At 41.0% G+C, this 51332-nt stretch overlaps 4 protein-coding genes and 1 long non-coding RNA gene across 9 annotated transcripts; all 5 read left to right on the plus strand.

Moving 5' to 3' along the window:
- Positions 1 to 11742: 11742 nt before the first annotated feature.
- LOC124149182 (neuropeptide S receptor-like) lies at positions 11743 to 20432 on the plus strand. Of its 3 annotated transcripts, XM_048391823.1 has the most exons (3): positions 11743 to 11829; positions 17776 to 19022; positions 20177 to 20432. In XM_048391823.1, exon 2 carries the CDS (start codon positions 17782 to 17784, stop codon positions 19015 to 19017), a length of 1236 nt encoding a protein of 411 aa, XP_048247780.1. In that variant the 5' UTR covers positions 11743 to 11829; positions 17776 to 17781; the 3' UTR covers positions 19018 to 19022; positions 20177 to 20432. The 3 variants fall into 3 exon arrangements, with proteins under 3 accessions (XP_048247780.1, XP_046376552.2, XP_046376562.2); XM_046520596.2 differs by having other exon boundaries at positions 17776 to 20432; XM_046520606.2 differs by lacking the exon at positions 11743 to 11829 and adding an exon at positions 11875 to 12023 and having other exon boundaries at positions 17776 to 20432.
- Positions 20193 to 30694, plus strand: LOC124149209 (neuropeptide S receptor-like). 2 transcript variants are annotated; one of them, XM_048391818.1, is made up of 2 exons: positions 20193 to 20330; positions 27800 to 30694. In XM_048391818.1, exon 2 carries the CDS (start codon positions 27806 to 27808, stop codon positions 29042 to 29044), a length of 1239 nt encoding a protein of 412 aa, XP_048247775.1. In that variant the 5' UTR covers positions 20193 to 20330; positions 27800 to 27805; the 3' UTR covers positions 29045 to 30694. The 2 variants fall into 2 exon arrangements, with proteins under 2 accessions (XP_048247775.1, XP_048247774.1); XM_048391817.1 differs by lacking the exon at positions 20193 to 20330 and adding an exon at positions 21969 to 22079.
- Positions 30695 to 34225: 3531 nt separating this feature from the next.
- On the plus strand, positions 34226 to 36794 carry LOC124149193 (neuropeptide S receptor-like). Of its 2 annotated transcripts, none has more exons than XM_046520636.2 (2): positions 34226 to 34277; positions 35201 to 36794. In XM_046520636.2, exon 2 carries the CDS (start codon positions 35207 to 35209, stop codon positions 36437 to 36439), a length of 1233 nt encoding a protein of 410 aa, XP_046376592.2. In that variant the 5' UTR covers positions 34226 to 34277; positions 35201 to 35206; the 3' UTR covers positions 36440 to 36794. The 2 variants fall into 2 exon arrangements, with proteins under 2 accessions (XP_046376592.2, XP_046376585.2); XM_046520629.2 differs by having other exon boundaries at positions 34232 to 34277; positions 34679 to 36794.
- A 3027-nt stretch (positions 36795 to 39821) lies between these two features.
- Positions 39822 to 41827, plus strand: LOC124149174. Its single transcript, XM_046520583.2, has 2 exons — positions 39822 to 39885; positions 40238 to 41827. The coding sequence occupies exon 2, from the start codon at positions 40266 to 40268 to the stop codon at positions 41763 to 41765; it is 1500 nt and encodes a 499-aa protein (XP_046376539.2). The 5' UTR covers positions 39822 to 39885; positions 40238 to 40265; the 3' UTR covers positions 41766 to 41827.
- Positions 41828 to 47925: 6098 nt separating this feature from the next.
- On the plus strand, positions 47926 to 50907 carry LOC124150395. Its single transcript, XR_006863246.2, has 2 exons — positions 47926 to 48230; positions 50789 to 50907. It is a non-coding gene; the product is annotated as an uncharacterized LOC124150395 (long non-coding RNA).
- Positions 50908 to 51332: the final 425 nt, after the last annotated feature.

A 51332-nucleotide genomic window follows, 5' to 3' on the forward strand; every position in this document is an offset into this window, starting at 1 on the left:
GATCTAGCTCGATTATATGTCTGTAGGAGCTCTGTGCATAACTTATATAGAAAGCAAACCGAATTTGATGCGTGTGACTATCTTGTTTGGTTTAATAAAGTGTTTGTAAATATCTCTCGTTCTCATGAATTTCTTCAGTTATGCCTTGTAATCGCAAAATGAATGACGTCTCGCGATTTTTTATGAAAGAAAAAAGTAGTCCCGGTGTGACAGAGGTCACGGTTATCCAATCAAAACGAATAAAACAAGGTCAACCTTGTACGACACACGTGTGACGTACGGATTTAGTATCTTACCACCTGTATCTTCACCACGTGGGTAATAAGGACAAGGAATTACTGAGCCTCTGTGATGTATCCTTTCTCTGCGTGGATGGATCAATATACGTACGTCTGCCTCTGTGGTGTAAACTTTCTCTGCCTGGATACCACGTTTACGTCACACTCTGTGATTAGCCTTTGTCTAACTGGATACCACGTTTACGTCAGCCTCTGTGATGTACCCTTTGTCCGCCTTAGACACCACGTTTACGCCAGCCTCTGTGATGTACCCTTCCTCTGCCTGGATACCACGTTCACGTCAGCCTCTGTGATGTACCCTTCCTCTGCCTGGATACCACGTTTACGTCTGCCTCTGTGATGTACCCTTCGTCTAACTGGTTATCACGTTTACGTCACACACTGTGATGTACCATTCCTCTGCCTAGATACCACGTTTACGTCAGCCTCTCTCATGTACCCTTCCTCTGCCTGGATACCACGTTCACGTCAGTCTCTGTGATGTACCCTTCCTCTGCCTGGATACCACGTTTACGTCAGCCTCTGTGATGTACCCTTTGTCCGCCTTAGACACCACGTTTACGTCAGTCTCTGTGATGTACCCTTTCTCTGCCAGATACCACATTTACGTCAGCCTCTGTGATGTACCCTTTGTCTAACTGGATACCACGTTTACGTCAGCCTCTGTGATGTACCCTTCCTCTGCCTGGATACCACGTTTACGTCACACTCTGTGATGTACCCTTCCTCTGCCTGGATACCACGTTCACGTCAGCCTCTGTGATGTACCCTTCCTCTGCCTGGATACCACGTTTACGTCTGCCTCTGTGATGTACCCTTCGTCTAACTGGATATCACGTTTACGTCACACACTGTGATGTACCATTCCTCTGCCTAGATACCACGTTTACGTCCGCCTCTCTCATGTACCCTTCCTCTGCCTAGATACCACGTTTACGTCAGCCTCTGTGATGTACCCTTTGTCTGCCTTAGACACCACGTGTACGTCAGCCTCTGTGATGAACCCTTCCTCTGCCTAGATACCACGTTTACGTCAGCCTCTGTGATGTACCCTTCCCCTGCCTAAATACCACGTTTACGTCAGTCTCTGTGATGTACCCTTTGTCCGCCTTAGACACCACGTTTACGTCAGCCTCTGCGATGTACCCTTTCTCTGCCTAGATACCACGTTTACGTCACACTCTGTGATGTACCCTTCGTCTAATTGGATACCACATTTACGTCACACTCTGTGATGTACCCTTTCTCTGCCTAGATACCACGTTTACGTCACACTCTGTGATGTACCCTTCGTCTAATTGGATACCACGTTTACGTCAGCCCCTGTGATGTACCCTTTCTCTGCCTAGACACCACGTTTACGTCACACTCTGTGATGTACCCTTCGTCTAACTGGATACCACGTTTACGTCAGCTTCTGTGATGTACCCTTCGTCTAACTGGATATCACGTTTACGTCACACTCTGTGATGCACCCTTCCTCTACCTGGATACCACGTTTACATCATCCTCTGTGATGTACCCTTCCTCTGCCTGGATACCACGTTTACGTCACACTCTGTGATGTACCCTTCATCTGCCTAGATACCACGTTTACGTCAGCCTGTGATGCACCCTTCCTCTGCCTAGATACCACGTTTACGTCAGCCTCTGTGATGTACCCTTCCTCTGCCTGGATACCCCGTTTACGTCAGCCTCTGTGATGTACGCTTTGTCCGCCTTAGACACCACGTTTACGTCAGCCTCTGTGATGTACCCTTTGTCCGCCTAGATACCACGTTTACGTCAGCCTCTGTGATGTACCCTTTATCTAACTGGATACCACGTTTACGTCACACTCTGTGATGTACCCTTTCTCTGCCTAGATACCACGTTTACGTCAGCCTGTGTGATGTACCCTTTGTCCGCCTTTGACACCACGTTTACGTCAGCCTCTGTGATGTACCCTTCGTCTAACTGGATACCACGTTTACATCAGCCTCTGTGATGTACCCTTCCTCTGCCTAGATACCGTGTTTACGTCAGCCTCTTTGATGTACCCTTTGTCCGCCTTAGACACCACGTTTACGTCAGCCTCTGTGATGTACCCTTTGTCCGCCTTAGACACCACGTTTACGTCAGTCTCTGTGATGTATCCTTTCTCTGCGTGGAATGATCAATATACGTACGTGTGCCTCTGTGGTATAAACTTTCTCTGCCTGGATACCACGTTTACGTCACACTCTGTGATGTACCCTTTGTCTAACTGGATACCACGTTTACGTCAGCCTCTGTGGTGTTCCCTTCCTCTGCCTAGATACCACGTTTACGTCAGCCTCTGTGATGTACCCTTCCTCTGCCTAGATACCACGTTTACGTCACACTCTGTGATGTACCCTTTGTCTAACTGGATACCACGTTTACGTCACACTCTGTGATGTACCCTTCCTCTGCCTAGATACCACGTTTACGTCAGCCTCTGTGATGTACCCTTTGTCCGCCTTAGACACCACGTTTACGTCAGTCTCTGTGATGTATCCTTTGTCTAACTGGATACCACGTTTACGTCACACTCTGTGATGTACCCTTTGTCTAACTGGATACCACGTTTACGTCACACTCTGTGATGTACCCTTCCTCTGCCTAGATACCACGTTCACGACAGCCTCTGTGATGTACCCTTCCTCTGCCTAGATACCACGTTTACGTCAGCCTCTGTGATTTACCTTTTGTCCGCCTTAGACACCACGTTTACGTCAGTCTCTGTGATGTACCCTTTCTCTGCCTAGATACCACATCACGTCAGCCTCTCTGAATAGAATATGTTTTCAGCAACCCATGCGTGTTGTAAGAGGCAATTGTGCTTCTCGCGAGAGACGTCTTAATGGTGTAGTTGGATGCTCAAGAAACACTGGATTATCAGGTCCAGACTTATATAGCTGGAATACTGATGAGGGCGGTGTTAAACAACAAACAAACAAAACTATTTGATTCGTAAAGACGTACTCATGATATAGCTGGAATCATGCAATCAATTCTGCATTTTGAAAATATTTCTTCTGAATATGTTAAGGACTTTGTCGCTTTGATTTATTTATTATAATCGTTCGCGTCTTTCAACGTTATTTACATCTTGTATTGGGAGTAGTTGAATGATTCTATCTTCGGTCTTGGTTTAAAGTAATAAAACTGCCAACGTGTTTGATAAGATCATTTTGTGAACGCGCGGTAGGATCTAACGTAAGTAACAATTAATCGCTGTTCCTGTTGTTGGGCACACAGTGCATGTTCTTCCATTGGATGAGGGGGCACGGGTAGCCCAGTCGTCTAAGGCGCCGCGTCCCTTCGGCACGCCAGAAACCTATGATTGTGGGCTCGAATCCCGGTTCGCCCCAATTATGTTTCCAGGTTTGTCAGCACCATACCCGTGCTCGTGGGTTTCACCGAAGTAGTAAACGTCTGTGACCTGCATCACTTCGTGATTTCCTCCCACATTAAGCTGACACGCCGTGATATAACTGGAATAATGTTACAAGCGGAGTTAAACCCAACACACTCACTCACTCACTCACTCACTCCATTGGATGACAAAGCGGGCCATTGGTCTGATTGTGTTTTTGCTTGTAAGGTAAACATTTTACAAGTTTCCATAGGGGTGACATACCTTATTGACAAATAGGTATATACTTAAAAACTCATTGATCGAAGTTTAAATGTCTTCGTCATATTAAATTATCGAACAACATTTTGGGAAACAGGTTAGAAATTGAATAAACGATATATATAGGAAATCACGTATTCAGGGAATTTGCATTTGTTTTTCTCAAAAGATTTTGTTTTATCCATTATTAATTTTCAGGGGCGGTCGGGTAGCCTAGTGGTTAAAGCGTTCGCTTGTTACGCCGAAGACCCGGGTTTCGATTCCCGACATGGGTACAATGCGTGAAGCCCATTTCTGGTGTCCCCCGCCGTGATATTGCTGGAATATTTCTAAAAGTGGCGTAAAACCATACTCACTCACTATTAATTTTCACAACTGGGTGAAGGTTTAAGATATTGCTATTCTTATTCATATAAAGGTGAACACCCTAAACAGTGTACCTGGATACTGACAGTGCTTTCATTGTACGCTGCACTGCGCTCGTTTCACCAGGCTCTGTACACAGAGCACTGACGTGCTGCGTATTGTCGTAACTGCTTTTGGGCGCTCAGAGCGACCCTAATACAGTTACTAAATGTGTTGCCGTTCCTGGTCCTCGTGGTCAATTACACCATGGCTTTGCCACTCGCCTTGTCCGCCGAGGCTCGGCTCCGTCAGGGAGTGATTGGTCTAACGACACTTACTCCAAGTTGTCTCTATCAGCATTCACACACGCATAAAAAGAAAAGCAACACCAGGTTTATACTCACCTAGTTTTACTTACTCTCAGCCCATCTATCAATACAGGACAGGATCAGACCGGCCAGACTCGTCACTAAATGGGGAAAACCTAGAACGATCGAGATTCGACTTGATCGTTTGCTAACCGCAATCTTCTCTCCTAAACCTCTGCTAATGTTGAAGGTGTCATTTTATAGTGTTCGGGCCTGGCCTGTCTTTGTCACATGTCACAATACCTCATTTTGATTCATTAAAAGTTAGATCTGACCATGAACTCATGTGTGTCGTAATCGGAAAGAATACAGAAGCCTACGTGCAAGATTGCTCATCTCTCTATTGATTTTGTGACACGCATCCGGAAGCTCCAAATGAAATATACCTGGAAACTCTCTATGTGTTTCATTAACTAATGGACGATAGGCAGGAACCAGTCCAATGATAATTAGGAAATGTCCAGAATACACTTGTGATAAATGTGAAATGTCTTTTATCTATTGATCCCTTTCAAACTAAAAGTTCTGTCACAAACTATATCTAATACAACTCCTCATTGCAGCTATAACGGTTATATTTGTTACCATTTTCTAATGTTTTTTGGATGCATTTTTAACCTTATAACAGTAACTGGAACAAGCTGTAACAGCCGTATCCCCCCATCCGGACATCATTTGGCAGGGTTCCCCCTAGACTCCAATATCTGAGAGTCAAATTGACTCAGCCTATGAATTTTTGGGAGTCATAAATATTTTTTGAGAGTCAAATGTTTTATTGTATGATTAATGAAATTTAAAGTGTTCACTGTTAATGTTACACTAAAAGTTAAGTATCTTTTAAATATTATATGCCTTTAGTTTAAGTTAACAAGTGCTAATTAATGTTCTCAGCTGATTGTACTGCAGAGAAATAAAGGATATATGAATGAAAAACAAAGATTGTTGGTTTTATTTTTTCACAATCTTTAATTACTTCACAGCTCATGAAACAATTTACAGTGACACTAATACAGGATGAATAAATAAGACATTTTGACATAATTTTTAATTATGGATGGATATTTAAATACATTTCATGTCAGATTATAATTTAATACCACTAACTCATTTACATCTTTTATCTAGTTATCTTGTAATATCTATCAACAGTGAAGTTGAACTGAAGAATTGTGAACTCTCATAATATTTTCTGGTTGAATACAGTTTATTATCAACAACAAACACGCACAAAGCTTTACATTTCGTATATACCATATTTATTCGTGTATAATACGCACCCCTAATTATGGGCAATTAAATCCTGAAAAAAATATCTCTCGTGTATAATACTCACAGACTTTTCTTCAGTCTCATTTCAGGCTGTCATGATCCATCATCGGAAATAGCATAACAAATCCGAATTGAATTACGCAAGTTAATCCTTTTGTTACACTATCCGGTAATAAATATGTGTTCTCTGTATATCTGACTTTATGTTTGTCATCTATTTTATTAATTTTATTTAAAATTTCATTCAATAATGTTTACCTAAATTTCAGCAAAAACATGTGTCCCTCCGATACTTACAACTTCCGTTTACCCCGTTCCATAGGTTCCGCTTAACCACATACCATGACCGCGCCAAATAGAGAATCTCACCCGAGTGTCTTTTGATATCAAATATATCAACACGAGTTGATAAAAGTGGAAAAATCCGAGGCTTGCCGAGGATTTTTGCCACTTTTATCAACGAGTGTTGATATATTTGATATCAAAAGACACGAGGGTGAGATTTTAATTATCATCCAACATCATTCTTTCAACTTTTTCAATTTGTAGACAGTAATTAGCAGTGTCTTCAGTGTAAAAAGTACTGCAAACAGCTTCAGTAGCAGAGCCATTAGTGATGTCATTTGATTGTGACGTCATGGTAACCAGTGACGTCACAATGGTCTGCAAAGCATTGTGATGTAATTTCATTGCAGCGATATCTACAGTGTAGATATCGCAAAAGCGATATCTACAGTGTAGATATCGCTTGATCTCATCCAAGCGATATCTCCTGTGGGAGCCAGTTTTGGATGATAAATCACATTATTCACCGCAACAATAATGTTTCATTTTTTACAAATCTACACATTTAGATAAACATGTTATGGTTAACTTTTAGTGAGAAAATATGCCGAAACGTGAAAAACTTTGTCCAGTTGTGGAGTTTTCCTTTGTTTACATCACGTGCAGTCATCGAAGCCACACGGAGTGTGAGAGTTACGTTCACTTTGATGAATAAATATATTTTGTCGTGTACCTCACAGTCGCACAGTTTTGGTAGCATATCTATATAATTATGCAAAACAATATGTAAAGCCCCCGGCTGTTCTACTTTTAGCGTTTGTTTTAAAACGAGAGAAAGGTCTGGTCATGTGACAGGCTATGCAAATTAGCCCGTGGCAGTGGTGTTATGCGAAGTTATGTTACTTCTAAAAACGACGATTAATTAAAAACTAGACGTAAATTTTAAGACGTTTGCGTATATTGTCTTCGGAAAATGTTTATAAATTAAGTTCAGGTGAGTAGTTGTAATATTTTCATTCCAAAGCTGGTAAACAACAACATAGATATTTTGAAATTGCGTCAGTCATGACGCAGTCATTTTTTTCTGGACGTATTTTTCCTTAATTGAGAGTCATATACGCAAGAATCCTGCATCAGGGGAAACCCTGATTTGGTATCCGTTTTTCTATGTCCCAACTGGGGGTATGGGTCGACCCGTTAGAATCTGTCAATATGCAACTGGAGTTCCCGACAGTAACACTGCAGTGTTCTGTATGATTTGTTCACACATTATCAGAACCTTATAGTGTGAATTGATTGACAAAATCATTGGAACGGATCACACTCACCGTACATACTATTCAACTTTTGAAAGGTATAGCGGTATATTAATTACATTACTCAGAGGATGGGACGGTGTACATAGATTTATCCAGCTTGAAATAAACATGACATGCGTCATAACAACATCATTAATGTGCATACGAAAACACCCCCAAAATACGTATTTACATTCAGTTCCAAGCTTCAATCGACACACTTACATACAGAGTCTGTATGCACAAAAAAGCACGGCCTAGATGTATATGGGGATCACACAACATTGTGCAACTTGTTTGAGAATAGGTAAGTAATAGGTAAGTAAGGTAGCATGAGTGATCGAGATCTCTCGGTAATGAGGTATGATTTGACGCCGGTCAACTTTCCCCCCCATACCATCATGCCGTACTAGTAAGGCTGAGACATGGAAGACTTATATATCACAGCCAGAACTTACACACCGCGTGTAGGTGTACTGGTGTCTCACATGAATATTAATTAATATCGATGTCCTTTTGTCATGTTCGATTGTTGTGTAAAGTATGGCAATATATACCGTTTTGTGGAATGACATATATTGTTAGATATTGTCAGGTATACATAAATATGCCAATCATATTCTAGTAACATAGTTCCATGCCTGGAGTGACTCCTAATGACGTAATGACTAACCACGGCTGCTGAAGATAAAGTGAAACTTGAACAAAATACCTACTTTCGGTTTATGTTGTTTCAGTGAACCTGCATCAGCCGGACAGGAAACAGTAACAGCTCGATTAATCTTACAGTACATACGAAAAAAAACCAAATACATATTTACATTCAGTTTCAAGCCTCTATCGACACAAAGTCTCTATGCACAAAAAGCATGGCGTTGATGTATATGGGGATCACACAACATTGTTGCATTTTTTAATAATTTATTGAAGATTTTCGGATGTTACCAGTGACTTCACCTATATCGGTTATTAATGGTTACATTTCCTCTGATTATATAGGTATGTCACAGTCTCTTTCCAATATACTGACTATTATACTGTTATATCCAATTTACGTTATCTAACCATCGGCCTTTGTCAGTCATGTTATGACAATATCAAAATTGTATTAGACTCTCGGCTGAATCAGAAAGTTCAACAACAAGGGTAAAATATAAGTGGAAATATGATGATAGAGATGAAGTGCGAAACCGATTAGAAGCACCAACCTTCTGAGAAATGCTGAAAGAAATTAATATTATAGTATATGTAAGTATTGATACTACTGTTGCGGAATTTATAAAGAGTATGTGGTGCACCGTGGCAATGTTCATCTTCACAGGTATAAAACAAAAATAATAAACAGCAAACGTTGTTTGATTCGGGCGTTATATTTCTTTCTTTGGAGTTCTGGTCTCTTTAATTCCTTGTTATTTGAATAGCAAACAGATGATTTAAGCATATTAGTCATTTGAAGCAGCAATCATTCCGAAAAATAGTTTCTAGCTAGTTATGTAAGGCTGCAATGGAAGGAAGGGTATTATATTTTGGTGATTAACAAAGAGATTTTCATGTTTAAAACTACCCGATTATCTATTAAGTGACATTACTGAATGTGAAGTTTTAAAATCGATAGAAAAGCTTAAACCAGCTATCTTAGTTCTATATTAAACTATTTTGTTGTGTCAGATATCGATTACAGGCATATTTCCCACAGTCGGACCACAGATTTGATTGGCCACTATCCAATAATTAGAGGTATCACACTGTTATAAGTCCTTAGTTAGAGATTAGATCAATTTGTAGAAACAAGGAATATGGTTGAAGAATACCACGGCGGTTTTAGAAAGGGACATTCTACTGCAGATAATATTAATATCCTCCAATCACCTGTCCATAAATATGTAACTCGGGGAAAGGGTACATTGGAAAAAACATTTGATCTTTTGAAAAAAAGTTGTTACGTTTTATTGTAAATTGGAGTATAGGGGAAGTTTTGTTAGATTATTAAAAATATGTATGCTAATTTATTAAGAGTATGTATGATAGTGTGAAATTGTCATAGGAAGTGGTAAGAAAATATCAGAATATTTCATATGTTCTTCTGATGTCCATGTGTGAAGCCCATTTACAGCGCCCCCCTCCGTGATATTTCTGGAATATTGCTAAAAGCGGCGTAAAACCATACTCACTCACTCTTCTGATGTCCGCCAGGGATGTACTCTCAGTCCATTACTGTTTTCAATTTTCATTGAACCCTGCAAAAGAAACTCGAAACTTGCTATATACCTATTCGCTAACATGGGGAATGGATATTAATATGGATAAAAAAAATGTAATGATATTAATGGTTTTACTCACACTCACTTTGTGCCATAAATGATCCCGAAGTCATGTGTCCCGTATGTTTAGTACCTGATTCGGAATACCATGGATCTACTCAATTGCCCACTGTACGAAAGTGAACGTAAAAAGTTAACTTGTATAAGTAATAATAATAAAGTTGATATCGTGCGTTATTTATTCTTATAAAGAGGAAACCAAGTTTAAAAAATGAACAGTTGTGTATAATATATGCCATTTCAGAGGAGACATGTGAAAGATGTATATCCCTCTGTATTAATAATATTGTTTGAAAAATATCTATAACGCCTCACACATGGGAAAGCATGTAAACACATGAGAAATGTCAATTAATATCGGCCCATAGTTATACATTTAGCTCTTTGTTCACGTAGTTCCATATAAACTGTGTTAAGGTGAGGTGAGGTGAAATGGGGTTTAACGTCGCGTCCAAGATTATTGCACTTATATAGCGACGTGCATGTACGTGTGTGTTTTTGCGTGGCTGCTTGTGCTAGTCCGGACTGATGCCGATTTATAGTGCTAGCTCACTGAGATATCATGCCGCAGTTTAACATGAATACCCCACTCAGACACAGTATACTGACTCCGAGCCGACCATTCTTTGTTTTAGCCCCTTAATGCCGAGCGCCAGACAGGGCAACAACAAGTACCATCTTTTAACGTCTTTTGGTATGACGCGGCCGGGGATCGAACCCCGGACCTTCCGCTCTCCGGGCGGACGCTCTTCCACTAGACCACGGAGGCGGTCTCTGTGTTAAGGGACAATGACACTTGGCATACATGTAATAATGTCACATACACGCACTCTCTCTTTCTCTCACACACACTAGTCACCAGAAATGCAATGAGAAATGCAGTATACAATATATCCCATGGTAGTTTGTCATTAGACTCGTGAGATATGTATTCCACTCCAAGCACAAGGTCACTAGTAACATTGTAGCCACGTGAGACACATATTTATATGTAGAAAATAATAAATACAAGATATACCAGAACGAATGAAAATACCCATCGGGATACCTCATAGTGAAACAATACAACAATAAAACGAATTCCAAGACCTTTACCAGAGAAAGACCACGTGCAGCATGTACACATCTGAAGTCATGGCATGTAAGATTGAACACACTTTCATCACTTGTCCGCGGTGGTTCTGTGGGAGGACAGTGGGTTACAATATTAAACATGATATGTGACATTTTTGCAAGTTCGATTCATGTTAAGGAATGTTTATGTAAACAAATTGTGATTTTTAACCCGTCAAAAGTCAACAGTAGATGCATAATAAATGGATATTAATCTTGGTGTGGCGTTCTTCAAATTGTGGATAAACATCAAAAGCAGACGAGATCCGTGAAATCCGGCATTCAGATAGCATAATGGAGGATGCCCTGGATTCAACGATCTTGACTTCCTTCGAGGTTTATCAACAAACTTGAGGCCCCGTAAAACAGTCGGATGACGCCACTACAGGTTTATAAAATAACTTCGTCATCCCATGTCACAAAGAGATTTTTGCCGAACAGGTTTAGCCTGGTTTCCACGTACAACGCGAGCTGGCTGGTGTGTGGTTTATTTGTTTGGGGTATAAACATGTATACATTTGGATATCCTAAAAGTAAACATATAACAACACAATGACTGACCCTATTTAGTGATTACATTGACACATAATTACATAATAACTGAAAGTGAATTGCCGAACCCCTACTTTTCCAAACATCAGAATCCGCGCAAGTTTCTGTGTATACTTAAAACACAGAGGGCAGTTTGTTTGTCTATTCAGCTTGATCTATAGCTAGATACCAGTTGCACAACCCACGGGTGATATGCACCGAACAATAAACGATTTGCACTTGTTTCCTTTATTTGATGTAGGAATGGGCGTGTTGCAAGTGGAAAGCCCTGTTAAACTTCCTGGTCGAATGGCCCACATTCCTCGCCGCAGCCTCTGAGGTTGGTTGTCAACAACATAGGTAAGTACCTGCTGGTTTTTGATATCTCACGTCCTCTGTTCTCACCGTTTTAGTGCAGAAGATGGGTAAACGTGATAGTACCATATCATAGGATGACATTTATTCTCCATGAAACCGGGTCACTATGACAACATTCCTTGGGACACTCCGTACTGTTTGCCCTGAGTATCCCGGATGGATAGGTCAAATGTGGGGTAATGTATTTTTCCGCATGGTATTAATACTGCTATATTATGACGAATCTGTTAAGGCAAACCAGTGATTGATAGCGATTCATATCGTCGAGTCAAGTGGTCATGGTTTTACCCCGCTTTAAGCATTATCCGAGGAATATCACGACCGGGGACACTATAAAAGGGCTCTACATATTTTATCCATGAACGAATATAACATGGGTATTTTAGGTTGACTAGCATACACTTTTACCTCTAGGTACAATTCGTTTCGAGATAGGGGTCACCCGGACTCCCCTGAAAGCACCATAAATGTACTGTCACATGTGAGAGAGTTGAGGTTGAACGCCACAGCATTTCAAATTAGTAGTGGTATCATTGGGCCGTCGGTGATAGAAAATTGTTGTACGGGCACCATGGGTGGATGAGTGAGAGAAAGATTTTTAAGGTCAACTATTACTATCCAAACTATTTTATGGTGACCTGTAAATAATCGAGTCCAATCCCCATTAGCTTGCTCTTTTGACATGCGGGGATACAACGTGGTGACACGCGGTCCTGTGCACAGCTCACAGGTCGCATATCAGGTGAAGATAAACAACGTCGGTCCCAGAGAGTAGCTGGATGAGGGACTGCTGAGTGTTTCCAGGGCGTCTTTTGTCCTGCCCCCAATGAAGCACATGCAGCACATGAAGCACATGCAGCACATGAAGCACATGCAGCACATGCAGCACATGTAGCACATGTGGTGTCTCCGAAGGCATGTGAGTTTGATCGAATTCACCCAGAAGTGTATGGATACTCGGTAGAATGAGATGGTAAAGTGGCTGTCAACCTTCTAGGGCCTTACAGGCTGCTTCGGTTATATAGGCCCAGGCTGGTTAGGCTCATCATCAGATCAGGGCCCTTGCCCCTTCTCCCGGAAAGCACTGCCTAGTCAAACCCACCCAGAACCTTTCGGAGAATGTGAAGACTCCCAAACACACTACCTTCTGTATTACCCAGATTGTCAGAAGGGCTGTATTCCTGGTAGCAAACCCGGGTACCCTCCCAATTTCAGTCAACAATGGGAGGTACCAAACCTAAGGCACCGATAACAATTGGGATAACAATTTATCATTTTCGATGACGCCCTCTACATATTCTGGGTCGTACCATGGAGGGATCTGTGTGTCAAAACCGCAAGCATGGCGAAGACGGTAATATAATGATCGAGCTACACCATCATGTCGTGATACTGTGTTTGTGCCAAAGCTGGGCATCCACTGCTAATGTGTTGGACTGTATCATTATATTCACTGTGACACCACTTCTGATCCCATACACTGATTATAAACCTGTGATTAGATCTTACATCCATGGTCTAATGCAAAAGAAGTGGGACACTCAAGTAGGTATAAATAAATTACATGAACTTAAACCAACTATTGGCTACACCTACTTGGGTTGTCAGTCCAGATTTGAAGAGGTCATAATACGACGATGTCGTATTGGCCATAGCAGGTATGCTCATGAATATATATTAAAAGGTGAGGATCGTCCATTCTGCATCCCCTGTGATGAAAGAATCACGGTCAAGCATGTCCTGCTTGACTGTGTTGATTTTTCCATCACAAGGGAAAAATATTTCAAATCATCATCAATGACGGATCTTTTTAATAGAATCAATTCTCATTTAATTATGGGCTTTTTAAAAAAAATTGAACTTATTGATAAATTTTGAATTGTGTAAATAGCTATTTTTTATATTGGTAATGTATAATAAGTAACTTAGATTGTTAGTGGCTATATCCTCAAAGGGGGTTGAAGTAGCGTTAAATTATTGTCCCCCTGAGAGGATATGTAAGACCACATCATTCAAAGTACATTTATGCTTACATCCGTTTTAAACGTAGTATATATGTTATTTTAACTGTTGGCTAAATTGCATCCCATCACCGGGCAGCTGAAGTGTTGGTGTAAATCCTGCTGGGGAACCGTGCAGGTAGCATAAGTAATGTAAGTCCCCACGGTCCTTAGTGAGGTGGCCTCACTTTGGTTGCTGGTGATCTATAGCCCATTTTTATATTGTATTGTTGAATGAAAATGTATTCTTTGAACTGTTCTCAACTAGTTTTAAAATCGAAACTGTGATACTCCAGTTATCTTATTGTCCATCGTTGACAGCTTTTTAATTAAATCAAAATATAATAATTATAACTGTTTCGTCACGATATGGCTGAAATATTGCCGATGTGACGTTACATTTCACTCACTCACTCATTTAATTCATTACATAATATACATTTCATATTTACATTTTGATACAAAATCACACATTGACGGTTTCGAGTGGGAAGTGACTGGTCCTGAGCAGCAAACAGAAAACCTTCTGTTTCACTTTTCAGGCCAGCCGACTTCATCCAAGCGAAAGACTCTGCAGGGTTGCTGATCTTCTCAACACACTAGCCTCTCCTTGAAACTCTGAGTCTGTGCCGACTTGATATGGCACTTCGCTTGGTTGACACTCATTTCTGTACCGTCCAGCAGTACAGAGCCATCAACAAAATCAACACTGATTATGTCCCACATCCTTGGCTCGTTTACGAAAACTGTGGAATGCCTTGTTTTCATCATGATTGTGGACATGCTTCAAGAGGATCATCAGACAAATAGATGTGTGCAAAAGAGCACAAAACAATTCTATCATGAAGAGCCCCAACGTTAATCAAACCACGCCCTCCCATTATGATTGGTAAATATAAGCGATTGAGGGAAGAGCGAGGGTGGTGGGATCTATTGTCTGACATGATTCTTCGTGTGAGGGTGTTAATACCCTGAGTTTCTTGTTTCGTCCAAACAACAACACCAAAAGAATATGCAAGGACTGGTACAGCATAAGTATTTGTGGCTTTAAGTTTATTGCGAGCGCTCAGCTCTGAACTCCAGATTTTCTTAAGTCTACATTTGTACTCTGCCTGAAGGTTATCCTTGATATGGGCATTCTGGAGTTTGTCCCTAATCTGCAATTATTATTATTATTACTTCGTGGTCTTCGTCCCCGGGGTCACCATGTGGCTACAAGGCAGGAAGCCTAGTTCAGGATACATTGAATGTAGAAAGATATATTTAGAGTAGACACCTGACACTACTTAATGCTATTTATCGTTTCGACAACAACCCTTGTAATAGACTGACGTCCAAAAGAATCTTTACCAACTGAAAATATAAATTTCAGACAAAGTATATTTTTTTTTTTCAGATGAAGTCTATCTAAAACACATAACATAAATACAACAATAGTGTATGCAGAAAATGTTAATCGTTTGTTACATGTTTGCGAAATAACATGCGAAAAAGTGAAAAACACGTGCACCACGGACAACTGCAAATGCACGTGCGGGTAAGGGTATAAAACGATTGCAACGGCAAGTCAGACATCTACAGTTATACAAAAACACAAAAGAAATGCCACGGCTCACAGTCGAACAACGTGAACGAGCCTTGGGTATGGTACAGATGGGAGCCAACCACGCCCATATTGCACAAACCTTTGGTTGCTCCCGTGTTGCCGTTACCAACTTGATGCAACGTTACTAGGCGGACCGCTGACAGGCCAAGAACAGGCAGACACAGGGTGACCACGCCCCATGATGACCGGTACTTGCGTACCTTGCACCTCCGAAATCGCTTCCTGACAGTGACGTCATCGGCCACAAATGCCTTAGGTCACAGGGTTAGTCGACAGACAGTGGCCAGGAGACTCAGGGCTCATGGAATCAGGGCTTTTAGACCATACAGAGGACAGCTATTGACAGCGCAACATTGTCGTCTGCGATTGAGATGGGCCCGGACTGTACGACGTTGGCAACGACGTGACTGGCAGAGGGTTGTCTTCACTGACGAAAGTCGATTCTGTATGTTTAGGGCTGATGGAAGGCAACGTGTTTACCGCCGAAGGGGTGAACGAACGGCGGCGTGTTGCGTACAGGAGGTCGTACCATATGGTGGAGGGAGTGTCATGGTATTGGGAGGGATCTGTGGGCAGGAGAGGACATCGCTGGTCATCGTTGACGGAAACTTGACAGCTCAGCGTTACATGGATAACATTCTTCGTCCAGTTGTCCTACCATTTCTCCAACAGCAGCCATTGGTGTCATTTATCAGCATGACAACGCTAGAGCCCATACAGCCAGAATTGTCACTAACTTCCTCGCAGCCAACAACGTCAACGCCCTGCCGTGGCCTGCACGTTCACCCGACATGTCCCCCATAGAACAACTCTGGGCCAACCGGCAAGAACTAATCTTGGCCCTCCAAGAAGATGGCGTCAAATCCCACGTGACCTCATCAGACGACTGACTTTTTCTGTGCGTCGAAGAGTTTTTGCGTGTATTGAGGCATTTGGTGGTCACACACGCTACTAATGACTTGTTATTGAACGTGAGCGATTGTTTATGTACTCTGCCTGTTGTCAATGATTCTGAAAGCTCGAGTTCTGTACCACAACCAACTTTGGGGGGCTCTGACGTCATTCTCGGTCGCGGTATGATTGTCATTTTCAGTGTTGATTATGTTGATATATTGATCTTCTCAATACACTTTACTTCATGCATGTATGTTTTGTTGTTTTTGAGCAAGAGTGATTTCAAACTCTGGTAAAGTTTCTTTTGGACGTCAGTTTGTATCAATTATTCACATCCGTCGCACTCAAGTTGTACATTTCCAGACGATTTTAACGCATGGCAAGCGGCACCCATTAAGTCATGCCATGTGTGCAGTCACGACAAGGAAGTATCATGTTATTCTCATCAACATCGGGATGGGAACACTGCTAATTACAAATATAATTATAATCATAGGGAATGACATCCTAAAAGGATAATTTCCTTGTCGTTCTCGATGAACCTGTCGACTTCATGAGGCGACTGAGCTATGAAATGAGTCATTGTCTGGCTCCAGTTGCAGACGCTTCCTATCATGAGACAGTGAGTGAGTGAGTGAGTTGGGTTTAACGCCGCTTTTAACAGTATTCCAGTTATATCCCGGCGTGTCAGCTTAATGTGGGAGGAAAGCCCGAAGTGATGCAGGTCACAGACGTTTACCACTTCATTTAAACCCACGAGCACGGGTATGGTGCTGACAAACCTAGAAACATAATCGGATTCTAACCCACAATCATAGGTTTCTGGCGTGCCCAAGGGTCGCAACTCTGCACAGCGAACCGCGGCGCCTTAGACGACTGGGCCACCCGTGCCCCTTATCATGAGACCGTTGACGTCACATGACTCACCTTGATTAAAGTTACAAAGCTAATCGTAATCGTTTACATTTAAAAGGGTATATTGATAAAAGCGACAAAACATTTCCATGCTAAAAGCAGAGGCCTTTGTATGATTCCAACTATATCATAAGCACGAGCTTATGCATGATTTGGTTGGGTTTGTTTCTTGTTTACCGCCGCACTCAGCAATCTTTCAGCAATATGACGGCTGTCTGTAAATAATTGAATCTGGACCACACAATCCAGTGATTGACATCGTGAGCATGGATTGCTGAAGACTTATTCTTACCCGGATCTTCACGGGCTGTGTTTATGAATCACTATCAAATAGGGAACGTGAAGATCCGGGTAAGAAAATGTTTTCAGCATCCCATGCTTGCCGTAAAAGACGACTATGCTTGACGTAAGAGGCGACTAACGGGATCGAGTGGTCAGGTTTGCTAACTTGATTGATGCATGTCATCGTACCCAAATGTCCTTCCATTCCTTTTTATCTTCCTATATTTTCAGTTCACCATGGCATCTACAACTTCTGGTAAAGATACAACGTTGGACAAGGCTGAAGAATACCACACCGAAATAGCAGTACTTATGTCGCCTGTCATTATCATCCTGGGGATTCTGATGCTGGTTGGATTCTTCGGAAACATCCTGGTGATATATATCAATGCTGTCAGGCTGAAGAGAAGTACCACGCACCTGTTCATCATCGCCTTGGCTGTTGCTGACACTGTTGTGTGCACTGTGTGTATTCCAGTAGAAATCGTTGTAATCCGCTATCTCTACTCCTTCGACGTCCCATGGCTTTGCAGGGTGTTCCGTACGATTGTCCTGGCCTGTGTGATTAGTTCAATATCTGTTCTTGTATCCATAGCCGTGGACAGATACAAACGAGTATGCACTCCTTTCAAGTCTCAGATATCTTTGAAAACGGCGAAAATTGCAGTTGGTGTTGGGTGTGTTATTGCTTTGATTCTTGCGTCACCCTCCATGGTTATTCTAGGCACGAAGACTGTAAACAGAACAGTGATCGGCTACGCATGCGCCACGGATGACAGCATGATAAAGACTCCGTTTCCAGGGCTGTTTAATGGGATGCAACTTCTCATAGCCGTGCTTTCTATTTCCACTGTTACTTCCCTCTATGCCATGATCCTGAAGAGAGTCCGCGCACAGAAGAGGTACAGAGAAGGAATGAGTCCTAAACATGTTGATAGCAAGGTATGTTCAACACACTCTAGTGATGCGCCATATGAGACTGACACGTCAATCACGTCAACACAAGACACCGCAGTGCAATCACCACAGGGTAACATACCAACGAGTGAGGATACTGTGACATCATCACGCGACATCACGGTGACATTATCACAGAGTGAGTTACCGTCGGATGACGATACGATCTCGTCAAACGACAAGACGACATCTCCAATCAACAAAAATCCAAGACAACAAGATGCAAAAGTAAACTCTGCTCTGAAGAAGGGGACGCACAAGACCACGTTTATGATGTTTATCATCACAGCTGTGTTCATTCTCAGCTTTATACCCCATCTGGCTCTGATGGCGACAAGAGCCGTGCAGAAACACACGTACGATCATCTGGAGGGAGCACCATTGGCTCTGTATAACTTATTCCTCAGGACATACTTCATCAATTCAGTGTCCAATCCCATCATATATGGTTTCATGAGTGACACATTCCGATCACAGGCAAAGATTGTATTTAAACGGATGTGTTTTAAGAAGTAATGCAAGTACGTGCGAAAATATTCGTTCGGCCGAATTATGTTGTTCACATTCTACAATATAAGTTTATATTTAGTTGTCTAATATATGTATGATATTTACCCATAGACTGTCAACAGATTAACATATCGTGACATCGTGTAACTGGGTTGAATGACGTACTAGTGCGTCATGACCACGTCATGCCATAAGGGTTTACATGAGGTGCTGATGCCTACATGCACACGTAACGTTGTGACTGGATACAGTGACGTACTCTTGACCCATACCCACGTCATGCTGTTAATGCGTACACTGACGTATTGGTCATCCATAACCACGTCATGCTGTATGTGGGTATAATGACCTACCAGTGCCATCATGACCATGCCATGTTATAAGGGTGTACATGACCTACTGGTGCCTTCAAGCACACGTAACGTTGTGACTGGGTACAATGACGTACTATTGACCCATACCCACGTCATGCTGTTAATGCGTACACTGACGTATTGGTCATCCATACCCACGTCATGCTGTATGTGGGTATAATGACCTACCAGTGCCATCATGACCATGCCATGTTATAAGGGTGTACATGACCTACTGGTGCCTTCAAGCACACGTAACGTTGTGAATGGATACAATGACGTACTCTTGACCCATACCCACGTCATGCTGTTAATGCGTACACTGACGTATTGGTCATCCATACCCACGTCATGCTGTATGATCCATGCCTACGTATCCATACTCGGTACAATGACATACTGACCCGTGAAGATCCGGAGTAGAATAGGTCTTCAGCAACCATGCTTTCAGTAAACGACGACAATGTTTGTCGTAAGGGGTCGACTAACGGAATCGAGTGGTCAGGCTCGCTGACTCGGTTAATGCATTTCATTGTATCCCAATTGCGTGGATCGATGCTCATGATGTCAATGACTGGATTGTGTGGTCCAGACTCGATTATTCACAGACAGCCGTCATACAGCTGGAATATTGCTGTGTGCGGCGTTAACAACAAACAAACAAACAATGACATACTGATGCCATCATGTACATGTCATGGGGTAAAGTGATACAGTTGTGCCGCCATGAAAGGTGGAAATGAAGAGAGCTCTCCGGTTCTTTGACCATATTATGCAAAATATATAAACTCGATATACATCTTTACTTCCAGGTGGGGTCCTGGTTGGAGTAGGCCCCCAGCAACATGTGCTGGATCGAGAGGTCAGGCTCGGTGCCTTTGGTGATTGCATGTCACCACAGGACATGAGTGTACACCAGGGTGCTGGAGTGCTGGGATAATATCATGTGTAGACGATTAAATCCAGGTAAACAAGCTCCCAGAATATATAGTACATAATTTTACTTGTATTCACCTTTGATCCTTCTTTTTTAACACAAATTAGACGATTAAACCCCATTTCACATCACCTCCGCTTATTGTCATGAAAGCAAGGAGGGTATAATGACGTGTATATAAAGTGCTGGATGAGGAATATTTCTTCCTGGGATTTTGTTTATATAATTTGAGGAAGTATTAACATTCTGTTGCTGGATCTAGTTGTCGTGTGTAGTGTAGTGTTTGCATTCCAGTGGAGATCGTCTCTATACCATTTATGTACCACTTGTTACTGTATTGTTCTCTTACCTCTGTACAAATCATGGTAACTTTGTTTGTTATTACGCCGCACTGAGCAATATATCAGCTATATGACGACTCTTCCATGTGCTGAATTCTAAATCCTCACCCTCGACTTTATAGAAACGTCTAGTGCTGCGGAATTTGTAGAAACTTATATTACAATGGTATTAAAAAACGCAAGCATCAAGACATAACTTGATTATTCCGCTTTTGGGTCAGACAGTCAGCGATTAGACGATTGTTCATACCACAAATCCACAATAATAATGCTCACCCAAATATCTTCTGCATCAAACAAACTTACCTCCTGAAAAACAAACTTGCATTAAATCTCAGAATCTCCCCTTTTCAGATTTCTAAACTGCCTGCAACACTGGTTAAATAATAAGTTCAGTTGCTTCCATAATCCCAAACCAACGAATCATCCATAAAATTGTAAGCCAAAGTCGCCTACCATAAAACTTGCCCTGCATAAAAATGAGTCCCCGTAAGCTGCGGCCAGTTCAGCTCGGTAGCCACATGCTCAAACTGCTGAACAAGTCTACTTCGGAATCATCCTCAAGCTAGGCCCACTATTCTCATTGTCTTGACTGCCTGCCGTAGCATTCTTAACGTCTCGTTCTCTTGAGTATAAACTCATGCTCAATACCTAAGTTCTCACACTTCCTTTTCCATCTTTCTGGCTCTCTCTTAAACTCCCGTGTCTCTCCTTCTGGCTCTCTCTTAAACTCCCTTGTCTCTCCTTCTGGCTCTCTCTTTAACTTCCTTTTCTCTCTTTCTGGCTCTCTGTTTAACTTCCTTTTCTCTCTTTCTGATTTTCTCTTAAACTCCCTTTTCTCTTTTCCTGGCTCTCTATTCAAGTCCCTTTTCTCTTTTCCTGTCTCTCTATCTAACACCCTTTTCTCTTTTCCTTGTTCTCTATTTAACTCCCTTTTCTCTTTTCCTGGCTCTCTATTTAACTCCCTTTTCACTTTTCCTGGCTCTCTATTTAACTCCCTTTTCTCTTTTCCTGGCTCTCTATTTAACTCCCTTTTCTCTTTTCCTGGCTCTCCATTTAACCCCCTTTTCTCTTTATATGATTCTCTAACAATCTTCTTCATGTCTAGGTCCTCATTTAACCAAAGTCCAAGGTATCTTTAAGATTCAGTATAATCCACTTTAAACCCTTTACGGTTAGCACAGACTGTAGTTAGGCTCGAGATTATGTAACAAAGAGGACAAAATAGTTGTCTGTCCCGCTTGATCTTTAGCTAGCTACCTTTTGCACAACCCAAGGTGATATTCACTGTACAATATACAAGTTACACTTGTTTCCTTTATTTAATGTTAAACGACGCGTGTTGCAAGTGATAAAAAGTGAAGCGCTGTTAAACTTCCTGGTCGAAAGGCCCACATTCCTTGCCGCAGTCTCTGAGGTTGTTTGTCAACAACGTAGGTAAGTGCCTGCTGGTTTGTGATATCTCATGTCCTCTGTTCCCTTTGTTTTAGTGTAGAAGATGGGTAAACGTGATAGTTCTTCATTATAGGATGACATTTATTCTTCATGAAACCGGGTCACTATGACAACACTTCAAGGGACACACCCTACTGTTTGCCCTGACTATCCCGGGTGGATATGGCAAATGTGGAGTAATGTATTTTTCCGCAGTGGTATGAATTCTACTATATTATGACGAATCTGGTAAGAAAAACAGTGATCGATAGAGATTCATGTCGTGGGATACGTCCTTTTACGCCGCTTTTAGCAACATTCCAGGAATACCACTGCCGATGTAGGTGGCTTAACTCAATCCCCAGCTCAAACCACTCTAGAGTGACTTGCAATTGGGTCCTAGGCTGAGATCACTCTTGAGTGTTTTGAGCCTAGGCTGTGATCACTTAGGCTCAGAGCACTTCACTCTCGGTAGCTCAAATCACTCCCCGTGCTCAAATCGCTCCCACTGTACTATTTCAAATGTCAATTGTTGATTGTATTAATTGTTGCTATTATTTCGTTTTAAATGTTATACTAATTGTGTGTCTTCAGATGTATTTTTTTGTGCTTTATATGAAATACCTTCCCTTTCTCACACCCACACACATTTCATCCACGTGGAAATTGAAAGCGAGCATGACAAGGAAAGGAAAAACACCTGTTGTACATACTGCACACATCTGACGGCCTGAGCTCCTGGTGTTCGACCATCCATGACGTGACACTAAGCATTGCACACCTGTATATCCAGTCCCTTCACTATGACAAGACAGGGAAATCCGCGCTATAAATAGAGCAGTGGTCGAGTGAGCAGTAACTGGATAAAGATGGTTTAAATAAATAGATCAACATTGCTGTGTCAACAGAAGTCATGGACTAGCGTGGATGAATTTAACAATGTATTATTCAAACGAGGTCGGCCATATCAAAGGTAAAATTAGTCCATGAACCTGATTCCCCATGTTGACTAAATATAAAATCATGAAATTATATTTGTGTAGTAGATATCTGTAAAAAGCGTCATCTTCTCTTCATTTATCTCAGCAACATGCCAGCGCAAGGTTGGAAGGGGTATTTTTCTGCCATATAATTTAATCCGAAAATACAGCCTCCTTTTCGGGTACATCAAAACTGTTTATGGTGAAAAAGGAAGGCAAAAGGTTGATACCGCATTACACCACATTAAAGAGGCTGGCCTCATAAGATGTTTATTCACTGCAACGACCTCTACATTACAAGTTTACATGTAATAGAGCGGTGGTTTCAGGTATGAATGATCGATGGGATATTGACTTAGCAGATGCATCTAACCTGGCCTCTTGCAATGATGGTGTCAAGTATCTACTGATGGTAATCGATATATTCACAAGGTATCTGTGTACAGCCTTTGGAAAACAAGACCCTGACTTCGTACTGAAAGCCTTTAGGGGAATAGGTTCAACTGCTCCGATGCCTAATAATATCACCTCGGATAAGGGTAGTGGAATTTAACAATACAACGGTGAAAGGATGTTTACAGAGTAAGGGAATTAAGTATTATGTGACCCAGAATGAAACCAAGGCTTCCTACGCATGAAGAGCGGGACACTCTCAAAACAGCAATGTGCAGATATTTCAGCTACAAACAAACGTATCGTTACTTGGATGTACTGCACGATCTGCTGACAGACTATAATCACAGACCACACAGATAAGGAAACCCAAGATCACCATGAGATATTAACACGAAGAATGAAGCTGCTGTGTAGAAGGAACAATACATTGATACATTAATCAAACCTGTAAAATCTAAGAGTGAGAGTTAAGTTTAGATCAAGTAAGACCGTCTCATCTAAAATATACTTTTCAAAGAGACTATCAAGAAAGTTATAAGCCGTTACTATCGAGATGGTATACCTGTTCATCATATAATGGGTAGGTTTCTCGGCTGGATAAAACCAACGGATAACAACGATATCTGTTTGACATATGCGTATAGACATGCAAATATCAAATGTCAGTGTTTGCAAAGAAACATGGCGTCGCCCTTGTCATTCGGCGATCGTGTCTGAATTAACCACCGAGATTCTGGAGAGACTTCTGTGATAATTGCTATCGTTATCAAAAGAATAGTCTAATATACTGAAAATCAGTGTCTAACTGTGACGTAGCCGAGTCATTTTACATGTTTTGGTAACTTTGGGGTAATAAATTGCGAAGCAATTTAGCGAGGACACTAGCCTAGCGGGATCAGTTTCCAAATTACCATAGCATAGCATAGCATATCATAGTAGAACCATTTGTGAGGCAGTTGTTGTTTTGCCCATATGCAGTTACGCCACTGTATAAACATGTTTCAGTTAGAAACCGTTGTCACTGTACGACTGAAACATCACTTACCTTCTGACGTAAAATATATTTGTGCGCACATTCAAGGAAAACTTGCAATATGTTTAGTTTATATTTGTGAGAAATGTGAAGGGAGTATTCGAAATCAGAATAAGAGAATGACATTATATGATAAAGTGGTTGTCATGCTTGTGTGTTTGGGGATGGTAAATGTCCTGTATTAGGAATAAACACTCTATTCAACCTCTATTTATCATGTGAAAGATGTGACAGACGACCCGGTTCAAGGCAGTTTTTATGAAAACAAAATGGCGAGAAAGTATGTGGCGAGTGGAGAAAACACTTGTGTCCTTGTGAAATGGGCGGCCTACCCTAATAAGTTGGATTGCAGAGGCCAATCTTTAAAAAGTATAAAAGCAAAGGATTATACGTCTAGCTGTCATTTCAAGCTGATCCACTATGGGATCACCATTCTGTCCAGAGTGTGGTAAGGGATTCTCTAGAAGGGATGATATGATTAGACAATAAGAAAACTACTCATCTGATATCACACATACCATTGACACAACGACGACGACCACCACCACCACCACCACCACTACTACCGCAACTACCGATAATTGTAGGAATACTTTTCATTGGTGTATTCTGCCAGGATTCTGGCAGGAAGGAATAATTGTATTGAACGTTTGGCTTAAATAAGAAGAAGTATCGAAGATCAAGTGTTTCCTTCTTGAATGAATGAGTGAGTGAATATGGTTTTACGCCACTTTTAGATAATATTCATACAATATCACGGCGGGGAACACCAGAAATGGGCTTCACACATTGTACCCATGTCGGAAACCGAACCTGGGTCTTCGGGGTGACGAGCGAACGCTTTAACCACCAGGCTACCCGACCGCCCCATTCTTAAATGACACAGCATATATCTTTAAGAGGCCATCAAAGTATGAGAAGGTTCAGTGTGACCAGAATGATGACAGTGCCACAGTCGTGGCGACATTTGACTGGAAGGAGGCTTTTAAGAGGCTGTTCCGACCCATCCCGGGGATTACCAAGTACCAACACTTCAGGATGTCTTCAGATGAAACCAGGTGTGGTATCTTTACGGGACTTCCCGAGCAGTAATGAAGTGAGATTTACAATGGTTGCGGCAAGTAACAATGATAGAGCCATTATCCCACCACAAGGACTCTCCCATGAGCGTAGATGGTATTTTCATGATAAGACCTGGTAACACATTTCAAGATCTAATAATTAAATTTTCGTTGTGTTCATGGAAATTCCTGCATTCTGATTAGCTGAATTGGTCACGTGTTATTGCATTCATTTCCCAATGAATGTAAAAAATTAAGCCACGCCCACCGTGGCGCACTACTTTTATTACTGTGGAATGTCGGGGAATCCCAATATCACAGTCGAGGGAATTCCCTTTCTGCTCACGTGTATCGTCATGCACAGGACATTTAGCGACTTTCATGCTTATTCATTGTCCAAACTACCCTTTGAAACTGAAGGCCGAGAATGAATGAAACAGCAAACGTGCAGGCTCGCTCGCCTGTTTTTTCCCCGCTCGCCTCGGTTCAACTTTCATGTCTTCGGGTTTCATTTATAACTAGCATTTCTCCAACTGTGTTTTACCATAATCAGGGAAGTAATGTTTGAATCACGCAGTAAATGACCATGTTATTTGAAACAACCGCCTTCTCTCGGACATATTTCTTCCGGTTCGTTACAGTCTGACTGTTGCAGTTCTTTTCGCCTCTTGTCTTAGTTGACAGGTCCAATGAACATTGTTTTAATCCCACTCTCCGTTGATTGGCTACTGACTGTGTAGGCCTGTCAAGTTAAGTGCATAAATTAAACGATCACCTGATTCATGTCACGCCACTGTATGTATTCTTACACCTGGAATGTTTATCAATGCCGTCATGTTTGTCTGTTTTGATATATGCAACTGTTTTGGGTTAAACTATTGTAGATAAAGCATGTTTTACGTTGTCGAATTTAATTATGAGCATTGACTGTATATTTTTGTCGGTTCAATGAGGTATGAATCGAAAAACCGATGTGCAAACTTTTGTAAGAATCCGCACATCGGTTTGCACATCGGTTTGCACATCGGTTTTTCGATTCATACCTCAATGAACCGTAAAAAAATACACAGTCAATCCTTAAGTATTTTTGGTCCAAAACCAGATTAAGCAAAGCCCCAAAAGAAAATAAAGATTGAAAATGAAGCGTCACAGATTTACAGATTTAATGCACTATGAGCATTGATTCAATCATGTAAGATTTTCACAAGACCCCAGGCTTTACTTCCCTGTGAATGTATTATTGAAAAAAGATGTACAGTTTGTGTAATCACTGATAAAATAGTCATGGAGTGGGAGATAAGTATACTGTACGATGCATGACCCTACAAGTGACACTTTAGAAGAATTGAAATGTCAAGATTTTGAACATTATTAACATATGATATTGTGTGATGAATGAATATGGTAAAAATATAAATATTGTCAAGGGTTTTCTCCTTGATAATGTAAAATCTTGACCTCGACTCTTGTCTAAAGTGGGTAATGAAGTTGTTATTTTCACTCTAAGGCTGCGAATGATCTGACTGTACGTTCTTCCTCCAATTTGAAAGGTGAATTTTAAATATAAATAATAAAGACCGGAATAGTACAGTAATTTTGTAGTTCCAGGCCAATATCACTATTTCAGTATTTGATGAAGAAACAGGTTTGAGTGCTTGTTTGTATTATAAACAGTTCACAAACGTTTTGATTCAATTAAACACAATATGTATCATGAGTATTTTCATCTAACACAGAGCTGAGAGCTCTTTTCATAGGATTTCAGCTTATACGATCAGAATTGTCATGAAGCCTGAAAAATTGGTCTTTACAGAAAATGAGTCATGTTTGTTTGCGTATCGTATTTTTGCATTCCTAAGATATGTTATTTTTAAAAATAAAATAAAGTCAAGTGTGATTTTTCACCCATCAGGTCCCTTATCTCATGGTCGTTCATAAATAGTGATGTTACCAGGTGATCGCGAAAAGGATTTTATCACTTTTCATTTGCATGTGTACATACATCTGTCTAATACGTTTGTATACGTTCTATAGCCTCAGTAGTTCATGTCAACAATGGTATCCCTACCCCATTGAACATCCATACACACGAGATTCTTATCGTCTATACAAAAATATGCTTCCCCATACCCTTAACCCCCATAACATGAAATTAACCTTATTTATACGAAATAAAAATACTGACAAAATGTTGTCCTTGTATCTAAAACCCGCACAAACATTCCATTCCTTGTTATCTTCCTATACTTTCAGTTCACCATGGCATCTACAACTTCTGGTAAAGATACAACGTTGGACAAGGTTGAAGAATACCACACCGAAATAGCAGTACTTATGTCGCCTGTCATTATCATCCTGGGGATTCTGATGCTGGTTGGATTCTTCGGAAACATGCTGGTGATATATATCTATGCTGTCAGGCTGAAGAGAAGTACCACGCACCTGTTCATCATCGCCTTGGCTGTTGCTGACACTGTTGTGTGCACTGTGTGTATTCCAGTAGAAATCGTTGTAATCCGCTATCTCTACTCCTTCGACGTCCCATGGCTCTGCAGGGCGTTTCGTACAGTTGTCACGGCCTGTGTGATTAGTTCAATATATGTTCTTGTGTCCATAGCCGTGGACAGATACAAACGGGTATGTACTCCTTTCAAGTCTCAGATATCTTTGAAAACGGCGAAAATTGCAGTTGGTATTGGGTGTATTATTGCTCTGATTCTTGCGTCACCCTCCATGGTTATTCTAGGCAGAAAGACCATTAACAGAACCGTAGTCGGTTATGCATGCTCCACGGATGACAGCATGGTAACGACTCCGTTTCCAGGGCTGTTTAATGGGATGCAGCTTCTCATAGCTGTGCTTTATATTTCGACTGTTACTTCCCTCTATGCCTTGATTCTGAAAAGAGTCCGAGCACAGAAGAGGTACAGAGAAGGAATGAGTCCTAAACATGTTGACAGCAAGGTGTGTTCAACCCACTGTAGTGATGCACCATATGAGACTGACACGTCAATCACGTCAACACAAGACAACGCAGTGCAATCACCACAGGGTAACATACCAACGAGTGAGGATACTGTGACATCATCATGCGACATCACGGTGATATTATCACAGAGTGAGTTACCGTCGGGTGACGATACGATCACGTCAAACGACGAGACACCGACATCCCCAATCAGCACAAATGCAATAGAACAAGATGCAAAAGTAAACTCTGCTCTGAAGAAGGGGACGCACAAGACCACGTTTATGATGTTTATCATCACAGCTGTGTTCATTCTTAGCTTTATACCCCACCTGGCTCTGATGGCGACAAGAGCCGTGCAGAAACACACGTACGATCATCTGGAAGGAGCACCATTGGCTCTGTATAACATTTTCTTTAGGACATTCTTCATCAATTCAGTATCCAATCCGATCATATATGGTTTCATGAGTGACAAATTCCGATCACAGGCAAAGATTGTATTTAAACGGATGTGTTTTAAGAAGTAATGCAATGTGAGCGAAATATTCTTACGGTCATCTATGTTGTTCACATTCTACATTCAGTGTATAGCTAGTTGTTTAATATATGTATGATATTAACCTATAGTCAGTCAATAGAATAAGATATTGTGACATGTTGTAACTGGGTAGAATGACCTACAGGTGATCCATGACTTGGTTGTGCTCTAACGGGGTATAATGACGTAAAGTTCCATCTCACCCATGTCTTTCTACAACGGGTTTCAATGGCCTACTATTGATCTATAACCACGTCATGCTTTAATGCTATAAAATGAAGTACTGGTCATCCATTCCCACGTCATGCTGTCACGGTACAATGACCTACCAGTTCTCTAACAGTCTTCTTCATGTCTAGGTCCTCATTTAACCAAAGTCCAAGGTATCTATAAGATTCAGTATAATCCACTGTTAAACCGTTATACTTAAAGCAAACTGCGATCTGTGTTGGGAAGGGTTTCTAAAATGGACAAGTTTCGTTTTCTTCTTACTCACTGTTAACGGCCATCTATTACACCAGGCCCTATCTGGTGCAATCAAAGCGTCTGCAGACATTAAAACAGAAATAGTAGCATAATCAACCTGTACACTACACTTCAGATTATTAATAGCTTCAGACAGATCATTAGGTGATAGTTTGCAAGGCTCACATACAAAATGTTCTGTGAGAGAACCCTAACTGTACAGTTAGTATCAACATATAAAAACTGCAGTTATATCCATAGACGCCAATATTACATAATTACATATTACCGCAAACAGTGTCTATTTACAGCACCATACGTCTTTTTAAGGTCGATGAATGCAACAAAAGTAGGCTGGTTACTTATTTTTCTGCGTTGCACTGACGTTGTGAAACATAAATGATAGATGCAGTCTCGTCTGGTCCAAACCTTTTTGTTCATCTGCTTATGATTTGTTCTTTTACAGCCACTCTGTATTCAAAATATCAACATGAAGTGGTATCCAAATATTGTTATGGGTTTCAAACATCCTGTATATCTGTTTTCGGGATAGGATGGATAATGCCAATGTTCCATATTGATGGGGTTGCACCGTTTTCAAATCACATTTTATTATTCTATCATTTATTATGTATCATGATAAACAGAGCTGGAGTTGTTTATTCCCTCGCTGGTATATCATCTTTTTCAGTAGATTTACCATGCTTTAACTGGATAACTGCTCTCTCTATTTCATTTCTAGTAATAGATTTTATCCACACTATTTGCTGGTAAAAACACTTTGAAATCACTTGGACAGACAGTGTGGGTGGTGTTAGAAGTGCTTCTATTAGAGTATTTTTCCATTTTGATAACACGAAATCCTGGTCATAGCAAACCTTGCCGTCGTCATCAAAAACTTGTGGGATTTGATATTGGTTCTCATTTTCTTCCAAAATTTCTTTCCCGTATTCCCCGAAAGTAAGTTAGTTAGTTTATCCTGCTGGTTCCATGCACAGTTGCGATTTGTATAACGATTTAGACGATCAGACGTTTTCCAAGATTCATTATGCAATTCCCTGTCTCCTTTTCTCACCAACATATCCTTTATACTTTGACTACTGTCTTTTTCACATTGGCAAACAACATCCCATAACTTTTGCAGGTCACAATTCCAATAAAGTTTGTATCTTGGCGTATTGTTATCTTTTTTATTCTTTTTAAGATGTATTTTGGATAGTTTTTCATTCATTTCGGTGTGGATTAAATCGACAAAGATTTGGTAAATAAGCAGGATTTGCATCATTTTCATCATTCAGGGCAATATCCAGTTGATCTATGGCTTCTTACAGTATCTGCAATGACATCTCGTCATTGCATCAAGAAACCTTTGTGGGATGTATTGGAGGTCATATTTAATACAAGGATTGTTACCGTTTTGTACATCGATACGTAAGGTGACAGTAGTATCTGAAATGGAGTGATGGGACACTTTATTACATCCCATTTGTTGAGTTGAGCTAATCACATCGGACATGGTTTGAACTTTGAAGTTTGTAATATAACATAAATATTCATGGGAACGATAGTATAGTCAACAACAGCTCTACCTCCAGGTGAGGCTGACGTAAAATCATTCAAGCCTATACGGCCATATAGTAAAAATAGCGTCTCACCCACTGAGACGCCGACTCGTAAATGTCAAAAAGGGATTCATTAGCCTATGCCCAAGTACGTATACGCACATGAGAAGTTTTAAAATGAATAATTAGTCAAGCTGATTGTATTAAGGTGCACTGACAAATATAAACCGACTGAAGTTTAAGGATTTATTAACCCAAGCTGAAGCAAACACTGTTAAAAGTTCAACTCACACAGCATTGTTTACGTCTAACAGGCAAATATGCACAAGTTAGCAACACGCATAGTAAACTAGTCAGTTTTAATATACAACTGACCCGATCTAAATACACAGAGGTTATTAAATCAACACGACCGCCTCCGTGATCTAGTGGTAGAGCGTCCGCCCGGAGACCGGAAGACCTGGGGTCCGATCCCCGGCCGCGTCATACCAAAAGACGTTAAAAGATGGTACTTGTTGTTACCCTGCCTGACTGGCGGTCGGCATTAAGGGGCTAAAACAAGGACTGTTCCGCTCGGAGTCAGTAAACTGTGTCTGAGTGGGGTATTCACGTTGCGGCATCATATCTCAATGAGCTAGCACTATAAATCGTCAACAGTCCAGACTTGTACAAGCAGCCACACACACACATGCATGCACGTCGCTATATTGGACGCGACGTTAAACCTAATTTCACCTCACCTTAAATCTACACAGGAATAAGTTGCCACGACGCCGTCTAAATAGCTTAACCTCCATCGGTTGAAACCACCTGTTACGTAGCCAGCTTCTCTCTTCACAGCTGGACTGGGACGCCTGCCTTTGATCCGGTACACCGACACGGGTGCACGACCTAAGTTCGGGAATTGTCTCCAAGAGGATAGGTCACATAAAGCTTTTATAAGAGAGATCCGACAAGGCGCGGACGCCCAAGTTGGAAGCCTCCGCTCTAATGGTCTTTCACCCCATGCGACCAGCCTAGGCAAATACAGGATAAGTTGAAACAACTCAAAAAACTCTTTGAGACAAATAGGCGTGCACAGCCTTTGGGCAAACATATTTGGTTTCTCACAGGTAGAACATGTGCAGGTCGTGACAACGCTCCCGTAGAGACCCCTCTTGCTCATAAGACTATAAAGAGGTCGGTGTGACAAGTCGATACCAGAATTCGTCGACCAGAAGTCGTTTGATAGAATTACAAACAAATAAACATGTCAAAGCTTGGTAAACATGGCTAAATCATACATTCTCAGGCTCGAGAATTCGTCTTAAATGTCGTAAAGTACATGGACTAATGATGTAAAATAAATTTCAAGCATTGTCAAAAGTTAGCATTGCCATTGGTCTGTCTGTATCAACTCTAAGCGCATCAGAGCAGAAGGTATCGCAAAGGCGAGAGAAGCTTCGTTAGCCCAAGTAAGTCACGAAATCGTCGAGTGATCAAGTCCCAAGTTGATAAATTCTACCAGTGCGCTGTTCGCCAATTTGAACACAATTCGTATGTTGTGCGAAAACAACTGCCAATTCTGGACAGTATCTACGACATGATCAAAACTGATTTGCATTATGAGGGTTCCAGAGAAATTTTTCAGTTACATCTTAAACATGCTGGACTTAGAAAGCATAAAACCTAGTCAAATCGCAAGATGTTAATGGAAGGGAAAGGTGTGGTTGCAAGGCGCATGCAGTAATTACGTGCAATAAAAATACCGCGGTAGAAACCGGCCAATCATCTTTATTGATGAAACTTGGTTCCATGTGCACCACACTGTCCAAAAACATTGTCAGTTGGAGGGTGATATGTCTATTGATGGGGTTCAAACCCCGTCTGGGACCATACCTCGGCTAATCATAGTACATGCAGGGCCAGAGAACGGATTTGTACCAAATACACTGCCTGGTTGGGGTTTAATTCATCTAGTTGTCATCTACTGTAAACGTGAACAATTCTACATTGTACATTGTACTGGCAAGATTATAGTCGTTTTAAGGCGATGTTGACAATATCAAAACCCGTGTCACACAATCATTTTTACCGAAACAGGTTTGAACCGGTTTTAGTTCCTCCTTCGGCACTGAACAATCAAACACTCAAAAGGTTTCCGGGTGAAATTCATTGTAGTCGTTTTGTAGTGATGATCTCAAAATACCTCAAAATGTGAAAGTGTCATTACACAACATTAATGCAAATCTTAGATGTAAAGATGAACAGAGAGAAGTTGAAATGCGTATAAATAATATCTGCCATTGGGGGAGACTGAGGATGAATTTCATGTTTTATTAGTATGTGATAAGTATGAACATCTGAGGGAAAAGTATATCCCGAAGTTTAGTAGTATGCATAAAGATGATCAGTCTTATAAAATCCAACAACTCTGATGTTATAGGTTTACAAGCCATATTACTGGAGCCTATATTCCATCAGATTCTGTTTGTTTTCTCTTAGTGAAGTCATTGAGGTTGTTGGAGAGGATTTGGACGTTTTCCCATGTTGTGATTTGGGCAGTTGCCCATATGGTCCAAGATGGCTGGTTTAATGGCTGATTTGACGGTTTTGTTGCCTTTGATTCTGGTGTTGATAATTATTGGTTATTTGAATTATGATGTTAATCGCTCATACTGATTCGGAGTGTGTGTGTGTGTGTGTGTGTGTGTATGTGTGTGTGTGCGTGCGTGCGTGCGTGCGTGCGTGCGTGCGTGCGTGCGTGCGTGTGTGTGTGCGTGCGTGCGTGCGTGTGTGCGTGCGTGCGTGCGTGCGTTTTCGGGATGTAAGAGGGCAATTCCCCCTTTTGAAACATACTGAACATTTGTACATTCGTAAACATATAACAACCAAACCCATTTGGGAGAACTACACAATTACTGAAAGTGAATTGCCAGATGACAAGATGCACTCCTACAGCCTCCACGCTTGCTTGTACAATGTAATGTACGATTAAAGAGGACAAAATAGTTGTCTTTTCCGTTTGATCTATAGCTAGCTACCTGTTGCACACCCCGCAGGTGATATCCACCGTACAGTACACGAGTTACTTTAGTTGTTGTTAAACGATGCGTGTTGCAAGTGATAAAAAGTGAAGCGCTGTTAAACGTCCTGGTCGAAAGGCCCACATTCCCTGCCGCAGTCTCTGAGGTTGGATGTATGTCAACAACGTAGGTACGTACCTGGTGGTTTGTGATATCCCATGTCATCTGTTCCCTTTGTTTTATTGTAGAGGATGGGTAGACGTTATAGTTCCATATCATAGGATGACATTTATTCTTCATGAAACCGGGTCACTATGACAACTTTTCTCGGGACACACTCCGTACTGTTTGCCCTGACTATCCCGGGTGGATATGGCAAATGTTGGGTAATGTATTTTTCCGCAGTGGTATGAATTCTACTATATTATGACTGATCTGGTAAGAAAAACCACTGATTGGTAGCGATTCATATCGTGGGATACGTCGTTTTACGCCGCTTTTAGCAACATTCCAGGAACATCCCTGCCGGTGTAGGTGGTTCAACTCATATATTCCAGCTATATGACGGCTGTCTGTAAATAATTGAGTCAGGAGGCTGCACCGACCCATCCCAGGGATTACCAAGTACCAACACTTCAGGATGACTTGAGATACACCAAGTGTGGTATTTGTACGGGACTTCCCAAGCAGTAATGAAGGGAGATTTACAATGGTTGCAGCAAGTAACAATTTAAAACTATTATCCCACCACAAGGACTCACCCTTGAGTGAAGTAGTAGATGTCTTCATTATCAGATCCAGTAACACTGTCATAAAGTATCATTTCAAAATATAGTTTTTTTGTCCAAAAGCTGCTGAACCAAGGTCCTAAACGAAAAAAGATTGAAAGTGAAAAAGTGACTGATTTAAGGATTTAATGCATTACAAGCACTGATTCAAGCGTTTCAGATTTTCACAAGTCCCAAGGCTTTACTGTGCTGTGAATGAATCACTGAAAAAAAGATGATACTGTTTGTGTAATCATTGGGCCACCTGAAATAATGACAAAATGTTGTCCTTGTATCTAAAACCCGCACAAACATTCCATTCCTTGTTATCTTCCTATACTTTCAGTTCACCATGGCATCAACGACGCCTGGTAAAGATACAACGTTGGACAAGGCTGAAGAATACCACACCGAAATAGCAGTACTTATGTCGCCTGTCATTATCATCCTGGGGATTCTGATGCTGGTTGGACTCTTCGGAAACATCCTGGTGATATATATCTATGCTGTCAGGATGAAGAGAAGTACCACGCACCTGTTCATCATCGCCTTGGCTGTTGCTGACACTGTTGTGTGCACTGTGTGTATTCCAGTAGAAATCGTTGTAGTCCGCTATCTCTACTCCTTCGACGTCCCATGGCTCTGCAGGGCGTTTCGTACGATTGTCCTGACCTGTGTGTTGAGTTCAATATCTGTTCTTGTATGCATAGCCGTGGACAGATACAAACGGGTATGTACTCCTTTCAAGTCTCAGATATCTTTGAAAACGGCGAAAATTGCAGTTGGTATTGGATGTATTATTGCTCTGATTCTTGCGTCACCCTCCATGGTTATTCTAGGCACGAGGACTGTAAACAGAACAGTGGTCGGCTACGCATGCACCACGGATGACAGCATGGTAATGACTCCGTTTCCAGGGCTGTTTAATGGGATGCAACTTCTCATAGCCGTGCTTTCTATTTCCACTGTTACTTCCCTCTATGCCTTGATTCTGAAGAGAATCCGAGCACAGAAGAGGTACAGAGAAGGAATGAGTCCTAAACATTTTGATGGCAAGGTATGTCCAACCGACTCTAATGATGCGCCAAACGTGACTGACACGTCAATCACGTCAACACAAGACACCGCAGTGCAATCACCACAGGGTAACATGCCAACGAGTGAGGACACTGTGACATCATCACGCGACATCACGGTGACATTATCACAGAGTGGGGTACCGTCGGGTGTCGATACGATCACGTCAAACGACAAGACGACATCCCCAATCAACAAAAATCCAAGACAAGAAGCAAAAGTAAACTCTGCTCTGAAGAAGGGGACGCACAAGACCACGTTTATGATGTTTATCATCACAGCTGTGTTCATTCTGAGCTTTGTACCCCATCTGGCTTTGATGGCGACAAGAGCCGTGCAGAAGCACACGTACGATCATCTGGAAGGAGCACCACTGGCTCTGTATAGCCTTTTCCTTAGGACAATCTATATAAATTCAGTATCCAATCCCATCATATATGGTTTCATGAGTGACACATTCCGATCACAGGCAAAGATTGTATTTAAACGGATGTGTTTTAAGAAGTAGAGCAAGTACGAGCGAAATATTCGTTCGGCCAAACTATATTGTACACATTCTACGTTATAAGTTTATATTTAGTCTTTATATACATGTATGTATGATATTAACAGATTAACTTATCGTGACATGTTGTAACTGAGTATATTGACCTACTGGTGATCCACAACCAGGTGATGTTGAAACGGGATACATTGACATACAAAAAGACCCCTGCCCATGTACAATGACGTACTAATGCCGTCATGCCACGTCATGCTCTACCCGGGGCACATTGACCTACTACCGTCGTCGTGCCTACGTGATGCTGTAACTGGATACAATGATGTACTGGTGGCCTCATGGTCATGTCATATTGTAAAAGGGCAAGGTTGTGCCGCCATGAAAGGTGGAAATGAAGAGAGCTGACATCTCGGTTCCCTTGACCATATGAAGCAAACTATCTAAGATCGTCATATGTCCGAACAGCCACGTGGTGGTTCCAGGTTGGATTAGGTTCCCAGAAACCTATGTTTGATCGAGTGGTCAGGCTCGATGACATGGTTGAGTGCATGTCATCGTACCCAACGGAGTGACATATTGCTCATAGTATAGATCACTTGATTGTCTGGTCCAGCCTCTACCATTTACGGCCGTCGTCATGTATCTAAAATACTACTGTGTGTGGCGTTAAACAACAATAAACAAACATTATATTGTAATCAACACCCAGCCTTTCTTATTGTTTGTGATATTTTGGATAGTTCAGCAAAACAGAGGGTAGTTAGTAAGTTTCATTTTCGATAACAAGATTTGTTCTCATGTTTTACCTCTTTTGCCAGTTTATACCAGGGTGCTGTATATTTTTACCGAACAATGATTGGTGCTCATTTACACGTCACAAACCTATCTGACATCGAAGGACAGTTGAAAAAGTTTTACTCCACATGAGACATTGGCAGCATTCTGTCATAAGAGAGAAGGGAGTACATTTGTAGTAATAGATATAAAATATCCCAGGAAATATTGTGCAAGCATGTATCATTATATTCTCGTTTTGTTCGTTTGTTCCTTCTTTCCGACGACAAAATGCATGATTTCACAACATCAAAAAGGATTGTAACTGAGAGAGAGAGAGAGAGAGAGACACACACACACACACACACGCACGCACGCACGCACCCCCCCCCCCCCCCCCCCCCCCCCCCCCACACACACACACACAGAGTGGTAAGCGTTTACCCATTTAACGGTCTGGTGCCGCTCTGTTTCCCCTGCTTTAATTGCGTCACCACTCGACAAACTCCGGCGGTCGTCATTGTACAGTGATTGACTGGATGAATGTTATCTCTATATGTTCGCTACCATATACTTGTATTGAAAATGTTTTTGTATTTATGATTTAGTCACTATATGGCTATAATATTGCCGATGTGACTTTAAATATTAACTCACTCACTTACTCACTATTCATGATTTGCAAACATTAGGGGAACTTATATCTACATTCAGATATTTCTCATGTATTTATGGTCTTTTTTTGCCATCAATAATTGTACAAAGCATTTTGTGAATCTTTAATGATGCCGCTGGATATCTTATGTTCAGCGCTTTTTTTAGTACATTCATCTTCAGTGTAAATATAGTAGTTAGTTTGCTTTTCGTGTTTTCCCCGTGTTCAGAAACACACGTAAGCCAAGCGCCTCAGTCAGTTGTATTCCCCGGCGGTCCAGAAGAGGTTGCCCTCTCCGACGTCCGCGCGCAGTATAGCAAAGTCTTTCTAGATCTCGTTTCTTCACCCTGCGTTAAATCGTTCACGATTGTCTCGCTACTGGAGTGGTCACGGTCGAAACTTCTTTCAGTAAGTGGGTTCGTGGCTATGTCGATCTAGATTACGACTTAGTTGTACTGAATTCAACTTAGTTAATAGGGTTTGTAATACTTAGTTTTGCAAGTAATCCGTGGATAACCAACTTTTCAATGATTTCTAAGCTCTTAGTTACTAGTGTTTCTAATACTCCGTTTTTCTAGCAATCCGTGGATAACCAACCTTCCCGGGATTAACTAACTAGTTGGGAACTTTAGTATTTCCTTGTTCAGTCAAAGTGACAGAATCTTTAGTCGATTAAGACTAGTTGATATTCAGACGTAATCGTCTATTTTTGTAGTGTAAGTGACTCATTTTAGGGATACTCGTAAATTTGCGCTCATGAAATTGGGTATATCTTAAATTGTCATTTTTAGCCTTTATTAATAAACCTGTGAACCTATTACCACGTTTTCGTTATAACTTTATTCTTATTTTATGACACCCCGGATAATTGGAGCGCAGCTCCATGACACACACACACACACACACACACACACACACACACACACACACACACACACACACACACACACACACACACACACACACACACACACTCCGAATCAGTATGAGCGATTAACATCGTAATTCAAATGACCAATAATTATCAACACCAGAATCAAAGGCAACAAAACCGTCAAATCAGCCATTAAACCAGCCATCTTGGACCATATGGGCAACTGCCCAAATCACAACATCAACTGGGAAAACGTCCAAATCCTCTCCAACAACCTCCATGACTTCACTAAGAGAAAACAAACAGAAGCAGTCCACATTCGCCGGCAAAAGCCTTCAAGCAGCAGAGATCAAAGCTATTTCATCACATCCACCTACTAGGCAGCGCTTCCTGTGTGTAGAAGGGAAAAGGGCCCTGACCTGATGATGAGCATAACCAGCCTCTTTGCTGCACTTATTATTATTATTTAAATATGTAAACCAATAATAATAAACATCGTAATCATAACAAGGAAATGATATTTTGATCAGATTTTGATTTCTTGGCCTAAGTAGCTGACGAAGACAGTCTGACACCTTTGGGGAAGTTCCTGTACAGAACCAATACCTCTGATACTGTTGTGCAGCGATTCATGAGTACGTTTATTTGTGATAATGACATTTATGACAAAGCAAGTTCAGATAATGTATGGCTTCGTTATACATGAACAAAAAATATCGTACTTATGACTTTGTAAAACGTTTGGGTCGAACATTAATTAAGAGAAGGCGACTGAAATGAAATATCCGGGATGTATATAAGACAGCGTGATGTCTTCCTTATAACTTTACGCGCATGACACGCACTATTGTCCCGTGAACAAAAACAATGTTTAAAAAGCACAATTTTCCGCTCGTTGGTGAGGTTGACAAGAATTTATGCTAAAGTGAATGTGTTTTTTCCTTGTTTGATTCATCGTTATATAACCTATTCTTCCATTCCTTGCTACAGGAACATTTGACAAGTGGCCTGTGTACATATTGCAGCAATGACTCACGCCTACGTAGTTTACATCCTCCTTTTTGTTATTTTGCTTTGAGCTGAGGAGCATGAGGGAGGTATTTATGTGCTGCAACCTGTTACACTATTTCATCGATTGACAATTACCATGTGAGTAGTGAGACAGAGATAATTATCTATTGTCTAACTGTGACTTTTCAAACATTGATGACATTTACTATATCAACAATACTTTATTGAATTGGATAAGTCACAGTTCATTACACATGATACATAAGTATTATAAACCAGAAAACAAATACATTAATTACATGTTTTACACATGCACGATGTTATTCTCATTATATTTAAAAGAAACCATAAGAAAATTTACTTATTAAGATACAAATACTTGTGTTTTACTTTATGAAATGTAGAAGAATGTTAGACAGTTTCAATAAGGAAGTATTATCGGAGTTTTAGGTGATTTTTGAAATTATATCATATTGTTTCCATTTTACAGCCCTGCATTTTCTCTGAATTATCCAACGATGAACAGCACTGACAGAAAAACTACTCTTGGCAGAAAAAAATTCTCTGACAGTGAAACGATGTTTGATAACACGAGTACAGCAAACGCAACACTTACACTCGAACAATTTAGCGATCAGGTAGCCCTACAACTGACGCCTGTCATACTTTTTATAGGGATACTGATGCTGGTTGGTTTCTTTGGGAATTTAATGGTATGTTACATCTACACAGTCAAATTAAAGGCCATTTCTTCTCGGTTATTCCTGGTTGCACTTGGTTCGTTGGATCTGGTAATGTGTGGTGTTTGCATCCCGGTGGAGATCGTCTCTATACGATATATGTACCACTTTAATCACAACTGGCTTTGTAAGTTTTATGGAACACTTTTACTGTATTGTTCTATCACCTCTGGATCAATCCTGGTAGCCATTGCAGTGGACAGATACAAACTGATATGCAGACCATGTGGTAAGCAGATCACACTACGGGAAGCCAAAAGGGCCATATATCTAAGTTTCTTCGTGTCTCTTGTTGCTTCCACGCCACCATGGATTACGCAAGGAACACGGACTATACCAGTACCACATTCTAATATCACTGGATATACCTGTGCAACCAGTGATGACGTAATTAACACATACTATCCCATTATTTACCATGGATATCAGATGCTGTTATTTCTGACGGGAATAATTGTATTATCTTCACTATATTCCCGTATTCTAATGCGGGCAAGAAAACAGATGCAGTTTCGGGAAAAGTTAAAAAGGAATATTTGTGTGAGTAATGAGACCTTATGTGATACACCGTTGGCACTCGTAAGACAGCATCAAGCGCGGAATCCGGAAAAGGAGGAAACTCTATCGTCCAAACGTTCTAGCCGCCATGAACCGTCACTCACCGCAAACAAGGAATCACATCCAATGGCACTGGATCCTGCAGTCATGTCTCAGGTTAGACCTTATGATGCATCAGAATCATCAGTTGGATCTTTTGACGAAAGAACTTATACATGTGACTTTTCAGGTAGAGACAACCAGTTGTTAAGCGAACCCACAGACCGGTCAACTCGTTCCAGTCATGAAGAAGCAGTCACAATAAACGTTGTCTGTAGAAGAGGAAGCATGTCTTTGGACCAAAGTGATGTCACGCTATCGGAGATTGATCCGATAGCAAAAGAACCAGAGCCTGAAGCTCCAAGGGGTGTCATCAGGACGCCACAACGCGTCAAGGAACCGGGAAGGGTGATGGTGTCGAGGACGACCTTCATAATGATTGTCATAACGCTGGTTTTTGTGCTGAGTTTCCTGCCCCATCTCTGTGCAATTGGAGCGCGCTCTATTCTTAAGAAAACATTTGAGGATCTCGACGGTTCTTACCTGGTGTTGTATCATCTGTGTTGTCGCTCGTATTTCATTATTTCTGCAGTGAATCCACTGGTGTATAGTTTCTTTAACCTCAAGTTCAGAAATGAAGTTAAAGATGTTTTTAGAAGCATCTGTGGCAGAAATACATGATCGAAGATTGTACAGCATGCGGCAGTTAATATAACGAATGTTGATTTTCATCTATCCTTCGAATTGCGCAATAATGGAATAAAATGTCTTAATCATGAGTGTCTTTTTTTATTTGAAATATTCAGAAAATTTAGGCAATGTCACGTAAAGGGAACCATGGTCTTTCATAATGATACATATAAGTGGAAACGAGGTATAAACTGTAAGAGAAGGCATATTCACACTAAAATACAAATAAAAACTTTTTTAACTTTGCCATACTTTTACGTTCCAATGAAGGGATTTGACTATAACTCTAATTTCCTGTAACCAATGAGTTTTATTTCGGAAAGACCAGGATGCTGGAGTGCTGGGATATTTGTACAATTGCTTTCATGACAACATCATGCTGTAACTGGATACAAAGAAGTACTGGTCGCCCATGCCTATGCCATGCTGTCATGCGGGGTTCAATGACGTACTAATGCCGTCATGCCAGCGCCATGTTGTAACGTGGTAGAAGGACATACTGGTGGCGTCATGACCACACCTTGCTGTTACGGGGCACAGTTGTGCACACACAAACACACTCACAAACACGCACACTCACTCACTCACTCACTCACACACACACTCCATCACACTCACTCACTCACACTCACTCACTCTCTCTCACACACACACACACACACACTCGCTCTCTCTCTCTCTCTCTCTCTCTCTCTCTCTCTCTCTCTCTCTCTCTCTCACACACACACTCACACATACACACGCACACCTATGGATCCGCCAGTGGTATTTAGCGCACGGGCTGATGTGGATTAATTCTGTTTTGCATGGTAATTCATTTATATACTGCAAAGTGAGCTTAGTGTTTGAGGAAAGTTCAAAGAAGAAATTGGTGAAGCCAATAAGGATGTGTGTCCTAAGGATCACCGTCGGGGTGAATCTTGTATTCGTAACCAAGACCTCTTCAAAGGGACGCAACTCCCCACATCTCCTCAGACCACTTTGTATCCAGGCTGTTAGTGTTTATATGTTTAAGACCAATGTGGGTAGACTATTGTCAACATAGTTTAAAACCATTCAAATACATAAGTGATTAAGGAAACGGATGTTGCAAGTATATTCCAGGAAATGTGTGACGCCCATCTTTTAAAAAAGGTAGCAAGTTCTCACCCGCTATCGGTTATATTTTAAATCATAATTATCTTCATTATTGTGAAACATACACCTACATACAAAGCTCCTTTCTATTGATGCAAAATATTTTTCAATATATATATAAGCTCTGGAAAGGTTTATTTCTTATGGCGAATTAATATCTCAGACATCTTATCATTGAAAAGAAAAGAAAAAGCGTATTTCGGCAGAAATTTACAACATCTCAAACATGGTGAGGGGCATATGGTTGCAAATTCATTTCTTTCCTCAGTCTTCTTTGAACCAATACATTTTTACACAAGATTACCCAGCCACAACCCTTGCAACCCTTGCAGGAATGAGTGATGGTTAAATACACTCAGCTCAACTTTAACATTGTTTTTGTCCCATTTTCAATGAGTAAAGACGATATGACACCTCCTTTATTCTATATTTTCAAGAGACACTGATGTGTCGTTTCAGTATAGATGCTTATACCGTTATCAAGCAAGACTACACACACCCCTCCCACGAAACGAACGAATATATCAGTTAACTCTGTCTTGGTTCTTCCTGTACAAGAATCCTGTATCCTATCTCACTGTCGGGACAAAAATGAACTCATTACTGGGTATGCCAGACAAAATGCCACTAATGTCAAAGATGCCAATGCATACTCTGCCAAAATTGAAACGCAAAAGTAGTAAAATCGTGAATATCTTTCTGACTTGAAATTGCGCAGGATATCAGCCCAGACAGTGAGGAAGCGCTTACGAGCTGTAGGTATTCGCGCTCATTTTGACGGACCTGCATCGTCGGCTGCGACGACAATGGTGTCAAGGTCACAAAGTATAGCTACAACTGTGATGGAGACAAGTTTGGTTCAGTGACGAGTCACGTAAGAGGCCATTAAACATCTCAAAATTTCCAAATTTTTATTTAAGCAACCACTAAACTCCCCCTCTGGTCGCAAATCTCCCCTTTTGCCTTTTTATGCTACACTAAATGGCCCGGCCGGGCCCGTGTGCGACATACGCTTTAAGTCGGAAAGCGCACGTAAAATCTCCAAGTATCACTCACTCACGCCATTAAACATTATTTGACGTCAGGAATGGACAGTTGGTTGTCAGTTATTCATGTCTACATTATCTTGAACCAACATTTCCAAACTGTACCGCCAGCGGGGCTTTTACGACATTGATAGATGGATGTAAAATTAACTATTGAATAATTTTAAATATTTGAATAAACCTTCAAAGCTCAGACCCTTATTGTGTTCAGATTCACCACATGTGACCTTATGACCGTTAAGCATTTGTAAATCAGAAAGCGCCTGCCTCACTATTGACACTTTTGACCGCGTCATAAAACTTTCTTTCTCCTCTTTCTCTACAAGTTTTCTGATAGTCATCACTTTCAGGCGAGACAGTTGCAATGATATATTTATTTTTCACATCCTGCGTCGGAAAGACAGATACGAATATCACAGCCATTAACTTTAGTAAATGATGTTTGTTACACTATTAAGAGCCCCAAATAGCAAATAAGTTCACCATTAACCAAAGCGCACTTTTTAAAAGCAAATTCTATCAATAGTAATGGGCATCGCATTACTACCTGTTTGATAGATGTCCTCTTCAGTATGTACATGATTATGTATATTCGCAAGGGAACATTAAAAAGTATGCCAGACGGGCTGGGGTGGATTAATTATAAAGAAATCGTCGTACTTTCAGACGTTTATGAAATTGACCATGACGTGTGCCTCTCTCGCTGTGACAATACACGGAGGAAATATATACGTGTCATGCCCTATCAAGCGCATACGCTGTGAATAAGAAGTAAGGAAGGTGCAGTTTGAGACGTCGGAGGACATGCACTGTTAAATGAGTAATGACCTTTCATAGGAATTTATCCTCTTGAATTACTCAACAGTCAGCCGACTCGCCCACTCGATTTGCAAATTGTGTGCTTTATAATAATCTTCATTTCACACATTTTCTCGAGCCATGTGTCCATCTTGGTGAAGAGCTCCTTTCAGAGCTTGGCACCTCAGGGTAGCTGACGTTGGAAAGGTAGCATACACCGAAACTATGACCAAAGTCAAACGACACACACAAACTGTTTCATGTCCACACATTTTCTTTCGCAGACTTTTATACTAACACCATAATACATTTTGGTATTGTGTTCTAGAATTGTTGCGCCCTTCCAGAGACCCATGATTTTGCTGAGCTTCATGCAACCTGAAACAAAAACATCATTGTGGGACAGTTGGTCTTCCATTCCCCAGGTGATGAATCGATATACACTGAAGATGAATTGTACTCAGACAAAGATACACCATGTGTCATGCATGTGACATTCCTTAAATAATACAAGTATAGCTCATACAATTAAACCACTATCCGAACGCTGCAATATGGTTTTTTTGTATTTTGTTCAGTAAGTACTACGTGCTTCCTTACATTAATGTTGTTCTTGTGATTCATACAAACTGAACAAGAATGACTATGTAACGCACATCAACACAATGCACAATGCACGAGTTACGCACACTGGAGGTGAATTCAGTGTTTGCATGTGTTGGTGACGGGTGCCGTCGGTGGGGCAGGGCAGCTACTATCATCACTATTTGATAGTGGTTCATAAACACATGCTCTTGATATAGTCGGCGACGGTCGGGTAGCCTAGTGGTTAAAGCGTTCGCTCGTCACGCCAAAGACCCGGGTTCGATTCCCGACATGGGTACAATGTGTGAAGCCCATTTCTGGTGTCCCCCGCCGTGATATTGCTGGAATATTGCTAAAAGCGGCTTAAAACCAGACTCGCTAGTGAGGTCACGGCACTGTAAAGATAGGTTTCAGTTATCCAGTACGGTAAATGTCAAAATAAAAGGCCACTAATCATAACTGAGAATATTCTAAATTTAATAAACTAAAATTGGTTGTAATGTCACGTTTAATTTCGCCCGAGGAACTACTACCCTGTATAAATACGTAGTAGACTAGACAACTGAGCAAACGCAGCAGACAGCGAGTTCCAGTTTGGTTTTTCGTTCCCTTTAGAGGTCACCAAGTGCTGAAAACGTCAAATCTGAAAAACAGTATTTCAAGCGAGAAACTATCTACTCTGCGAAATGTTTCTCTGACAGTTTATCGGGTGTTTCAGTGGACACCTGCGGCTTGTATCAACCTTACCGCTTCTCGCCCTCAATGTTGCTATCAAGGACTATGCGATGTAGTTTATCGTAAAGGCAACGTGCCAGTCTTACATTTCGTGATTAATGTTCAAAAATGATAATGCATATCAACGCGAAACGTTTTGTGAACTTGGCGCGGGGGTTGTCTGTGTCAATGATACAGTTTTGACTTAACGAATCGGTTCACGGAAACTCGTCGGACTTCTGCCAGAACTAGAGAAGGTAGACCACTCGTCACAAGACAGCGGTATGACCGATACCTCCAAACAGTGGATTTGCGTAACGCTTTTATTACTCTAGTATCACCAGTGACCTCACAATTAACCCCGTATGACCATGTTTGAGGCCTGGCGCGACAAAAAAGTACGATGGATGGAATTTGATCACTGGACGAGTTTCTCGACTTATTTGGACTAACGAAACTACCCTTGCCTTTGTCGAGAGCGGACCGCCTCCGTGGTTAAGTGGTAGAGCGTCCGCCCGGAGAGCGGAAGGTCCGGGCTTCGATCCCCGGTCGCTTGTTGTTACCCTGGCTGGCGCTCGGTTAAGGGGCTAAAACAAGGACTGGTCGGCTCGTGGGGTATTCATGTTAAACTGCGGCATGGTATCTCAGTGGGCTAGCACTATAAATCGGCATCAGTCCGGACTAGTACAAGCAGCCACACACACGTGCATGCACGTCGCTATATAAGTGCAATAACCTTGGACGCGACGTTAAACCCAATTTAACCTCACCTTGTCGAGAGCGATACCTTCTGCTCTGATGTGCTTTAGCGTAGATACAGACAGCCCAGTGGCAATGCCAGCTTTTGACAGTGCTTGAAATATATATGACATTCTTTCTCCATGTAATGTATGTCATTATAGGCCATTGCTTTCAAGACAGGTAGCAGCTGACAGACGTCCAATGGGGAGTCTATCAGGAGGAAACATGGGTGACATTGTCGTCTAAGACGCCGCAATTCGCTGTGCAGAGTTACGTCCCTTAAGCACGTCAGAAAGCTATGATCGTAGGTTCGAAGCCCGGTTCGCCCCGATTATGTTTCTAGGTCTTTTCAACACCATATGCCTGCTACTGGGTTTCACTAAAGCTGACACCTCAAGCTGACACCCCGTGATATAACTGGAATATCAAGCATCTTTTGACCACCAGATTCAATTGGCACAAGCTCTGACCGGAGAATGGCAACGCAACCCAAATAACGTCATCAGAAGATTCACTACATCGCTGTAAAGGGTGTGTGTTTCATGCTGAAGGTCACACGCAATATTAGAGACATGTTTTATGTTGAGAATTGACCTTTTATTGACATAAGTGTTTCACATTTCACGATGTAAATTTAATTTTAGACCCCACGTATGACTTGTCGGTTTTGACGTCTCAGCTTCGCTGCTGTTATTGACTCCGTTTCATTGATGTATTAAAATTGCAAAAAGAATTTCCGTTGTATTACATCTTAGTTTGATACAACGAATATATTTGCAAACGTCAAGTTTCCTTTGTACATTAGTATATTATGAAGTGGTCATTTCTGATTGATTAAGATTACCTTTAGCTCTGTTCAATTTTTATGGAATTAGAAATAATATCCACCTAAAAAAGTATACAATGTTCAGAATTGAAAGGTTGTGTGAAACATATGTATCTTCTAAGTGCATTGCAAGAATATTATTCAATAGTACATTCAATCTTGCAGATTTAGAAATAGTGTAGACATTTCGTTATTTGTTACATATTTGTTAACATTTTTGTCCTCAGTATTTATACAGAAAATGTTTGAAAAGAATTAAGTGGTTATCTTTGGTGACATTTTAAACTGTTGACAACATATCCAGGTTAGCTTTTAGATTTTAGAAACCTTGAGAGAAGCCCTTCAACACAAGAACAGCTCTACTCCATCGCCTGTCATATATTAGGAAATTTGACCTCGTTGGATCTGAGTCAAAAAGAGATAAGTCGAAACACAGTATCAATCTTGCACACATTGTCCAGATGGCTGTTTCATGGATCAAGTGGCATGGCGGTGATACAAGCAGGCATTCCCACAGGATTTCAGCCTGATCTCCAGATGATCACCAGCTCACCTAGCCTTAAACGAAAGGAATATAACAGTGGCAACCTTGATCTTTACTTTGAAGAGGTAAACAGCTAGGGAATAAGGTGTTATGAAGCTCACATCTATGTGTTAGTATGTTAAGCGTTCAGCAAATAATATTGCAACTGGCAGATGTACGCATGTCTGTATTGAGTATACTTTGTGCATTTATTAACCATTAGGCCAAATATTCCCTTCACTCTAATGCAAATACTTGAGAGAAAATACTTGTATGAAAAAGACATGTGATTCTACAACATGGCGATAAGATGTTTAATATTATAATTTCTATGTGTTAGTATGTTAAGTGTTTAGCAAATAATATTGTAACTGGCAGATGTACGTATTTCCCATCAGTCAAGCATGCAGCTCGGTTCCATTAATAACCTTAAGATAGTCGCGGATCGCGAGGTTATCATGTTGTGACGTAGTTTAAAGTTGATGTGTTACCAACATTCACGTTAGCAGTAAGCAGGAACTGATCTTCCGTAAAAGCGGAATCATTTGTTTTTGTTTGATAAAGAACTGCACTTCTTGTCTATTTGACTTCTTGAATATTTCGGTTTTTCGATTGTGATGTTCCTGACATTCATTTATCCATTGAAGCTGAACTCAAAGGGTCACACAAATGATATATACAAACCTAGTACAGGGAATTAAATTTATATCAACAGAAGGCAGTGTTGCATCTTGTTGAGAAGTTATCGATATTCATTAAGAATTGTTAGCCTTTCTTGTAAATTGTTTTTGCAAACGTCCTAGTTTATATCATAAGTTGCTGATGAAACTAATACACATTCGTAATAATATATACTCAACAACAAAAGTTCCCGTGACAGCAATATTTTAGTGTAAAATTTGGTTTTAAATATTGTAGTACATGTATGGAATCAAGTTACAAAAACGCAACTGCTACAGAAAAGCATGCATTCCATGCAAAAATTGACTTTTATGCAAGCCCCATGCATTTCACTACCCAAGAATGGGTATAAAAGCATGTGCGTTAATGGGATTCCATATGCATTGTTTAGCATCGTGCTGACAACAACCACTCAGAAAAACAACAAAATTACGCAATTATGGTATGGTGTGGGATTACAGCAAGACAGAGGACCTGTTTGGTAGTGGTAGAGGGAAATCTCAATGGACAGCGCTAACGCGACGAGATCATCGGCCCTGTTGTTCTACCGTTTTGGCGTCGTCATGGCCCAGGCATTACCTTTCGACATGACAACGCCCGGCCTCATATTGCTCGACTTGTTCAGGATTCTCTTCAACAAAACAATGTGAATGTCATCCCCTGGCCGGCTCGCTCCCCTGATCTCTCACCAATCGAGCACATATGGGATGAGATAGATCGGCGCCTTCGGCGTCAACCACGTGTTCCACAGACACTCCAGGAACTTCGAAACTTGCTCCAGCAAATAGGGACAGATATCCCCTAGGACTTTGTGCGACGCCTGGTCCATTCCTTTTGACGAAGATGTGTTGCCTGCATCGCAACCAGAGGTGGACACACACGCTATTGATTTGTAAATTGACATTCAGCATGTTCATGTGTTGTTTTTTTATGAAACCACGCATTTTCTGAAGTCAGTATGGCAAATTAAACCATTTGAACTCTTACAGGAGTCTTTTATCTGTTGCAAACCGAAATTGTTTCAGATTTGGTAAAAAACATAACTTTGTATTAAATCTTATTCAATGTCACAGGGACTTTTGTTGTTCAGAATATGTACTAAATGTGTCCACAGATCGGGTGAAGTCAAGTTTGTGTGGACACGAAGGCAGGCCGGATTGGAATGACACTCAGAACACGCAAGTCGTTGGTTCTTGTCTTTGATTATTACAATCCAGGTAGCCTACATTCGGCAAATACGTTACTAACGATTTCAAAATTTACTTTAAACTCCAAACATCATTCTAAATGTTTCCTCCCTAGTTTGTTAGCATTAAGAGCATATCTCCCCTATACTATAGATATTATGTCATGCACTATTATTGCTTTTTTCGGCCAATCAGAAATCAGAATGCTTTCTATGTATCCTATGTACGTGTATTTCTATGAGATTGAAAAAGCAAAACTGTGTGACGTGTGGCCCGACTAAGACGGTTGCGGCAATCTAGGCGGTGAAAGTAAATATTATAAAAGTTGTAACTGAATATAGACACTGTTCCGTATATTCATATTCAATATTGTACATTCACATGACCCTGGAGTAAACGATACATAATCGCCGGATCTTATTCAAATCCTGACGTGTGAACACGTTATGAGAATTTATCTCAAACGGATCAAGATTTTTACTAGATTCTGGCCAATGCGAAGTTGTTTGAATCAATCTTGAATGTAAACATAAAACATAGCAGTTCATCGTACATACCTTCAACATAATATACATTGAGAAAATAATGTATGTAACGGTCAATATCACAATACGCTCAAAAGAAACATGGATGTAAAAGGCGAATCCATGGGCTCATTATCAAAATATTTGGCATTTTGGGATTTCGGCTTGATCATTGCCCACATGTAAACTTGATCAACCAAGTTATCTTCAGACGTGTGTTATGCTTCATGATATAAATTTAATTAATTTCAGATAGTTGGATAATCGCGACGCAAGCCTGGAACACGACCACCCATCGACATATGATAACATCCTTTGTTTACTCAGTAAATGTTTATTTTGATAATAATTCAATAAACAGTTGCAACATGGATAACGTTCTTGTATTGTCGTATGCCACAATATTGAACTCGTAGAACTAAAGGTGTTCACTTGACATATTTTTCACGTGGAGATGTGATTTAAATTCGTAAATGTCACATAGTATCAACTCTGAAAGGCCCATGGACACCTTTCAACGATATACTAGCATTTGCAGTTAGATTTCCTCTTCTTTCATAATTAAGCTTCTCCAAAATCGAGTATACGAAAGTCGTGATTACACTGGTGACTATTTGGAAGTTGCTGTGCATGACTGATGTACTTTTTAGAGTGGTATAATTATTGAAGCCTGTGGAAGCCTCGGTGACTGAGTGAGTTAGATCGATGACTTTATGTGCTGGCGGTTAGGCACCTCACTCTGGCAGTATGAGTTCGAATCCCGGATGAGACTTAATCCAAAAAGAGAATCTGTACT

This window comes from Haliotis rufescens, unplaced genomic scaffold (assembly GCF_023055435.1).
Source record: "Haliotis rufescens isolate VD_foot unplaced genomic scaffold, xgHalRufe1.0.p SCAF_1, whole genome shotgun sequence".
Lineage (NCBI taxonomy): Eukaryota > Metazoa > Mollusca > Gastropoda > Lepetellida > Haliotidae > Haliotis > Haliotis rufescens.

Bases quoted from the DNA above. Each gene is read 5' to 3' on its own strand.
- LOC124149193 (XM_046520636.2), top strand. From the start codon at position 35,207: ATGGCATCAACGACGCCTGGTAAAGATACAACGTTGGACAAGGCTGAA.
- LOC124149174 (XM_046520583.2), top strand. From the start codon at position 40,266: ATGAACAGCACTGACAGAAAAACTACTCTTGGCAGAAAAAAATTCTCT.
- LOC124149209 (XM_048391818.1), top strand. From the start codon at position 27,806: ATGGCATCTACAACTTCTGGTAAAGATACAACGTTGGACAAGGTTGAA.
- LOC124149182 (XM_046520596.2), top strand. From the start codon at position 17,782: ATGGCATCTACAACTTCTGGTAAAGATACAACGTTGGACAAGGCTGAA.